General features: G+C 39.4%; 3 protein-coding genes across 3 annotated transcripts; 2 read left to right on the top strand and 1 right to left on the bottom strand.

The window, feature by feature from the left end:
- The first annotated feature begins 5,965 nt into the window (after positions 1 to 5,965).
- LOC123796235 (olfactory receptor-like protein OLF4) lies at positions 5,966 to 6,898 on the top strand. The gene has a single exon (XM_045803646.2). It carries the CDS (start codon positions 5,966 to 5,968, stop codon positions 6,896 to 6,898), a length of 933 nt encoding a protein of 310 aa, XP_045659602.2.
- Positions 6,899 to 18,205: 11,307 nt separating this feature from the next.
- LOC123796217 (olfactory receptor-like protein OLF4) lies at positions 18,206 to 19,159 on the top strand. The gene has a single exon (XM_045803635.2). The coding sequence runs from the start codon at positions 18,206 to 18,208 to the stop codon at positions 19,157 to 19,159; it is 954 nt and encodes a 317-aa protein (XP_045659591.2).
- Positions 19,160 to 30,997: 11,838 nt separating this feature from the next.
- Positions 30,998 to 31,972, bottom strand: LOC123796218 (olfactory receptor-like protein OLF4). The gene has a single exon (XM_045803636.2). The coding sequence runs from the start codon at positions 31,949 to 31,951 to the stop codon at positions 30,998 to 31,000; it is 954 nt and encodes a 317-aa protein (XP_045659592.1). The 5' UTR covers positions 31,952 to 31,972.
- Positions 31,973 to 72,089: the final 40,117 nt, after the last annotated feature.

Raw genomic sequence — 72,089 nt, 5'->3', positions numbered from 1 at the left:
TCAAGATTTGACTCCCTCTCTGGTTTCTTCCCATTCAGTTTTCCCTCCCTTCCCCTATGATCCTCTGCACTATTCCTTATACTCCACATGTGAGTGAAACCATATTATAATTGTCTTTCTCTGCTTGACTTATTTCACTTAGCATAATCCCCTCAGTTTCACCCATGTTGATGTAAATGGTAGGTGTTCATCCTTCCTGATGGCTGAGGAATATTCTATTGTATATACGAAACACAGCTTTTTTTTTGTGAGAGCCATTAACATTATTTTATTTATGAAATTTCAATAATAGATACACTGAATACACTATTGTTAGAATAAGTTTAGATGTCTCAGTAATTATCACCTTTGATTGCACTTAGAATACGCATTGGAAAGATGAATGACAGAGTTGACATATTGGCAAAATCTTTGCAATTTGTTTCAGTAATGGTTGGTAAACAGGGGTAATGTTAAGTAAAACAGATTTACAGTAATCATACAAAGGGTGATTTTTCACAGTTGTTGTCAATCAAAATAATAATTTCCAAAATCCCATAGCTGCTTCTTATGAAGTGCTGTGTATTTAGTTTCACACACAGTAGTCAACATATCAGCATGCTTTATTATTTTATATAGGTAGTAAAAATGCTTGCTGGTTATCTGAAGTGACTTTAGCTGAATTCAGCTTTAACTGAATCCTCCTCCAGCTCCTCCTCTTTCTCCTCCTCTTCCTCCTTCTCCTCCTCCTCCTCTCTTCCTCTTCCTCTTAATGGAGGAGAAGTAGAAGGGGGAAGAATTGGTAAACTAAGAGCAGTTCTAATAACTAACTTCTGTCTTATGAGTTTTCCAAATGGGCTGTCAGACTCTTAATATAAATCCATTCCTGAGGCCTTTCTTCCTAAAAAAAAAAAAAAAAAATTAGAACACACAAATGATTTAGAAAAATCATACCTCCCCCACAGACCCTGAGGTATATACACTCTGTAGATCCTACATAGAATATTGTCTTGCTATGGAGTCTTAAAAGGAATTAAGAGGGTTAAACAATGATTGATCCGACAGTAATAATTTTTTGGTAATGTTATCTGGTGTTTTATTATATTCACTGCTGTTAGGGTTCAGGGAATCAATAAGTAATACCCTGTTATTCCCCTCCTGAGTTTAAAATCAATACAGAATTAAGGCCCAGGAGACAGACAAATGGAGGTCAAGTAGCCAGTTTTCTTATAAACATAAACATCTTATAAAAAGTGTGGTTTTAAATGTGTAGGCAAATTGGCTCAATACTCCAGCACTGAGTTAAGCAGACTTTCCAATGTAGTCATTGGCAGGTCTGAACAACCAGATGCCTCCCCAACAGGGCCAGATTGGCCCCTTTAAGTTTATTGCATGACATCAGAGAAATTGCCTGAGATACGATGACCAAGAAGCACTGAAAGAGGCAAGAGGCTGGAGGGTGCTGAGCTAGATGTGGTCAGTGCCTTCTGCCAAACTTGGGGAACAGTGGAGCTGGGAGAAGACCAGGCGGGTTGCTCTAATGGAGCCCTTCATGAAAGCAAGAGGCTAAGGGGAGGGGGAAGAGTCTACTCATCATCCTCTATCTAGTGGTTCTATTAACCTATTGGACTTTCCCACACTACTCATTTCTTCCATCACCAATTATTATTGTTCATGTTGTCAATTACAGATTAAAATACTACGTGAAAAATGAATATCAGTATACAGACAATAATGGAATGTCTCTGATATAAGAGCATCAAATATGGAGAGCATAATTTTTCCATTATTGAATTCCTAGATACTGATTAAAATTCCCATAATTAATCAACCTGCTATGTGAAAATCCAAATAAAAAGCCAAAGTTGCTTCGTTAAGTCCAGAGAATTAAAGTCCAAAATCAAAATTTTTGCTTTGCCAGCCAGTGGTAACTGTTGTGATACCTGAGTAGTGAGTGACTTCAGGGGCTGTCATTCAGTAAAATTAGGCATAGTTCCTTCATCATTTCAGATGCACTCTTTTCTTTTTTTATGTTATGTTAGTCACCATACAGTACATCACTAGTTTTTGATGTAGTGTTCCATGATTCATTATTTGCATATAAAACCCAGTGCACCATGCAACACATGCCCTCCTTAATAGCCATCACTGCGCTAACCCATGCCACCACGTCCCTCCCCTCTGAAACCCTCAGTTTGTTTCCCAGAGTCCATAGTCTCTCATGGTTTGTCTCTCCCTCTGATTTCCCTTCCTTCAGTTTTCCCTTCCTTCTCCTAATGTCCTCCATGTTACTCCTTATGTTCCACGTGTAAGTAAAACCATATGATAATTGTCTTTCTCTGCTTGACTTATTTCACTTAGCATAATCTCCTCCAGTTCCATCCATGTCAATGCAAATGGTGGGTATTCATCCTTTCTGATGGCTGAGTAATATTCCATTGTATATATGGACCACATCTTCTTTATCCATTCATCTGCCGAAGGGCATCTCAGCTCCTTCCACAGTTTGGCTATTGTGGACATTGCTGCTATGAACATTGGGGTGCAGTTCCCCCAGTGGTTCTAAACTTTGAAGCAGTGACCCCTTTGAAAATTTGCTGCAAACTGTGGACTCTTGTGCCTGAAAAGTGCATTTATACACATGCATATATTTAAGTTCAGAAACCTCCTGTTCCCTCAGTATCTTGTGTATGCTAGTTAAGGATTCTTGCTCAAAAGTACAGTTAAATTTTCAGATCAAGTCTGCATCCAGAGGACTATGTACTCAGACCACACTGTTTTGCTTCACCTGATTACATTGCTTTTATTGAATTGAGCATTGTTACACTTCACCTGGTATTGAGGAACATTTTGAGAAACAGCTCCGTGAAATTCACTCATGTTTTCATCGTAGTACTAATGGAGACTTTGTCCCTATCTCAGTGTTTTACACAGCATGAGATTACAGTCCATTAGTGGGATGTGAAATCAATTTCACGGTCTCAAACACCAAATATTTCTTGGTTTTGTACTCTTTATCTCACTCTTGTGTGTGTGATATTTAATTTTAATGTTACCCTTTCCTTTATAATAAGTTTAAGTAAGTATTTTTTCATGAAACTTTTAGTTTTTTATATGTGTGTACTGGATTGCTGTACAAAATGTGTTTCTTAAATAACTATATTTGGGGTCAAAAATGCTTGAAACTACTGTACTCTATCATACTTCTCTTAACATGGACTCAGAGGAGAAAAGTCTTCTCTTTATTTTCCTCAGTAAAATGGGAATAATAGTTGCTACTTCACAGGGTTATCATGAAGAGGAAATGCATATAAAGTGCTTAGAACAGGGGCGCCTGGGTGGCACAGCAGTTAAGCGTCTGCCTTCGGCTCAGGGCGTGATCCCGGCGTTATGGGATCAAGCCCCACATCAAGCTCCCCCACTATGAGCCTGCTTCTTCCTCTCCCACTCCCCCTGCTGTGTTCCCTCTCTCACTGGCTGTCTCTCCCTCTGTTAAATAAATAAATAAAATCTTAAAAAAAGTGCTTAGAACAGTGCTATCCTAGCACATAGCAGGTGCTCAATAAACACTAACTGTTAGTGCCAGGAAATGGCATCTTCAGAGCTAATGCTTTGATTTTATCTTACACACATCAAAAAGCAAATGATGTCCTTTATTTTGGCTGTTAAAAAATGAGAAACTCAGAGATATATTTGTGACAAAAGTACTCTGGAAAACAATATGGAGATTTCTCAAGAAGTTTTAAATAGAGCTACCCTACGACCAGCAATTGCACTACTAGGTATTTACCTCAAAGATACAGATCTACCAGGTCTTCATATTTCTACAGTAGGGTCAGGGGGTTGGGGGTTTTTCCCGTTTTTTATTGCATTCTTTCAAACAAGGAATTGGAGGGGGGTTTGTTTCTTTTTACCAACTTGGCTGCATGCATTGAGTTCTATTCATGTATGTATAGACATGTATGTGGGGAATTGTGTTTATTAGTAGTATGGGCTCAAGTCTGTACTCAGTTGTATGGTGTTCTCTACATTGCTTTTTTGATTTTATTTTCCTTGCTGAAAAAATTGAACTGTCACTGATCTTCTTCACTTGCCAATCCTTGCAACACATGAAGTAGAAAATAAATGGCATTTTAGACATTAAGTGCTAATAAATCACCTCTAGATACATTCCCCACCTGTTTCCACATCTCTGTCATTCCCCAGGGTCCTTCTGGCTGTGTGTGATGAGATCCATTTCTAACAGTTGCATCGTCTTTGACCATCATCTCTTCTTTACATGTGACTGAAGATATCACCTTTAGCTTCCAAAAGCTTATTTGATTCCATATATCTTTATGTAAGAAAAACGTTTTCAGTTACATGCTGCTTCCTCCCCAGTTGTAAAGTTCATTCTATCATGTCCTGTTATTCCAAGTCCTTGAACATTTAATCTGGAATGAGTGTCCCATCTTGATAGCACAAAATTACTGTTTTATTTTTTTAATAATATTTTTAATTTTATTATGTTAGTCACCATACAGTACATCCCTGGTTTCTGATGTAAAGTTCCATGATTCATTACTTGCGTATAACACCCAGTGCACCATGCTATACGTGCCCTCCTTACTACCCATCACCAGCCTATCCCAGTACCCCAACCCCCTCCCCTCTGAAGCCCTCAGTTTGTTTCTCATAGTCCATAGTCTCTCACAGTTCCTTCCCTCTTCTGATTACCCCCCCTTTCTTTATCCCTTTCTTCTCCTACCGATCTTCCTTCTTCTTATGTTCCATAAATGAGTGAAACCATATGATAATTGTCTTTATATACGATAGTTTTAGATTCTCATAGAATTTTGTTTCACACAGTTGTTTTGAAAACACTACACTTGACCTAATTTCATTCCTCCTGACAATCTTTCTTCCTTAAGTACTTAGTGTCTAAAACTTCTGTTCCTAGACGATGCACACATACCCATTCATCCACTGTACAAATGATGAGTGGTATCCTGTGCTCATCATAAATGCTCTTAGTTTCAGGGCAGTCTTTTTTCTACTTGTGTCCATTCTTCCTTCTTTCTCAATAATACCTCATGGACTTGCCTCCAGTCTACTAGAGAAGTGCTGATTCTTTATTTCGGGGTCTGCATCATATTTCACAATGTGGCCATGCTGCTCACACTGTGAAAGCTTTTTCTCTCTTCCTCAAAACATTGCTATTAAAACAATTCTACAAAAATATTTGGTGATTGTTATGTTAAAAATCTGGTTCTCCTCTAGAGGAAATACTGTTACCTAGGGGGACACTGAGCAATTTGGAGTCAGAAAATAGGTGTCAGGAGAGGCCAGGGACTTCTAAACATCCTACAAAGCCCAGGACACAGGCCACCACAGAGAATAGTCTGGACCACAATGTCAATATGCTGAGATTAAGAACCCCTGAGCTAAAGAATATCTGTATTTTCATATTTATAGCTGTCCTCAGGTTGTTTTCCTAACATTGTGACAGTTCACATTTCTGCCAGCAAAATTAGAGAAACTTCTTTTTCTACCTGGTTAAAAATTCCAACCCAATCAGCATGAAAGATCTTTACACTGTCTTAGAGGCTGATGGGTGTGAAGAGATCTCTTGTTGTTTTCTTAAACTATTACTAAATTTGACAAATATTTATATACTGGAGCACCAGGTCCATTGTTAGATGCCTATTATTACGATATGTCCATAAACTCCATGCCTATTCTGCAGTTAGCAGCATTATTCCAAGGTGACTCTTAAAATAGAGAGGTCAGAACTCAATCACCAGATTGTACCTCAGGCTGGACTGTATTGCAATTTACAGGACACAATTGCAAGTAGATTATAAACCAACTGAGACACACACATGCTCCCCAAAAATAATTTCATGACTGCAGAATACAAATTGTCCCAGGTCAACCATGTGAGCAATGCCCTTCGTGTGAAAATTAATGATCTTTCTTCCTCTTTCCTGGTAGTTAATACAAGCACATGCAACCAGGCAATGATACAAGCATATCAGAATTCCTTCTTCTGGGACTGTCAGAGGAACCAGAGCTGCAGCCCCTCCTATTCGGGCTTTTCCTCTCCATGTACCTGATCACTGTGTGTGGAAACCTGCTCCTCATCCTGGCCGTCAGCTCTGACTTCCGCCTCCACACCCCCATGTACTTCTTCCTGGCCAACCTGTCCTTTGTAGACATATGTGTCACGTCCACCACCATCCCCAAGATGCTGTGGAACATCCAGACTCAGAGCAAAGTCATAACCTACACAGGCTGCATCACCCAAATGTACTTCTTCATAATCTTTTCAGGGTTGGACATTTATCTCCTGAGTGTGATGGCTTACGACAGGTTTGCGGCTATCTGTCACCCCCTGCACTACACAGTCATCATGACCCCCCGGCTCTGTGGACTGTTGGTTCTGGTGTCTTGGATCACAAATGTCTTGCATTCCTTGTTACAGACCTCAACTGTGTTGCAGCTGTCCTTCCGAAGAGAGGTAGAGATCACCCACTTTTTCTGTGAACTCAATCAGATCATCCAACTTGCATGTTCTGACACCTTTCTTAATAACGTGGTGATGTATTTTGCAGCTGTCCTGCTGGGTGGTGGTCCTTTTGCTGGGATCCTTTACTCTTACTCTAAGATAGTTTCCTCCATCCTTGGGATCTCATCAGCTCAGGGCAAGTATAAAGCATTTTCCACCTGTGCATCTCACCTCTCAGTTGTCTCCTTATTTTTTTGTACATGCCTAGGAGTGTACCTTAGCTCTGCTGCTCCCCAGAGCTCCCACACAAGTGCAGTGGCCTCGGTGATGTACACGGTGGTCACCCCCATGCTGAACCCCTTCTTCTACAGCCTGAGGAATGGAGATGTAAAGAGGGCTCTGAAAATAATCATTGGGCTTCCAGTGATGTAAGGGACAATGGTCCTGGGGCTGAAGAAGTGCCCATGATCGCAGGGCTCACAGCCTCAGAGCCAGGAACTGCTTTTCTTTGATCAGGCTGTGGAAGTAGAATCTGCCCCTTCTATTTATTTCCTGGAAATTCCATTTGTTTGAATTCAACTTATCCATACCTTTAAGTATTTACTTTATTAAACTTCTGCTCTGTCTGATACACAGTTTTCTCCTTTGTCCATTTTCATATGTCCCCAGTGTTTTCCCCAAGCTTGGATCTCAAATGCCTGGAAATTTCTGTATCTTACATGAGGCAAGTTGGATTTCTTAAAAATAGTTTCATTCCACATGACTTATATCATACCAGGTAAATTTTCCCTCGATTTTCCAAAGGTATAATCATGGGTTGTATTCTTCATATGGAAGAAACTACATTGGCCACTAAGCCCTTCAGGTAACTTTATTGTAGAGGAGAATACAAACCCCACCTTTTCTCCTGAGTCTGTCAGTCTTTTTACATCACTACCTTCACCCTTCTTCCTGAAAATGGACTCCAACACTGTTCTCTTTATGTCTCAGGCTCCTGACAGGGATGCTCAGGCTAGGAAAGCCCAGGTACCCCCTGCGTCCTATGCTTGTGGACATTCCCACAGATGCTTCCCTGACCAGAGCCTCTGCTGTGGCTGCACCAGCCCTTGGGTTCTTACTGTGATTACAAGACAGGCCTCAGCAGCACCCATCAGAGAACTCTAACAAAACCAGGTCTATTCCTCACAGGTCCTGGAGGTCACATGGAATGCCCAAAGGCTATTCTATGAGGTCTCAGAGTGGGGGAGAGGCATTGAGAAGGAGAGAGAGAGAGACAGTGCCTCTGAGGGATCTAACTTTATTAGGGTTCATGGCCAGAGTGCTTAGGGGTTTGCGTTTTAACACTTTATTGGAGAATTTTATATGAGTAGAATTCAGCTGCTCGAGGGGAAAAAGCAGTCACTCATGTGTCAGTATGGAGGCTACCCAGGGCTTTCTGAAGAGGTACTTCATGGCTGGGGCAACCTGAGTACTTATCTGATAATTATGTCCCACACCTGACAATGTATGATTCAACGTGGCTGTCTTTGAAATGGATGCTTCAGCAATCCAAAGCTTCATGTCAGGCACCTACTCTACAAACAGCCTGCTGTGTTTCCTTTTTTTTTTTTTTGAGTTTACAAGAGCCTTTAATACACTTTAAATACAGACACAGTAGGTTGAAATCAAAAGGGTGGAGAAGTTATATGTAAAAACCAATCAAAAAAAGTTGAAGTGGCAGTATTAATATCAGATAAAATAGACTTTAAGACAAAGAACATTACCAGAAATAAAGAAGTAGATTTCATAATGATATAAAGTAAATATACCAGGAAGACATAACAAATATCAATGTACATGTGTCTAATAACAGGTTAAAAAATACTTTTAAAGAGTATATTGCACTGGGTGTTATACGCAACTAATGAACCATGGAACTTTACATTAAAAAACCAGGGATTGGGGCGCCTGGGTGGCGCAGTCGTTAAGCGTCTGCCTTCGGCTTAGGACGTGATTCCTGAGTCCTGGGATCAAGCCCCACAACAGGCTTCTCTGCTGGGAGCCTGCTTCTTCCTCTCCCACTCCCCCTGCTTGTGTTTCCTCTCTCACTGGCTGTCTCTGTCAAATAAATAAATAAAATCTTTAAAAAATAAGGATGTACTGTATAATAAAATATTAGTAATCAATAATTATTGATTAATAATTAATCGATAATTAATTAATTAATAATTAATAATAAAATATTATTATAATAAAAATAAAAAGTTTATTTTGAGGTATAGTTGACGTACAATGTTGTATCAGCTTCAGGTGTACAACATACGGATTCGACACTTCTCTACATTACACAGTGCTCACCACAGTAAGCGTCGTCACCCTCTGTCACCAGACAATGTTATTATAATATTATTGACTATATTCCCTATGCTGTATTTGATCCTGTGTTACTTAACCGGTCTCCTGATTTTACTCTGTGATTCAACTGAGTGTCCAGAAAGCCCACTGTAGCCACAGCAAACACTGATTAGCAAGTATCTCTCTCCCAGTGGAGTCATGGAAAGACACTTTTGAATAAACAGATCAACCTGATATGTTCTTCATGTCAGGATGACCATGAATATGCAAAATTTCAAAACATTCATTTTCTTACCACACAAAAGATTTCTTTTTCTTCTTCCCTTTTTTTTATATCACGTTTCATGTTGTGCATCTCTTAGCTGAAGCATGGAACACTGGTGTCCACAACTGAGGGGGATATTCACTGAGGTGAAGGTTTGCTTAGTGTCGTGTATGTTTTATCACTGAATTATCTTCCTGTTCTCAGTTCTGGTTTCGTTTATAATTGTATCTGATCGCTGGGACTGCACACAAGCCATTCTGAAAACACGTATCTTCATATAACACCTTTATTGTCAAAAGAGATTGTCTGGTGGGGAGTCTTTCTCATTTGTTCTGCACTACTTATCAGTCTGTACACTGTATTTCTAAAGGTCATGCACGGTGTTGTGCGGAGCTGTAGTTCACTGCTTTCTTCGACTAATACATTTGACTCCATTTATATATGTAGGTTAATCTTACAGTTTATGAAAAAAAATAATTTACCAAATGTAAATTGCCTTAATTGAATTTCACTATTTCTATACCCATATGTGACACTTCACCTTCTTCCCAGTTATGAGACGTTTCTCTGACCCTTGTCAGATGGGACTCAGCTACATGTGCTTTTGGTCTGACATGAGTCATACACCATCAGAATTTAAATTCTCACTAATTTTTAAAGTATACTTACATACAATAAATGGCACATATATTAAATGTACATTTTGCTGAATTAAAGGCATCATACTTGAATTCAGCATACATACTGTACAGGTCTGTTTGAAAGAACATGAGAAGAGGCACAGGAAGTTTTAGTACATTTTTATGTTATTGTTAAAAATGTGATTCACCTGGACATCCATTTCATTATTTCTGAAGAAAATCTGCAACTTGAAATGAATGCTGTGAGGAATAAATAAAGTGATGAATACACTTTGTGGAGTCCACAGAAAATACTTGAGAGTGAGGAGTGTGTGTGTGTACATGAGTGTGTGCACTTGTGCACATCCTTCTTTCAAATAAACACGCTCATAAAACATGTGTGCACACATACACTCATTTATAATCCCAACAATGTCATTGAAAGAAAACTTGAGAGAAAGTTGGAAAATATTGAAATGAAAAGGAATGTTTGCACGTAAGTGACATAGAAAGAATGCAGAGGGGCGCCTGGGTAGCGCAGTCGTTAAAGCGTCTGCCTTCGGCTCAGGGCGTGATCCCGGCATTCTGGGATCGAGTCCCACATCGGGCTCCTCCGCTGGGAGCCTGCTTCTTCCTCTCTCACTCCCCCTGCTGTGTTCCCTCTCTCACTGGCTGTCTCTCTGTCACATAAATAAATAAAATCTTAAAAAAAAAAAAAAAAGAAAGAATGCAGAAATTTTGACAGAAAGATTTGAAGTAGAATGAGTGGCTTTAATTTATAAAATTTTTATGGTGGGGCACCCAGGTGACACCGTCGGTGAGTGTCTGACTCTTGATTTCAGCTCAGGTCGAGATCTCAGCATCCTGGGATTGACCCCGAGTCAGGCTCCACACTCACCACAGAGTCTGCTTCAGTTTCTATCTCCCTCTCCCTGCCCCTCCCCCCCAACTGTCTCTCAAGCAGATAAATAAATCTTTGAGAAACACTTTAGGGTGACTTAATTTTAATAATGAATTACTGTTCCTATCTTAATGCCTCAAAGGCCTCAAAATCAGAGCCATATTTACATTTATGCACTGGGAAATTGTCTGTACCATCTGATGAGGTGGTTATCTCAAAATTAACTCCAATTTCTCTATTTAACGTGGGATTTCAACACAAAATGCCTTGACCTAGGGGATGCTAACTGAATGATTTGAGATGCTCAAACTCAGTTCTTACAAACAATATCTTATTGGATAAATATCTGTATTAGTTTCCTTTCACTATTGCCTCAAATTACCTCATTAATGTCTAAAAAAAAATAATTCTCTGAAAGTTCTAGAGATCAGAAGCATGAACGGGGTCTCCTGGGCTAAAATAATGATGTCTGTGGGCCATGACCATCTGGATGCTCTGGAGGAGAACATCCCCATTCCCGCTCCAGTGTCCAGTGGCCCCCACATTGCTTGACGCATGGTCTTTCCTCCATCTGCAAAACCAACACAACAGTAGTTTCAAGTGTCTGTCTCACTCCATTCTTCTTCCTCACTCTTCCACATTTAGAGAACCATTGTGATTACACTAGTTCAATGTGGATAATCCAGGCCTAACTTCTTATCATAGGGTAATGACTAGTAGCTTTAGTCCATCTGCTACCTTAATTATACTGCTAAGTAACATTTTTAAATGTCCTTTGGGATACCATCATTTGGAGGTCCTTCTGGTGCCTAATACAAAATCATTTTGTATATATGATTTGATTTCCTCAAGAACCCTTCTATTTTTCATCACCCAAAGAGTGAGTGAAAAACTATTCTTTTCAAAAATATGTGCAAGGAAGATTCCTGGTGGAGAAGACCTAAAACTACGTACATGTGACACTAACACAGGACCACAGCCTTGCTCTCAAACTATGTTCCACAGACCAGGACCTGCTGCATCAGCACCACCTGGGAGCTTATTAGAAATCCAGAGTCACAGGGGCACCTGTGGGACTCAGTCCGTTAAGTGTCTACTCTAGGTTTTGGCTCAGGTCATGATCTCAGGGTCAGGAGATGAAGCCCCACATTGGGTTCTGCACTCAGTGCAGAGTCAGCTTGATATTGTCCTCTCCCTCTGCCCCCACTTATGCTCTCTTGAAACAAATGAAATATAAAAACATTTTAGAAAGTGCAGAATCTCTGGGCCCACTGGAGACCTGATGAGTCAGAATTTGCATTTTAACTACAAACGTTGGTGATCTGTATGCACAGTGAAGGTAGAGAAGAGCTGGTCTAGAATCCTATCTCTCACCTTCTCACTGTGGACACTGGGGCTGGATAATTCCTTTTGCTGGGTGCTGGCCTGTGGGTTACAGGTGTTTGGGAGCAGCCCTCAGACATGGCCAAATATCCCCAGTTGAGAACCACCATGCCAGGATTTCAGAACTAAAAACATTCTGACATAATTCTAATCGAAACTCCATCCATTCCTTGCTTTATACATTAGAGCAGAATGTAAATCCCTTTGAGCCCCATTTCTACAATAGAGAATGGAGTTCATAAAAGTACTACCGCAGAGAATGAACATTTGTCAAAAATAAATGTGACACGCCCTATGATGTACTAAGCTAGGTTGTGGTACATGATGTGTAAATGTATCTCTTACAATTAGTAAACATTTCACAATGAGGGACTGAAGGCCAGTTCTTAATGTGTGATCTAACTGTGACATTCTTCATTGTTTTGGCTAAACTATCATGTAACCAAAGAGTTCAGTACCCAAGATTTTATAGTAAAGGAACAAATGTCTCCCCTTTCTCAAAGAAGGAAATGGTAATTTTCTAGAGATATCAGGGGGTGTGTCTTCACCATAAGTCAATGCTTTGAAGACCTAAGGGAACGAGTCAAACGAATTCCTCAGTATCTGACCTTTGAGAAAACTTTAAGTCAGAGTTGTAATCAAGCTGGGAAGATTAGACCTGTGGAAACAAGAAAATTAATGGAGAAAAAGTAATAAAAACTGAATTCACCTGGCATACAATGTGGTCTCCTAGGAACAGAGACTCATCCAGAAATATCTCCATTCTGTCCAGACCAGTTTCCCTGGGAGAAATCATGCACTTAATGGTGGGAGCACCAAGAGAAATGTGCCTAATGAGCAGAGGTGGAGAGCTGTAAATATCTCTTCAGCTACAGAACCCCAGGGTGGGCATTTTGGTTGGACAGAACATTGTTGTTGCTTTTGGAGTCCTACATCTGGCTGGGAGACCAATGTTTGACACCTTCCTGCTGTCCTGTCTGCAAACAGAGTTTGATCTCCCTCAACAACTATCCAAGGAGGAATTGTGACTTGCAAAGGGAAAGCTTCTCTCGGAGTGCTCATGCAGGTGAGTTCAAGAGCCCAGCAGGCACTGCAGGAGAGGGTCAGAGGGAACAGAAGCCAAGACTTCTGCCTAAGGTCACTGAGAATGCATCCAGCACAGCCAGGATTCCACAGATCACAGCATTACCAATAAATGGATGTATTTATTTAGGAAGCTGAAAAGAAAAGTGAACCTTGCAATCAGAAGTACAAGTAGTAATGTTGGTAATTAACTGGTACAAATGGAAGCCAGTTAGAAGGAATGGGGAGGCATAAAATGCTTCCAGTAAAAGTAGAACAGAAGTGGAAGTTTCCATGAATAGCGTATTAGCTGTGGATGTATATACAGTGAAGTGAGGGTATGTCCTCTTATTTTAAGATGGGGCATCCTAGACTATGTTTCCACGTGGATGAGAAATATCCAGACCAAGGGATGATTGTAAATACATCCTTGCAATAGTGGTGCATGAAACATACACACATTGTCTTCTCTTATCTTGGGAATTCACATGAAACAAACATATGTGATAGATGAAAATGGGTTTGCTAATGAGCTTTACTTTGCATTATTTTAGAACCTGTAGACTGACTGTATTTGTGGATTTGTAGGTCATTTGGTAGCTTCTCTGTTAAAAATTGTCTATGCAAGTCTTTTGCTTTTGCATAGTGTTTTAAGAGTTTGTTTTTCTTCTTTTTTAAAAACGTGATCCTTGGGGTGCCTGGCTGGCTCATCAGGTGGAGCATGCGATGCTTGATCAAAGGGTTGTGAGTTTGAGTGCCATGCTGGATGTAGAGATTGCTTGAAAATAAAATCTTTTAAAAATATAAATAAAATAAAAATTGGATCATTTCTAACAAAGAATTGGAGTTTTTGTACAAACTGAATGTTGGCCACTTAGTTCTTTTATGTCTATATAAATGTATTCATGGGGAATGTATGAAAGTTTATGAATTTTGTGTGGTCAAATCCATCAGTCCGTCGTATTGTGCTCTCTCATTTGCTTAAAAATTTTTCTATTGAGGTATAATTGACATATACCTTCCTATTAGTTTGGGTGTAAAACATAAGGATCCCATATTTCTATATATTGCAAAATGATCACCACACCTGTCACCGTGCATCATCACAAAGTTTTTTTCTTGTGCTGAGGGCTTTTAAGCTATACTCTCTTGGTGACTCTCTGATCTGTGACACGATGTTATTAACTGTAATCACCACTCTGTACATTCCTTCTCATACACTGGTTTTCGTTTTTCTTCTTCTTACTAAAAGCGTCCAGCATGCTCTTCAATATCCTTCATGTGTTGGTCCGTACTATACATGACGTAGAAGTGCTTCATCCTTAGCGGTGGTAAATTACCCTTTGAACATGTTGTCTGACTTGTTTTCCCATCTCCGTTATTCCTTAGTATTCTTTTTGGGCTTCTGTGATTAGGTCTGTTTCTAAAGGTTGCATCCTCTTTGGCCATCATCTGGAAGACATTTTTCTTTACCATTTGACTAAAGATCACCTTTCTGTTGTATAAGCCTACTTGAATCCCTAGATATTTACATAAGATGAAATTACACCTTAGTCACTGCTTCCTCCCCACGTGTAAATGCACTTTAGACATATCCTTTTATTTCCAGGTCTTTGGCAATTTAATCTAAAATCAGAATTAGTGACTCATGTTGGTGTCATTAAGCTATTGCTCTTGTAGGTCTTTATATAAGTCAGTAGCAGATTTTTCATTCCATTTTCCTGTTTTCATTGAATTCAGTTGTTTAGAAAGAACAGACTTAACCTAATGTCATTCTCACTGACATTCTTTGTTCCATAAGTTGTTAGTTGCTTTTACAACTTCTCTTTCATTTTCTGCATGTATACATATTCATACAGTTTCATACAAATGCTTCAATAGGACCCTATGCACATCATAAATTCTCTTTATGTTTTAGTACAGTCTTTCTTTTCCCTTGTGTCCACTTTTCCTTCATTCTCAACAATTTCTCATGAAGTTGCCTCCAATCAATGGATATAACCGTAGTTCCTTAGTTCAATGTCTGTACAACTTTTCATGGTGTGGCCATGCTAGTCACACATCAGTGGTTGTTCATTTTTTTTTCTTTTTTGAAAGAAGTACTATTGTGTCACTACTACAAAAATATTTGGGGATTATTAAGTTAAAATGGTCTTCTCAACCAGGGGCCGTCTTGTCACCCAGGGAACATTGAATAATATCCAGCAGTTTTCACCATCACACTGGGGAGGGACAGGTGGTGGTCAGGGTGCTAAACACGTTACCATGCACAGGGAGACCCACCACAGACACGGATCTGGTCCAGAACATCAGTCAGTGCAGAGACTGAGAAACCCTATGTTAAAGAGTATCTGTATTTTTAATATTTATAGTTGCCTTTAGGTTGTTTCCCCATTATTCCACACTTCCCATTTCTACCCCCAAATTAGAAAGTGCCCCTTTCACTGCCAGTTACGAAGTTCCAGCCCAATCAACAAGGCAGCTCTTCGTGGGCTTTCCCAGCTGATGGGTGTGAGAGAGAAGTCTTTCTTGTTGTTTTCTCAAACTATCACTCACCTTGAGCAAGGATTCATATATTGGATCCTCATTCTTGTCCATTATTATTATTATTTGTCCATACATTCCATACCTATTTCCCACATTTAATTGCATTTCAAATTATTTTTACAAAGTGTTATTATTCAACTAAGTTTTGGTTGGGTATTTTTGACCATAAAAAATAAATTTTATGGAGTTAAATATGTTTTCCTTTTTTGCTTCTGATTTTCCTACCTTAATCGTGATGGTTTTTCCCACCTGTAGATTTTATATGCACTTTTTCCTATGTTCATCTACAAAGGATTATTTACTTTTATGCCGGTCTTTAATCACCTGATTTGTTTTCAGGCAGGTAAAATAAGGAACCACTTCTTCCCTTCCAGACAGACAGCTATTTGTGCCAGGTTTTATTCAACAATCCAGGCTATTCCAATCGAAGTATAACGTCCCCATCCATTAAATGTCCATATTTACTGTGACCTATGTTCTAACTAATTCAGCAAATAATTACATCACAATCACTATGCCAGAAAGGTCTCGATACATTTTATGTTATATTCTCTTTGCTAAATTAACTACTAATTGATGTCGATACAATTTAATGAGTGTGTGGTCTATCATGTTCATTTTCAATGTTCTTTTCAGTTTTGTTTAATACAGTTGTGTGAAATTACCCTAGTTAATGGGTTTCGTCTCCTTTGCCATTTTTCTTATTCTATAACTTCTCATTTTCTTCAATGTGTGCTTACATAAAGGCACATATACTCCCATAGTTTGGGGGGGAAAGGGAACAATGCACATGAGGTGACTGCTCACTTGGTCCTGCACATACTGGCAAAGGCAGAAAGCAGTAAAATTAATGTTTGTGTGACATAATGTCCTCATGGAAAAATCATGTGGAGAGCTATCTTGAGTAAAGATGAATTATTATGGCAGGTGCAGGACATAAGGTGCAGGATCTGGGCAAAGACCAGAAACAGGACTAGAGAGTATCCATTGGATTTATCAAAAATATCAAAACCCAAAGAATAGGAATAACAAAGAAAAGATGTCACATAAGACAAGTGAAGAAGGGACTTGCTTCAATCCCCAACAAGCCAAATAAACAGTGATTGGTCAAATAAATGTGGACTGGCCACCAGGAAAGTAAGCCTTCTGCTCCTTGATATTAAAACAGCCCACCTGCTGTTCTACTTTGTATATTTCCTGTTGTGAAGTGTTGGTTTGTACCTTTGCTCATTTTTCTCTCAGAGCATCCCATCTATAACATGTTTCACACCATGAAAATATCACTACTTTTGTCTTTTTGATCCTTTGTGTTTCTTTGCCGGGCATCAAGGGATCTAAGGAGAGCAGGAATGCCACCAGAACCAAAGTCACTTTTTCTTCCCCTTCGTTGGTTTCTTGAGGGCCACCTGTACTATTAGATCTGTGTTCCCTCTCATGTCCATGTCCCTCCACTCTTTCCTCTCTGTCTCTACCGAACAGATTGCCCGTGTTTCTTTAAAATGATATTAGTCATAAAATGAACACACCAATAGGTACCCCAAGTTTATTTGTCCATAGGAATTTCTGGGTACCATTTCTGCATTATTTAGGGGAAAGATAATGAGATCTGGTGAGCTTGATGTGTATCCACTGCTGGCCTAACTAGTGTGGTTGGGGGTGAAAAGGCGAGTAGCACAGGAGACCATAGCAGGACATGGTGTGTGTGTGTGTCTGTGTGTGTTGTTAAGTGAGGGCAGTTCTTAGAGCAGGGGTACCAGGGCTCACATATTCCAAGGGGATGCTTATTGAGAGATGTCAGAACTCAATCAACAGAAGTTACTAATGGGGGTGTCCATTTCAACTCACAAGACATATTTACAACAAAATTTAAAAAGCCCTGCAAAATTAACAAAATGAAGAGTTCCCTGTGTCTTGAAGTTTCAGCTGATATGGGGTGACCACTTTATTTATTAATACACCTGCCACCATCTCATCACTCTCCTTCTTGCTCCTTTCCCTCATCACCCTGGCTTTCCTTTGAGCTTTGGTTTTCTGAATCAAGCAGCTTCCTCAGGGCATTGGCACTGGCTGTTGCCCCTCAGATAACCTCAGTCTCCCTTCCTATCTCCCTCAAGGTCTTATTCACATGTCACCTTCTTTGAAGGTCTCGTGTGGACATCCAGTATAAAAAATAACACCCCACCCGCTCTGTCCTTTATACCTGCTTCCCTTGTCTTCACAGCTCCTGTCACCATCTGGCATGTTATTAGACTATTTGTATTTGCTTATATTTTCTCTCCATCATAGGATTATAAGGACATTTTTTTTATCAGCACCCTATATTCATTGCCTAAGCAGTGCCTGGAACATTCTTAATACTCAGTATGTATTCCTTAAAGGAAGGAAAAACATTCTCGATAAAATGACAGTCTACATTATATTTGAGGAACAGACTGAGGAGGAAACGCAAATCCTGATGTGAATTGGTGCTAATGATGCCTTAATTGGGGATGAGACCTCACACATACAATGAAATTAATTTCCTGAAACTAAAATATATCTGGCAGCAGTTATGCTAGATTATTAATGCTTGCTTGTGTGAAAATTAGTCGTTTAATTTTCTATATCCTGGTAGTTACCTCTAACCCATGGAGCCAGGGAACCTTACAGGAGTATCAGAATTTCTTCTTCTGGGATTTTCAGAGGGACCAGAACTGCAGCCCCTCATATTTGGGCTTTTCCTCTCCATGTATGTGATCACTGTGTTTGGAAAACTGCTCCTCATCCTGGCTGTCAGCTCTGACTCCCACCTCCACACCCCCATGTACTTCTTCCTCACCAACCTGTCCTTTGTAGACATCTGTTCCAGCTCTACCATCATCCCCAAGATGCTGATGAACACCCAGACTCAAAGCAAACTGATCACTTATGAAGGCTGCCTCTGCCAGATATATTTTTTTATGCTCTTTGCGGGATTAGACATCTATCTCCTGACTGTAATGGCTTATGACCGCTTTGTGGCCATCTGTCACCCCCTGCACTACACGGTCATCATGAACCCCCAGCTCTGCAGACTGTTGGTTCTTATATCCTGGATCATGAGCATCCTGCATGCCTTGTTACAAACCTTAATGATATTGTGGCTGTCCTTCTGTACAAAGGTGGAAATTCCCCACTTTTTCTGTGAACTCAATCAGATGATCCAACTGGCCTGTTCTTACACCTTTCTTAATAACATGGTGATGTATTTTGCAGTTGTGTTGATGGCTGGTGGTCCCTTCATTGGGATCCTATACTCTTACTCTAAGATAGTTTCTTCCATCCTAAGGATCTCATCAGTTCAGGGGAAGTATAAAACATTTTCCACCTGTGCATCTCACCTCTCCGTTGTCTCCTTATTTTATTGTATGGGCCTAGGAGTGTACCTTAGCTCTGCTGCTACCCAGAGCTCCCATGCAAGTGCAGTGGCCTTGGTAATGTATGCTGTGGTCACCCCCATGCTGAACCCCTTCATCTACAGCCTGAGGAACAAAGACATTAAGGAGGCTCTGATGAGATTCTCTGGGATGGCAGCTCTGAAAGGGTCAACTGTCCAGGGTTAAAGAAGTGCCCATGATTGCAGGGCCCAAAGCCTGATCCAAATGTTGATATTCTTTGATCTAATTGTGGAAGTGGATAATGCCTCTTCTAATGTTTTTCCTGAAATTTCTAATTTTTTAAATTTTGATCTCTCTGTAAAATGTACATAACTCACTTTATTAAAGCTTTATGATATCTCTGATATACAGATTATTCTTTTGTCAATTTCCTACTCTCTCAAAGTCATTCCTACACTAGGATGTGAAATATTTGGATGTTCTCACTTATTCAATAAAGATGATGTGGATCTGCTAACAATAATTTCTTCAAATAAAATATATCATAGTGAGTATTTTATCGTTTGTTTGACTGAACACTACTCCTATGGAAAATCTACTCTTGGCCACCAAAGCTATTTGTGTAACTTTATAACAGAGAAAAATCTGAGACCATGTGCTTCACTTTTGTGAATATCATTTTGTTGTACATCACTACCTTCCCTGCTCTTCCTGAGAATGCGGACTTTGACGTACTGGTGGTTTTAGCTAATTGTGGGGATTTTTCTACACATTAGGATCCTTTTGTTACACAGCTAGTGTCTATCATGACTACCATGGTCACTGGCAAAAAAGAATTATATAAAATACACATCTCCAGGTGGAATCTACACAGAAAGACATATATAGAAAAAATAGATTGACATAATATGGCCTTAGAGTCAAACTTGATCTTAAGGATGATGAAGCAAAATATTAAATCATACATTTATTGCGATGCAAAATATTTCTTTCTCAGGCACTTCATCTACTCATTGAATTATGGAATATCAGGGTTGATTTGTAAGGTGTATTCATTAGTATGAGAGACTGGTAGTATGTTTGGGGTTTTATTAAATTATTTTCTGGATTCTGGTTGAAGTTTTCCAGTGCTACCAACAAATATGATTCCTTCCATTTCTTTAAATGAACTGTCTCCCACTATTTGAAATTTTGCCATAACCTCAATAGGGGCAGTGAATGAACAACATCAGTACCATCCATTACATTTCATCCTTATAATCACAGGATGACTCACCAGCAGGCTTGGATTCCTGTCCAGGTGTATGATTTGGAGTCACAAGTTGTGGGCACACATGCACATCCTTCCAACCTTTCCATGTGACCTGAAAGGGGCCTCAATAGAGTCCTCTTTAAACATGATTATGTTAGATAAACTTGAAGAACAGAGTAATCATGAAACTTTACCTTCAATTATCAGGAAAAAAAGCCTAGAATAAAAAGAATCAGATTATTACAAATGCTGTCTAATCTATCTGATTTGATTATTACATTTTTAGCCATTGCTGCATACAAAGCATCCTAAAATAAAATGGCTTAATATAATGTCTTTATTGTGGAAGGGGAACCTAAGGTAGGGAGTTGTTCTGATCCCTGCAGGGCTCCTCATGAGTCCTTAGATAAGTGTGAATCTATATATTGTGTTTCTAAGACTCATCCATGAGGTGTGTGGCTGTAATGCTCTTCTGTCTTGAACCAAATTATGTCATTTTATTCCTTTTATATGTGTAGGCTAGTCTTCTAGTTTAAGAGAAAAATGATTTTATAAAATGTGAATTGTCTTAATATAATTCCACTATTTTAATATCCGCATTTGAACCTTTGCTTTTTCATAGTTGGAAGAGAGCACTCCCACCCTGATAGGTGTGACCCAGCTACCTGTGCTCCAGATCTGATCCTGAGTCATGCACCACTAGAATTTTTAAATTCTAATTAACTTATTGGAGCATTAATACATGTGATAAACTGTACATATTTAAAGTGTGCAACTTCAGGAATTGAAGGAGTCATTGAAAAATCGTGGGTACATACTGCATGATTCCATTTCTATAGAACTCCAGAAGGTGCACAGTAAACTCTAACTGCTTTGTTAGGCAATGGTTAAGGTGTAATTCCTCCTGCTTTCATTTCCTTCTGAAGGCATTGTGGAATCATAAACATAACTTCAAGGGATGAAAGATGAAATGTATGGAAATACTTTGTTGGGTCTAAATAATGTTCAAGACTAGGGGTTGTTTATCTGTAGTGTCATTTGCAAATATCTTCTCCCATTCCGTGGGCTGCCTCTTAGTTTTTCTGACTGTTTCCTTGGCTGTGCAGAAACTTTTAATCTTGATGAAGTCCCATAAATTCATTTTATCTTTTGTTTCTCTTGCCTTTGGGGATGTATCATGAAAAAGGTTGCTTTGGCCAATGTCGTAGAGGTTGCTGCCTATGTTCTCCTCTAGAATTTTGATGGATTCCTGTCTCACATCGAGGTCTTTCATCCATTTGGAGTTTATTTTTGTGTATGGTGTGAGAGAGTGGTCAAGTTTCATTCTTTTGCATGTAGCTGTCCAATTTTCCCAGCACCATTTATTGAAGAGACTGTCTTTTTCCCACCGGATGTTTTTTCCTGCTTTATCAAATATTAGTTGCCCAAAGAGCTGAGGGTCCATTTCTGGGCTCTCTATTCTGTTCCATTGGTCTATGTGTCTGTTTTTGTGCCAGTACCATGCTGTCTTTGTGATCACAGCTTTGTAGTACAGCTCGAAATCCGGCATTGTGATGCCCCCAGCTTTGTTTTTCCTTTTCAACAGTTCCTTGGAGATTCGGGGTCTTTTCTGGTTCCATACAAATTTAAGGACTATTTGTTCCAGTTCTTTGAAAAACGTTCTCGGTATTTTGATCGGGATAGCATTGAAAGTGTAGATTGCTCTGGGTAGCATGGACATTTTAACTATGTTAAGGACTGGTATCCAAGATCTACAAAGAACTTCTCAAACTCAATACACGAGAAACAAATAAACAAATCAAAAAATGGGCAGAAGATATGAACAGACACTTTTCCAATGAAGACATACAAATGGCTAACAGACACATGAAAAAATGTTCAAAATCATTAGCCATCAAGGAAATTCAAATCAAAACCACACTGAGATACCACCTTACGCCAGTTAGAATGGCAAAAATAGACAAGGCAAGAAACAACAATTGCTGGAGAGGATGTGGAGAAAGGGGATCCCTCCTACATTGTTGGTGGGAATGCAAGTTGGTACAGCCACTCTGGAAAATAGTGTGGAGGTCCCTTAAAAAGTTAAAAATTGAGCTACCCTATGATCCAGCCATTGCACTACTGGGTGTTTACCCCAAAGATACAGACGTAGTGAAGAGAAGGGCCATATGCACCCCAATGTTCATAGCAGCAATGTCCACAATAGCTAAATCGTAGAAGGAGCCGAGATGCCCTTCAACAGATGACTGGATTAAGAAGTTGTGGTCCATATATACAATGGAATATTACTCAGCAATCAGAAAGAATGAGTTCTCAACATTTGCTACAACATGGACGGCACTGGAGGAGATAATGGTAAGTGAAATAAGTCAAGCAGAGAAAGACAACTATCATATGATTTCTCTCATCTATGGAACATAAGAACTAGAATGATCAGTAGGGGAAGAAAGGGATAAAGAAAGGGGGGGTAATCAGAAGGGGGAATGAAACATGAAAGACTATGGACTATGAGAAACAAACTGAGGGCCTCAGAGGGGAGGGGGGTGGGGGAATGGGATAGACCGGTGATGGGTAGTAAGGAGGGCACATATTGCATGGTGCACCGGGTGTTATACACAACTAATGAATCATCGAGCCTTACATCGAAAACCGGGGATGTACTGTATGGTGACTAACATAATATAATAAAAAATCATTATTAAAAAAAAAAAGAAAATGGCTAGTGAAAATAAATTACTACAGAAAAGCATAAAAAAAAGACTAGGGGTTGTGTGTATGTCAATTTATGTATATTCATGTACACTTTTATTTCAAGAAAACACACACTCACATGCATGGAGATACATGTACAAGGGCCATAATGCTCATTATAACCCATTATAACCATATCTATTGTGTTGAAAAATCTTGAGAGAAACTTCTAGGGTAAAGAAATGAAAAGAATGAAAGCTTGCATTCACATTATATTGTAGTAATGTAGTAATGTAGAAATTTAGATTAAAAAATTAGAGTAGCTGGCCTTAATTTTAACAGCGAATCCTTTTTCCTATCTTAATGCCCAGAACCTCATATACAGACCAAATGCAAGGAGAACTCATCTATGCCAGCTAATAGGGCTGAATATCCCCAAAATAACTTCAGATTTTTCTTCCACTTATGGTAGAGGTTCAACACAAAATGCCCTCACCCAAGGAAACTAAGTTAATGAACTGAGAGGCTTAAATTCAGTTTCTTCAAAGAAAATTTTGTTGGACAAATGTCATTGTTTCTTTCCTATTGCTGCTGTCAACAATTACCACACTGAAGGTTTAAAAGAAACAAATTTACACTCTTTCATTACTGGAGGTCAACTGAAAATGAATGTCATTGGGCTAGCATTAAGAGGTCTCTGCTGGACACAGAGACCTTAAATTCCTCCTACCTTGTTATGTGATTCTGGGTCACCTTTTTTTTATCTACAAAAGTGCATGTCTTTCCAAACTCTTCTTGGTACCTGAACAAGATCCTCATTAAAGTCAATTTTTTAAAAGAAATTGAAGAAGACACAAAAAGATGGAAAAAGTATTCCATGCTCATGGATCATGAGAATAAACATTATTAAAATGTCTATACTGCCCAGAACAATCTATACTTTCAAAGTCATCCTGATCAAAATACCAATGCCATTTTTCAAAGTGTTGTAACAAATAATCCTCAAATTTTTACGGAACCAGAAAAGACCCTGAATCACAAAGGAAATATTGAAAAACAAAACAAAACAAAAAGCTGGAGGAATCACATTACCTGATTTCAAGCTATATTCAAAGCTGTGATCACCAAGACAGCATGGTTTTGGCACAAAAACAGACATGTAGATCAATGGAACAGAATAGAGAGCCCAGATATGGACCCTCAAACCTTTTGTCAACTAATCTTCAACAAAGCAGGAAAAAAATCCAATGGAAAAAAGACAGTCTCTTCAATAAATTGTCCTAAGAAAATTGGACAGCTATATACAGAAGAATGAAACATGACCATTCTCTCACACCATACACAAAGATAAACTCTAAATGGACGAAGACCTCAATGTGAGGCAGGAATCCATCAAAATCATAGAGGAGATCATAGGCAGTAACCTCTTCAATATCAGCCACAACAACTTCTTTCATGATATGTCTCCAAAGAAAAAGGGGAAAAAAGTGAAAACCTTTGGGACTTCATCAGGATAAAAGGCTTCTGCACAGTAAAGGAAGCAGTCAACAAAACTAAGAGGCAACCCACGGAATGGGAGAAGATATTTGCAAATGCACTACAGATAATAGACTGGTATCCAAGAGCTAAAAAGAACTTCTCAAACTCAATACACGAGAAACAAATAATCAAATAAAAAATGGGCAGAAGATATGAAGAGACACTTTGCAATGAAGACATACAAATGGCTAACAGACACATGAAAAAATGTTCAAAATCATTAGCCATCAGGGAAATTCAAATCAAAACCACACTGAAATACCACCTTACGCCAGTTAGGATGGCAAAAATTGACAAGGCAAGAGACAACAATTGTTGGAGAGGATGTGGAGAAAGGGGATCCCTCCTACACTGTTGGTGGGAATGCAAGTTGGTACAGCCACTCTGGAAAACAGTGTGAAGGTCCCTTAAAAAGTTAAAAATATAGCTACCCTATGATCCAGCAATTGCACTACTGGGTATTTACCCCAAAGATACAGATGTACTGAAGAGAAGGGCCATATGCATCCCAATGTTCATAGCAGCATTGTCCACAATAGCTAAATTGTGCAAGGAGCTGAGATGCCCTGCAACAGATGACTGGATTAAGAAGATGTGGTCCATATATATTACTCAGCCATCAGAAAGAATGATTACCCAACATTTGCAGCAACATGGATGGGACTGGAGGAGATTATGCTAAGTGAAATAAGTCAAGCAGAGAAAGACAATTACCATATGTTTTCACTCATTTATGGAACACAAGAAATAGCAGGGAGATCTGTAGGAGAAAGAAGGGAAGAATGAATCGGGGGTAAACAGAAGGGGGAATGAACCACAAGAGACTATGGGCTCCGGGAAATAAACTGAGGGCTTCAGAGTGGAGGGGTTGGGGGATTGGGATAGGCCGGTGATGGGTATTAAGGAGGGCACATATTGCATGGTGCACTGGGTGTTATATGCAAGCATTGAATCATGGAACGCTACATCAAAAACTAAGGATGTACTGTATGGTGACTAACATAACATTAAAAAATGGCAAAAAATGACAAGACAGGAAACAACAAATGTTGGAGAGAATTTGGAGAAAGGGGATCCCTCCTACATTATTGGTGGGAATGCAAGTTGGTACAGCCACTTTGGAAAACTGTATGGAGGTTCCTCAAAAAGTTAAAAATAGTGCTACCCTAAGACCCAGCAATTGCACTACTTGGTATTTACCCCAAAGATACAGATGTAGTGAATAGAAGGTCCATATGCACCCCAATGTTCATAGCAGCAATGTCCACAAAAACCAAACTGGGGAAGGAGCTGAGATGCCCTTCAGCAGACAAATGGAGAAAGAATATGTGGTCCATATGTACAATGGAATATTACTCAGGCATCAGAAAGGATGATTACCCAACATTTGCATCAACATGGATGGAACTGGAGGAGCTTATGGTAAGTGAAATAAGTCAAGCAGAGAAAGACAATTATCACGTGGTTTCACTTATTTGTGGAACATTAGGAATAGCAGGGAGGACATTAGGAGAAGGAAGGGAAAAATGAAGGGGGGGAATCAGAGGTAGAGACAAACCATGAGAGACTATGGACTCCAGGAAACAAACTGAGGGTTTAAAAGGGAGGGTGTTGGGGGGATTGGTTATCTCAATGATGGGTATTAAGGAGGGCACGTATTGCATGGAGCACTGGGTGTTATACACAAAGAACGAATCATAGAATGCTACATCAAAAAGGAATGATGCACTGCATGGTGACTAACATAACATAATAACAAAAAAATTTTAAAGAACTTCTCAATCTTAACACCCAAATGACAAATAATCATGTCATTAATTTGTTTAACTTTTTCATGCTCTAAACTCTCTTTAAACACAATCAAACAGCAACTCAGACATGAGCCGGAATTCCTGTCCAGTAGTGCTCTGGGAAAGGAAACTTGTGACTGAGGGTCCCACAAGTTATTCCTGCAAAAATATATAAGTCTTTCCAACCTCTACCAGTTACCTGGAAGGGAACCTCAATGGTAGTCACTTTTAATACAGTCCAGGCCATTATGACTACTCCTTTCAAAGATCAGAACAAATGTCAAAAATAAGAAGCAGGAATCCAGTAATCTGTTGAAGGGCATCTCAGCTCCTTCCACAATTTGGCTATTGTGGACAATGCTGGGTTAAGAAGATGCGGTCCATATATACAATGGAATATTACTCAGCCATCAAAAAGAACAATTTCACAACATTTGCAGCAACATGGATGGGACTGGAGGAGATACTGCTCAGCGAAATAAGTAAGCAGAGAAAGACAATTATCATATGGTTTCACTCATTTATGGAACATAAGAAGTAGGAAGATCAGTAGGAGAAGAAAGGGAAGAAGGACGGGGGGTAAAAAGAAGGGGGAATGAACCATGAGAGACTATGGACTCTGGAAAAAAAAAAGAGGGCTTTAGAGGGGAGGGGGTTGGGGGATTGGGATAGGCCATTGATGGGTATTAAGGAGGGCACATATTGCATGGAGCACTGGGTGTTATACACAAGTAATGAATCATGGAACTTTACATCAAAAACTTGGGATGTACTGTATGGTGAATAACATAACATAATAAAATTATTATTAAAAAAATAAAATGTAAATACCACTAGTCAAGCCCTCTGGTGCCTGGCTTTGATCCTGATTTGAACAAAACAAATGTAAGAAGACACTTTGGGGTTCTTTCTAAACTTTTTTGAAAAACGTAATACATTCTTCTTAGACTTCTCTCTTAATAAACTATTTTATGTCAAAAAAAATAAGAAGCAGTAGATTATTCTTAATATTCTCAGTTCTGTTTACACTGATTATTGTATCTGTCAGCTATTGCTGCATAACAATCCATGCCAAAACAAATGATATAAGATAATATTTGTTTGTTTGTTTGTTTGTTTGTTTGTTTTTTCAACTACGTGGGAGTCTATGTTGGGGAATTCTTCTGGTTTCTTTTGGTCTCCTCATGAGGCTGGGGTGTGCTGCGGGTCAGCTGGAAGTGCTCCGCTAACCTTGCTGTGTTCTCATATTTGCAGGCTTAGTAATGGTAGGCTGGTCTAGGTTGGCCATCATTAGTGCAACTTGGCTCTGCTCCACGTGTTTTCTCCTCCTACAGCAGGCTAGCCTGGATTTGTATACATGGGTACAAGGTAGGATTACAAGAGAAAAGCAGAAACACAGCATAGCCCTGTGAGGCACACTGTCATTTTCAGCATACACTATTAGCCAAGGCAAATGAAACACGAATTTCAGCCCAGATTCAAAGGGGGATAAATAGACTCCACCTCTCAATGGGAGGAGCTTCGCAGTCATATTGTGAAGTCCAAGGATCCAGAGATAAGTGGTGAATGGGGGCCAACTCCGTAAAAGGTCTACCACAAGTGTAATTTTCAATTCAATTAAATTTTATTGGTGCAGATCATAAAATCAACATAACAACAATATAGTAGAGTACAATATAGTGATTCAACAATTCTACACATGACTCAGTGCTCATCACAGTGAGTGTGCTCTTAAGGGTTGAGTCTGCAGGATTTTCTATATTTAGTTATATCATCTGTAAATAAAGTCAATTGTACTTCTTTCTTTCTGAGAAGGATGCCTTTTATTTCTTTATCTTGCCTGATTGCTCTACCTAGGTCCTGCAGTATTCTGTTGAATGGGAGTGGTGAGAGTGGGCACTCTTATCTTGTTCTTGATCTGAGAGGAAAAGTCTTCTAACCTTTCACCATTGAGTATGATGTCATTGTGGATTTGTCATATATGGTCTTTCATGCTGAGGTATGTTCCTCCTTTACCAACTTTGTTTCAGGTTTTTTTTTTCTTTTTAATCATGAAAGGATGTATTTTGTCAAAACCCTTTCTGCATGTGTTGAGATGATCATATATTTGTTACATTTTAGTCTATTGACGTGGTGTATCACATATGTTGATTTGCATGTGCTGAAATATCCTTGTATCCCAGGGATAAATCTCACTTGATCATGGCATATAATCCCTCCAATGTGATGTTTAATTCAATTTGGTACTATTTTTTGAAAAAATTGTGTGTCTCTGTTCATCAGGCATATTGGTCTATGATTTTCTTTCTTTCTTTTTTTCTTTCTTTCTTCTTTTTTTTTTTTTTTGGTACTGACATTTTCTGGTTTTGGTATCAGGGTAATGCTGGTCTTGTAAAATGAGGTTGAGAATGTCCCTTCCTTTGTAAGTTTCTGGGAGGGTTTGAGTAGGATTGTCATTAATTCTTCATTAAACGAGTAGTAGAATTCATCTGTGAAGCTCTCTGGTCCTGGGCTTTTCTTTGTTGGGAGATTTTTGATAACTGATTTAGTAGCCTTACTCATTATTGGTTTGTTAATATCCCCTATTTGTTCCTAATTTAGTCATGGTAGTTTGTACATTTCTAGGGATTCATACATTTCTTCTAGGTTTTGCAGTTTGCTGGAGTAAAATTTTTCATAGTGTTCTCCTATGATTCTTTGCATTTCTGTGGTATTGGTTGCCAGGTATCATCTTTTGCTGCTGATTTTATTTATTTGCACCTTCTCCCCCACTCTTTTTCTTTGATCTAACTAAAGATTTGTCAATTTTGCTTAAGTTGTTTGCATATTTATTTCAGGTCATAATGCTCCAATATATTAATTAGAATTTAAAAATTCTAGTGGTGGGGCGCCTGGGTAGCACAGTCGTTAAAGCGTCTGCCTTCGGCTCAGGGCGTGATCCTGGCATACCGGGATCAAGTCCCACATCAGGCTCCTCTGCTATGAGCCTGCTTCTTCCTCTCCCACTCCCCCTGCTGTGTTCCCTCTCTCTCTGGCTGTCTCTCTGTCACATAAATAAATAAAATCTTAAAAAAAATTCTAGTGGTGCATGACTCAGGGTCAGATCTGGAGCACAGGTAGCTGATTACACCTATCAAGGTGGGAGAGATCTCTTCCAACCGTGAATACATGCAGGTATTAAAATAGTGGAATTAAATTAAGACAATTCATATTCGATAAAATCATTTTTCCCTCTTAAACTAGAAGGTTAACCTACATATATAAAAGGAATAAAATGACATAAATTGGCTCAAGACAGAAAAGCACTACAGCCACACACCTCAGAGATGAGCCTTAGAAACAGGATGTAGAGATTCGCACCTGACCATGGATTCCTGAGGAGCCCTGCAGAGATCAGAACTCCCTACCCTACAACTTCTTAAATAATAAAGATGTTACATTAGACCATTTTATTGTAGGATGGCTTGTATGCAGCAATAGCTAACTAATGTAATAAATCAGGCAGAAATGACAGCATTTGTAATAACCTGATTTTTTTTATTCTAGACCATTTTTCAGGTAATTGATTGCAGCCTTCATTGATTACTCTGTTCTTCAACATTATCTCATGCAACTGTACTAAAAAAATGACTCCATTGAGGTCCCTTTGAGGTAACATGGAGAGGCTGGAAGAACATGCATGTGTGCCCACAACCTGTGACTCTGAATCACACACCTGGACAGGAATCCAAGCCTCCTGGTGAGTCATCCTGTGGTTATGAGGATGATACATAATTGATGATACTGATGTTCATTTGCTGCCACGTTAGAGGTTACGGCAGCATTTTGAAACTGGGAGACATTTCATGTAGAGAAATGGAAGGAATCATATTTGTTTGTAGCACTGGAAAATTACAACCAGAATCCAGAAAATAATTTAATAAAACCTCAAACATACAATAGTCTTTCATTCTAATGAATACTCCTTACAAACGTACCCTGATATGCCATAATTCAATAAGTAGATGCAGTGCCTGAGAAAGAAATATTTTGAATAGAAATAAATGTATTATTTAATTTTTCACTTCATCATCCTTAAAGTCAATGTGATTCTAAGGCCATATTATGTCAATCAATTTTTTCTACATTTGTCTTGTGTAGATTCCACTTGCAGACCTGTCTTTCAATATCACTTTTTTTGTGCGTGTGTGAGTGACTATGGTAGTCATGATAGACACAAGCTGTGTAATGACAGGATCCTCATGTGTAGAAAAATCCTCATGAGCAGCTAGAACCACCAGTACGTCAAAGTCTGCATTCTCAGGAAGAGCAGTGAAGGTAGTGAGATACAAAGGAATCATGTTCACAGAAGTGAAGCACATGGTCTCAGGTTTTTATTATAAATTATAAATTTATATAAATAGTTGTTGTGGCCAAAGGTAGATTTTCCATAAAAGTAGTATTCACTCAAACAAAAGAAAAAATACTCAGTATGATATATTTTATTTGAGAAGAAACTATTCTTAGCAGATCCATGTAGTCCTTTGAAATAAGCAAAAAGTCCAAATGTTTCACATCCAAGGTTAGGAATAACATTGAGAGAGTAGGCAAATTACAAAAGGAAAATCTCTTGGGTATCAAAGGTATCATAAAGCTTACTAAATTGGGTTACATATATTGTACGAGAGGTAAAAAAAAAAAAAAAGAAATGTCAGGGAAAAAATTAGAAGAGGCATACAACACTTCCACAATTCAATCAAAGAATCTCAGTATTTGGATCAGGCTTTGGGTCCTGCAATCATGGGCACTTCTTTAACCCTGGACAATTGACCCTTTCACAGCTGCCATCCCAGAGAATCTCATCAGAGCCCCCTTTATGTCTTTGTTCCTCAGGCTGTAGATGAAGGGGTTCAGCATGGGCGTGACCACCGTGTACATCACCGAGGCCACTGCACTTGCGTGGGAGCTCTGGGTAGCAGCAAAGCTAAGGTACACCCCTAGGCTTGTACAATAAAATAAAGAGACAACCGAGAGGTGAGAGGCACAGGTGGAAAATGCTTTATACTTGCTCTGAGCTGATGAGATTCCACATATGGAGGAAACTATCTTAGAGTAAGAGTAAAGGATCCCAGCCAGGGGAGCACCACCCAGCAGCAAAGTTGCTAAATACATCACCATGTTATTAAGAAATGTGTCAGAACATGCAAGTTGGGTCATCTGATTGAGTTCACAGAAAAAGTGGGGGATCTCCACCTCTGTACAGAAGGACAGCCGCAGCACCATTAAACTTTCTAACAAGGAATGCAGGATGCTTATGATCCAGGACACCAGAACCAGCAGTCCACAGAGCTGGGGGTTCATGATGACCATGTAGTGCAGGGGGTGACAGATGGCCACAAAGCGGTCATAAGCCATCACAGTCAGGAGATAGACATCTAATCCTGCAAAAAGTATAAAAAAGTATATCTGGCTGAGGCAGCCTTCGTAAGTGATCACTGTGCTCTGAGTCTGGATGTTCGTCAGCATCTTGGGGATAATGGTAGAGGTGGAACAGATGTCTACAAAGGACAGGTTGGCCAGGAAGAAGTACATGGGGGTGTGGAGGTGGGAGTCAGAGCTGACGGCCAGGATGATGATTAGGTTTCCAAGCACAGTGATCAGGTACATGGAGAGGAAAAGCCCAAATATGAGGGGCTGCAGTTCTGGTCCCTCTGAAAATCCCAGAAGAAGAAACTCTGAAACTCCTGTAAGGTTCCCTGGCTCCATGGGTTGGAAGTAACTACCAGGATATAGAAAAACAAATGACTAATTTCACATGAGCAAGTGTTTTTGTAACCTAGCATAAGTTCTACTGCTTATATTTTAGAGGCAGGAAATTAGTTTCAATATTTGTGTGTAGTCTTGTCCCCATTAGGGCACCCTTAGCACCATTTCTCATCAGAAATTCCATTTCAAACTTACACTGTTCCCCAAGCACAATGTAGACTCTCTTTTTACTGAGAATATTTTTCATTCCTTTGAGGAATACATACTGAGTCTCGAACATGTTCTAGGCACTGTTTGGGCGATGAATATAGGGTGCTGATAAACAATGTCCTTACAATCCTATGATGGAGAGAAAATATAAGCAAATACTAATAATCAAATAACATGTCAGATGGTGACAGGAGCTGTGAAGACAAGAAAAGCACACATAAAGGAGTTGATGGGGTATTATTTTTTTTAAGTTCATTCTGACATTATTTATTGCACTAAATATCCAGTAACGCAGCATAATTTTTAATATACATGTATTTTTAAAATACATATGCAGGGCAAATAAAGGAAGAATATATATCCTATCTTTGACATTTTCTCTGGATGTAAAGTAATAGTTTTTGTTTGTAATTTGTACTTTTTTGTTTCTCACACTTAGAGAATTTCCTCTATTACTTTTATTTTTAAAGAAAGGGGGGTAATCAGAAGGGGGGATGAAGCATGAGAGACTATGGACTCTGAGAAACAAACTCAGGGCTTCAGAGGGGAGGGGGGTGGGGGAATGGGATAGACTGGTGATGGGTAGTAAAGAGGGCAGGTATTGCATGGTGCACTGGGTGTTATACGCAACTAATGAATCATCGAACTTTATATCGGAAACTGGGGTGTACTGTATGGTGACTAACATAATATAATAAAAAAAGATTAAAAAATAATAAAAATAGAATGTCAGCATTATGATCAACATAATAAATAAATAAATAAATAAATAAATAAATAAATAAATAAAAGTTGATGGGATATTATTTTTTATACTGTATGTCCATACAAGACCTGCAAAGAAGGTGACATGTGACCAAGACCTCAAGGGAGATAGGAAGAGAGATTGAGGTTATCTCAGGTAGTGTGTGCCCAACAGGGGCAATGGTCAGTGCCAAGTCCCTGACGAAGCTGCTTGATTCAGAAAACCAAGGCTCAAAAGAAAGCCAGGGTGGTGAGGGGATGGAACAAGAAGGAGAATGATGAGAGGTGGTGGCAGTGTGTTGAGGAATGAAGCAGTCACCCAGCACCAGCTGAAACTTCAAGATATAGGGATTCCTTAATTTTATTAATTTTGGAGAACTTTATTTTGTTATAAAGATGTCCCATGAGTTGAACTAGACACCTCCATTAGTAACTTCTGTTGATTGAGTTCTGGCCTCTCTCAATAAGGGTCACCTTAGAATATGTGAGCCCTGGTACCCCTGCTCAGAGGACCACCCTCAGTTCACAATACACACCCAGATACACACACACACACACACACACACACACACACACACACACACACACATACACACACACACACCACGACTGCCTGGGCTACTGACTGCCATGCCTTTTTCACCCCCAGCCATACTAGTTAGGCCAGCAGTGGATACACATCAAGCTCGCCAGATCTCATTATCTTTCTCCTAAAGAATGGAGAAGTGGAGAGCACCTAAGTGGCTCAGTTGGTTAAGTGTTTGCCTTTGGCTCAGGTCATGATCCCAGGGTCCTGGGGTCAAACCCCACCTTGGGCTCCCTGCTCAGCCAGGAGCCTGCCTCTGCTGCTCCCCCTGCTTGTTCTCTCTGTCTCTCTGTGTCAAATAAACTAATAAAATCTTTTTAAAAGAGAATTCAGAAGTGGTACCCAGAAATTCCTATGGATAATATAAACTTGGGGATAACTACCGATATGTACATTTTCTGCCTAATATCAATCTAAAGAAACATGGGTAATCAGATCAGTAAAAACAGAGAGAAAAGAGAGGAAGGACATGGACATGAGAAGGAAAACAGATCTAATAGTGCAGGAGGCCCTTGAGAGACCAACCAGGAGGAAGAAAGAGTCTCTTTGGTTCTGGTGACATTTCCTGCTCTCCTTAGATCCCCTTGATGGCAGCTAAACCAATAAAGGAGGAAAAAGACAGAGGTAGTGATATTTTCATGGTGTGAAACACATCATAGATGGAGTGTTCTGAAAGAAAAAAAGAGCAAAAGGTGTAAACCAACACTTCACAACAGGAAATATACAAAGTAGAACAGCAGGTGGGCTGTTTTAATATCAAGGAGCAGAAGGCTTACTTTCCTGGTGGCCAGTCCACATTTATTTGACCAATCACTGTTTATTTGCCTTGTTGGGGGGTGAGGCAAGGAAGCAAGTCCCTTCTTCACTTGTCTTATGTGACATCTTTTCTTTGTTATTCCTGTTCTTTGGGTTTTGATGTTTTTGACAAGTTCAATGGACACTCTCTGGTCTTGGTTTTGGTCTTTGCCCAGATCCTGCACCTTATGTCCTGCGCCTGCCATAATAATTCATCCTTACTCAAGAGAGCTCTCCAAGTGATTTTCCCATGAGGACATTATGTCACACACACATCGATTTTACTGCTTTCTGCCTTTGCTAGTATGGGCAGGACCAAGTGAGCAGACACCTCATGCACATTGTCCCCCTTCCCCCCCAAACTATGGGAGTATATGTGCCTTTATGTAAATACACATTGGTGAAACTGAGGACCTATAGAATAAGAAGGATGACAAAGGAGATGAAACCCATTAACTAGGGTGATTTTACACAACTGTATTAAACAAAACTAAAAGGAACGTCAAAAACGAACCGAACAAGACATACCACACACTCATCAACATCAATTAGTAGTTAATTTAGCAAAGAGAATATAACATAAAATGTATCTAGAACTTTCTGGCACATAGTGGTTGTTCTGTAAGTATTTGCTGAATGAGTTAGAAATTAGGTCCCAGCAGAGATAGACATTTAACAGGTGGGAAGATTGTATTTCAATTGGAACAGACTGGATTGTTGAATAATGAAGCATGGGAGACTATGGACTCTGAGAAACAAACTGAGGGCTTCAGAGGGGAGGGGGTGGGGGAATGGGATAGACTGGTGATGGGTAGTAAGGAGGACACATATTGCATGGTGCACTGGGTGTTATACGCAACTAATGAATCATCGAACCTTGCATCAGAAACCAGGGATGTACTGTATGGTGACTAACATAATGTAATAAAAAACATTAAAAAAAAAGCTGGCACAAATGTCTATCTGTCTGGAAGGAAATGAAGTGGTTCCTTATTTTACGCACCTTTAAAATATCAGAGAGATTGAAGACACAACCGTAAAGGTAAATAATTATTTGTAGATGAACATAGAAAAAGTGCACGTGAAATCTACAGGTGGGCAAAACCATCATGATTAAGGTGTGATAATCAGAAGCAAAAAGAAAGGCATATTTAACTCCATAAAATTTAAACTTTTTTTATGGTCAAAAATACCTACCCATAAATCAGTTGAATAATAACAGCTTTGTAAAAATAACTTGAAATGCAATTAAGTATAGCAAATAGGCATGAAATGTATGAACACATAATAATAATAAAGGTCAAAGGAATGGGGATCCAATATACAAATATTTGCTCAAGGTGAGTGATAGTTTGAGAAAACAACAAGACAGATTTCTCTCTCTTACCCATCAGCTAGGAAAGTCCGCAAAGAGCTGCCTTGTTGATTGGGCTGGAACTTCCTAACTGGCAGTGAAAGGGACACTTTCTAATTTTGGGGGTAGAAGTGGGAAGTGTGATGATGGGGAAACAAGCTGAAGACAGCTATAAATATTAAAAATAAAGATATTCTTTAACTTAGGGTTTCTCAGTCTCTGCACTGACTGACACTCTGGGCCAGATCCGTGTCTGCGGTGGGTCTCCCGATGCACGGTAACATGTTTAGCACCCCTGACCACCACCTGCCCCTCCCCAGTGTGATGGTGAAAAATGTCTGGATATTGCTTCAATGTTCCCTGGGCAACAAGATGGCCCCTGGTTGAGAAGACTGTTTTAAATTAACAATCCCCAAATATTTTTGTAGCAGTGACACAATAGTATTTCCTTCAGGAAAAAATATGAAGGACCACTGATTGTGTGAATAGCATGGACACACCATGAAATGTTACAAAGACATTGAGATAAGGACCTAGGATTATACCAGTTGATTGGAGAAAAGTTCAAGAGAAATTGTTGAAAATGAAGGAAAAGTGGACACAAGGAGAAAAAAAAAGACTGTACTAAAACATAAAGAGCATTGATGATGTGCATAGGGTCCTATTGAAACATCTGTATGAAACTCTATGAATATGTATACATGCGGAAAATTAAAGAGAAGTTGTAAAAGCAAATAACAACTTATGGAACAAAGAATGTCAGTGAGAATGACATAGGTTAAATCTATTGTTTCTAAACAACCATACTGAATGAAAACAACAAAATGAAATGAAAAATCTTCTACCGACTTATATATATATATATATATATATATATATATATATATTGTAAGAGCAATAACTTAACAACACCAATGTGAGTCACTAATTCTGATTCAAGATTAAATTGCCAAAGACCCAGAAATAAAAGGATATATCAGAATGGCATTTATGATGTGGAGAGGAAGTAACTAATTTGTAATTTCATCTTATGTAAATATCTATCGATTCAAACAGGCTTATAGAATGGAAAGGTGATCTTTAATCAAATGGTAAAGAAAAATGTCTTCCAGATGATGGCCAAAGAGGATGCAACCTTCAGAAACAGACCTAATCACAAAAGGCAAAAAAAAAAAAATGCTAAAGAATAACGGAGATGGGAAAACAAGTCAGAAACATGTATAAAGGGTAATTTATCACTACTAAGGGTGAAGCACTTTCTTTTTCATATGTAGCAAAGACCAACACGTGAAGAATATTGAAGGGCCTGCTCAACTGTTTCAGTAAGAAAAAGAAAAAGGAAAAAGCAATGCATGAAAAGGAATGTACAAAATGGTGATTACAGTTAATAACACAGTGTCTCAGATGGGACAGGCACCAAGAGGGTAAAGTTTAAAAGTCATCATCACAACAAAAAAACCTAGTGACAATTCATAGTGACAAGTGTGGTGATCATTTTGCAGTATATACAAGTATGGAATGATTATGTTTTACACCCAGAACTAATAGGATGGTATATGTCAATTATAAGTCATAACAAATTTTTTTTACACAAGTGAGAGAGCACAATAAGACTGACTGATAGATTTGGCCACACAAAATTCATAAACTTCCATCCGTTCCCCACAAATACATTTAAGTGGCATAAAAGAACTAAATGGCCAACAGTCAGTTTATATAAAACTCCAATTTTTGTTAGAAATGATCCAATTTTTATTTTATTTATTTCTCTTAAAGATTTTATTTCAAGCAATTCCTGTACCCAACACAGGGCTCAAACTCACAACCCTGAGATCAAGAGTCACATGCTCCATCTGCTGAGCCCAAGGATCACATAAAAATAAATAAATAAATAAAAAATAAAAAACTCGTATAACACTATCCAAAAGCAAAAGACTTGCATAGACAATTTTTAACCGAGAAGCTACCAAATGACCTACAAACCCACAAATACAGTCAGCCTCACAGGTTCTAAAATAGTGTAAAGTAAAGATCACTAGCAAACTCATTTTCATCTACCACATATTTTTTTTTCATGTGAATTCCCAAGATGAGAGAAGACAATGTGTGTATGTTTCATGCACCACTATTGCAAGGATATATTTGCAATCATCCCTTGGTCTGGATCTTTCTCATCCATGTGGAAGCACAGTCCAAGATGCCCCATCTTAAAATAAGAGGACATACCCTCAATTCACTGTATATCTCTCCACAGCTAATACCCTATTCGTGGATCCTTCCACTTCTGTTATACTTTTACTGGAAGCACTTTATGCCTCCCCATTCCTTCTAACCGGCTTCCATTTATACCAGTTAATTATCAACATCACTACTTGCACTCCTGATTGCAAGGTTCACTTTTCTTTTCAGCATCCTAAATAAACACATTCATTTATTGGTAAAGCCAGCAAACAACTGCTGTGACCTGTGGCATCCTGGCTATGCTGGATGGATTCTCAGTGACCGTCGGTAGAAGTCTTGGCTTCTGTTCCCTCTGACCCTCTCCTGCAGTGCCTGCTGGGCTCTTGAACTCACCTGCATGAGAACTCCAAGAGAAGCTTTCCCTTTGAAAGTCACAATTCCTCCCTGGATAGTTGATGGTGGAGATCAAACTGTGTTTGCCAGCAGGACAGCAGGAAGGCGTCAAGCATCAGTCTCCCAGCCAGCTGTAAGACTCCAAAGCAGCAACAATGTTCTGTCAAACCAAAATGCACATCCTGGAGTTCTGTTGCAGAAGAGATATTTACAGCTCCCCACCTCTGCTCATTAGGCACATTTCTCTCTTGGTGCTCCCACCATTTAGTGTATGATTTCTCCTGGGGATCCTGGTCTGGACAGAATATAGATATTTCTGGATGAGTCTCTGTTCCTAGGAGAGCAATTTGTATGCCAGGTGAATTCAGTTTTTACTACTTTTTCTCCATTAATTTTCCTGTTTCCAGAGGTCTAATCTTCACAGCACTTGATCACACTTCTGACTTAAAATTTTCTCAAAAGTGTAATACGGAGGAATTCATCTGACTAGTTCCCTTGGGTCGTCAAAGCATTGACTTATGGTGGGGACACAACCCCTGATATCTCTAGGAAATTATTATGTCCTTCTTCAAGAAAGAGGAGATATTTTTTCCTTTAGTATAAAATCTTGGTTACTGCACTCCTTGGCTTCATGAGAGTTTAGCCAAAATTAGGAATGTCACAGTTAGATCACACGTTAAAAACTGGCATCCAGTCCCTCACGGTGAAGTGTTTACTAATTGTGCAAGATACATTTACACATCATGTACCACAACCTAGCTTAGCACATCATAGGGCGTGTCACATTTATTTTTGACAAATGTTCATTCTCTGCGGTAGTACTTTTATGAACTCCATTCTCTGTTGTAGAAACGGGGCTCAGAGGGATTTACGTTCCACTCTAATGTACAAAGCAAGGAAGGGATGGAGTTTCGATTAGAATTATGTCAGAATGTTTTTAGTTCTGAAATCCTGGCATGGTGGTTCTCAACTGGGGATATTTGGCCATGTCTGGGGGCTGCTCCCAAACACCTGTAACCCACAGGCCAGCACCCAGCAAAAGGAATTATCCAGCCCCAGTGTCCACAGTGCGAAGGTGAGAGATAGGATTCTAGACCAGCTCTTCTCTACATTCATTGTGCGTACAGATCACCAAGATTGTAGTTAAAATGCAAATTCTGACTCATCAGGTCTCCAGTGGGTCCAGAGATTCTGCACTTTCTAAAAAGTTTGTATGTATGTATGTATTTATTTATTTATTTTGAGAGAGCATGAGTGGGGGCAGAGGGAGAGGGATAAAATGAATGCCAAGCTGACTCTGTGCTGAGCGCAGAGCCCAATATGGGGCTTCATCTCCTGACCCTGAGATCATGACCTGAGTCAAAAGCAAGAGTAGACACTTAACGGACTGAGCCCCACAGGTGCCCCTGTGACTCTGGATTTCTAATAAGCTCCCAGGTGGTGCTGATGCTCAGGTCCTGGTCTGTGGAGCACAGCTTGAGAGCAAGGCTGTGGTCCTGTGTTAGTGTCACATGTAGGTATTTTTGGGTCTTCTTCCACAGGAATCTTCCTTGGACATATTTTTGAAAGGAATAGTTTTTCACTCACTCTTTAGGTGATGAAAAATTCTGTGCTCAATTTTTTAAATAGAAGGGCTCTTGAGGGATATCAAATAATATGTACATAAAAGATTTTGTAGTCACCAGACGGACCTCCAAAAGATGTCATTCTGAAGAACGTGTGAAAATGTAGCTTATTTAGCAGAGTAACTAAGACAGGAGATGGAATAAAGCTACTAGTCCTTATCCTACAATAAGAAGATAAGCCTGGATTTTCCACATTGGACTAGTACAATTACAATGGCCCTCTATTTGTGGAAGAGTGAGGAAGAAGAATGGAGTCAGACAGACACTGGAAACTTCTGTTGTGCTGGTTTCACAGATGGAGGAGAGGCCCTGAGCCAAGGAATGTAGGGGCCACGAGACACTGGAGCAGGAAAGGTGATGTTCTCCCCAGAGCATCCAAAAGGGTTATGGCCCAAAGACATCAATAATTTAGCCCATGAGACCCCTTCCATGTTTCTGATATCTAAAACTTTCAGGAAATTATTTGTTTTGAGAAACTAGTGTGGGTATTTGTGACATCAGAGAAAGGAATCTAATGCAGATATTTATCCAATATGATATTGTTTGCAGGAACTGAATTTGAACTACTCAAATCATAGTTAGCTTCCCTTGGGCAAAGGCATTTAAAAAATTTTTTATTATGTTATGTTAATCACCATACACAACATAATTAGTTTCTGATGTAGTGGCCAAGGTATTTTGTGTTGAAATCCCTCATTAAATAGAGAAATTGGACCTAACTTGGAGATATTTGGCCTCATCAGATGGTACAGAGAATTTTCCAGTGCATAAATGTCAGTATGGTTCTAATTTTGAGGCCTTTGAGGCATTAAGATAGGAACAGTAATTCATTATTAAAATTAAGTCATGCTAAAGTTTTTCTCAAAAGATTTATTTATTTGCTTGAGAGACATTTGGGGGGCGGGAGGGGCAGGGAGAGGGAGATAGAAACTGAAGCAGACTCTGCGGTGAGTGTGGAGCCTGACTCGGGGTCAATCCCAGGATGCTGAGATCTCGACCTGAGCTGAAATCAAGAGTCTGACACTCACTGACTGTGCCATCCAGGTGCCCCACCATAAAAAATTTGTAAATTAAGTCACTCAATATCCTTTAAATCTGTCAAAATTTCTACGTTTTTTTTTTCTATTTCATGTTCACACAAACACTCCTTTTCATTTAAATATCCTGCAACTTTCTCTCAAGTTTTCTTTCAACAACATTGTTGGGATTGTAAACCAGTGTGTGAATGTGTGCACACATGTGTGAGCCTGATTATTTGAAAGAAAGATGTGCACGAGTGCACACACTCACATACACACACACACTCCTCACTCCCAAGTGTTGTTTGTTGTTTTTTTTTTTTTTTTGACTTGACAAAGTGTATCCAACACTTTATTTATTCCTCACAGCATTCATTTCAAGTTCCACATTATCTTCAGAAATAATGAAATGGATGTCCAGGTGAATCACATTTTTAATGATAACATAAAAATGCAGATAAGACTTTCTGTGACTCTTCTCAAGTTCTTACAAATGGGCCTATACAGTATGTATGCTGAATTCAAGTATGATGCCTTTAATTCAGCAAAATGTATGCTTAATATGTGTGCAGCTTATTGTATGTAATTATACTCTAAAAATTAGTGAGAATTTAAATTCTGATGGTGTATGACTCATGTTGGATCAAAAACACATGTAGCTGAGTCCCACCTGACAGGGGTGAGAGAAGTGTCTCGTAACTGGGAAGAAGGCGAAGTGTCACATATGGACATAGAAATAACAAAATTCATTTAAGGCAATTTACATTTGGTAAATTATTTTTTTCATAAACTGTAAGATTAACCTACATATATAAATGGAGTCAAATGTATTAGTTGAAGAAAGCAGTGAACTACAGCTCCGCACAACACCGTGCATGACCTTTAGAAATACAGTGTAGACACTGATAATTAGTGCAGAACAAATGAGAAAGACTCCCCACCAGACAATCTCTTTTGACAATAAAGGCGTTATATGAAGACACGTGTTTTCTGAATGGTTTGTGTGCAGTCCCAGCGAACAGATACAATTATAAAAGAAACCAGAACCAAGAACCGGAAGATAATTCAGTGATAAAACATACACGACACTAAGCAAACCTTCACCTCAGTGAATATCCCCCTCAGTTGTGGACACCGTGTTCCATGCTTCAGCTAAGAGATGCACAGCATGAACTGTGATATAAAAAAAAAGGGGGGGGGAAGAAGAAAAATAAATACTTTGTGTGATAAGAAAATGAGGGTTTTGTAATTTTGTGTCATATTTATGGTCATCCTGACACTAAGAATATATAAATGGTGCTGGGAAAATTGGACAGCTACATGCAAAAGAATGAAACTTGACCACTCTCTCACACCATACACAAAGATAAACTCCAAATGGATGAAAGACCTCAACTGGGACAGGAATCCATCAAAATCCTACAGGAGAACATAGGCAGCAACCTCTATGACATCGGCCAAAGCAACCTTTCTCATGACACATCTCCAAAGGCAAGAGAAACAAAAGATAAAATGAACTTGTGGGACTTCATCAAGATAAAAAGCTTCTGCACAGCCAAGGAAACAGTCAAAAAACTAAGAGGCAGCCCATGGAATGGGAGAATATATTTGCAAATGATGCTACAGATAAAAGACTGGTATCCAAGATCTACAAAGAACATCTCAAACTCAATATGTGAGAAACAAATAAACAAATCATAAAATGGGCAGAAGATATGAACAGACACTTTTCCAATGATGACATACAAATGGCTAACAGACACATGAAAAAATGTTCAACATCATTAGCCATCAGGGATATTCAAATCAAAACCACACTAAGATACCGCCTTATGCCAGTTAGAATGGCAAAAATAGACAAGACAATTTTTGGAGAACAACAATTTTGGAGAAACAACAATTGCTGGAGAGGATGTGGAGAAAGGGGATCCCTCCTACATTATTGGTGAGAATGCAAGTTGGTACAGCCACTCTGGAAAACAGTGTGGAGGTCCCTTAAAAAGTTAAAAATTGAGCTACCCTATGACCCAGCCATTGCACTACTGGGTATTTACCCCAAAGATACAGATGTAGTGAAGAGAAGGGCCATATGCACCCCAATGTTCATAGCAGCATTGTCCACAATAGCTAAATCGTGGAAGGAACCGAGATGCCCTTCAACAGACGACTGGATTAAGAAGATGTGGTCCATATATACAATGGAATATTACTCAGCTATCAGAAAGAACGAGTTCTCAACATTTGCTGCAACATGGACGGCACTGGAGGAGATAATGCTAAGTGAAATAAGTCAAGCAGAGAAAGACAATTTTCATATGATTTCTCTCATCTATGGAACATAAGAACTAGGATGATCAGTAGGGGAAGAAAGGGATAAAGAAAGGGGGGTGTAATCAGAAGGGGGAATGAAGCATGAGAGACTATGGACTATGAGAAACAAACTGAGGGCTTCAGAGGGGAGGTAGGTGGGGGAATGGGATAGACTGGTGATGGGTAGTAAGGAGGGCACGTATTGCATGGTGCCCTGGGTGTTATATGCAACTAATGAATCATCGAACTTTACATCAGAAACCAGGGATGTACTGTATGGTGACTAACAGAATATAATAAAAAAAATTAAAAAAAGAATATATCAGGTGGATCTATTTATTCAAATTTGTCTTTCCATGGAGACTCCACTGGGAGAGAGATACTTGCAAATTAGCATTTGCAGTGTCTACGGTGGGCTTTCTGGACACTCAGTTGAATCACAGAGTAAAAGCAGGAGACCGGTTTGGAAATACAGAAGCATGTTTGTAGAATGAGTACCTGACGTTAAGCTTTTGATTTCTGAGGCATCCATTTCAAGGACAACCATGTTGAATAAACACATTGTCAGGTGTGGGACACAATTACCAGGGAAGCACTCAGGCTGCCCCAGCCATGAAATTTCTCTTCAGAAAGCCCTGGATAAACTGGGTATGACAAGTGAGTGATCCTACTTTTCCCCTTGAGCAGCTGAATTCTAATATATAAAATTCACCAATAAAGTGTTAAACTGCAAACCCCTAATCATTCTGGCCATGGACCCTAATAAAGGCAGATCCCTCAGAGGTACTCTCTCCTGTCAATGCCTCTCTCCCCCCTGAGACCTCCCCCAATGGCCTTCGGGATCCCCTGTGCTCTCCAGGCCCTGTGAGGAATAAACCTGGTTTTGTTAGAGTTCTCTGATGTGTGTGCTGAGGCCTGTCTTGCAGTCACAGTAAGAACCCAAGGGCTGGTGCAGCCACAGCAGAAGCTCTGGTCAGGGAAGCTTCTGTCGGAATGTCCAAAAGCACAGGGTGCAAGGGGTGCCCGGGCTTTCCTAGTCTGAGCATCCCTGTCAGGAGCTCAGGAGATGTAAACAGAACAAGGTTAGAGTCGATATTATCAGGAAGAAGAGTGAAGGTAGTGACGTAAAAAGATGAACAGACTCTAGGTGAAAACTGGGGTTTTGTAGTTCCATACAATAAAGTTATGTGAAGGGCTTAGTAGCTAAGTGTAGTTTCTTCCATAAGAAGACTACAACTCATGAAAATTACTTTGGGAAATTTAGGGAGAATTTATGTGGCATGACATAAGTCATTTGAAATGAAAGTATTTTTAAGACTTCCAATTTGCCCCATTAAGATATGAAATTTTCAGGCATTTGTGACCAAGGGTGGTGGAAATATTGGGATTTTATTAAAATGGATAAGGGGAAACTGTCTATATATCAGAGAGAGGAGAAGCTGAATAACATGAGTGACTTAAATGTATGGAGAAGTGGAATTCAAACACATAGAAATTCCAGAATATATATAGAAGCTGCTGAGTCTACTCCCCAATCCTGATTGAAGAATAGCAGTTCCAGCTCCGAGGCTCTGAGCCCTGCAATCACGGGCACTTGTTCAGCCCTAGAACATATGGCCCTTTCATCACTGGAACCCCAATGATTCCTTTCAGAGTCCTCTTTATGTCTCTGTTCCTCAGGCTGTAGATGAAGGGGTTCAGCATGGGCATGACCACCGTGTACATCACCGAGGCCACTGCACTTGCGTGGGAGCTCCGGGGAGCAGCAGAGCTAAGGTACACACCTAGGCTCATATAAAAAATAAGGAGACAATGGAGAGGTGAGATGCACAGGTGGAAAATGCTTTGTACTTGCCCTGAGCTGATGAGATCCCAAGTATGGAGGAAACGATCTTAGAGTAAGAGTAAATGATCCCAGCCAGGGGAACACCAGCCAGTAGCAGTGCTGCAAAATACATCACCATGTCATTAAGAAAGGTGTCAGAACAGGCAAGTTGGATCATCTGATCAGGTTCACAGAAAAAATGGGGTATTTCCACCTCTCTACAGAAGGACAGCTGCAACAGCATTAAGCTCTGTAATGAGGAATTGAAATCACTGATGATCCAGGACACCAGAACCAGCAGTCCACAGAGCTGGGGGTTCATGATGACCGTGTAGTGCAGCGGGTGAAAGATGGCCACAAACCAGTCATAGGCCATCATGCTCAGCATAAAGAAGTCTGAGACACCAAAGACTATAAGGAAATGAATCTGTGTGACACAGCCTGCATAGGTTATGACTTTGCTCTGAGTCTGGATGTTCAGCAGCATCTTGGGGACGGTGGTGGAGGTGAAACAGATGTCTACAGAGGACAGGTTGGCCAGGAAGAAATACATGGTGTGTGGGGGTTGGGGTCCACGCTGATGGCCAGGATGAGGAGCAGGTTTCCAAACACAGTGATCAGGTACATGGAGAGGAAAAGCCCAAATAGGAGGGGCTGCAGTTCTGGGTCCTCTGAAAATCCCAGAAGAAGAAACTCTGAAATTTGTGTATCATTGCCTGGTTCCATGTGGTGGTGGAGACTACAAAGAAAGAAAAAAAAACATAATAATTTTTCAGTTTTTAATTTTTTAAAAAAATTCCAGTTAGTTATCCTACAGTGTCATATTTGTTTCAGGTGGAAAATATAGTGAATCAACATCCATACAACACCTGGTGCTCATCACATGTGCCCTCCTTCATCCCCAGCATTGATTCACCCATGCCCCTCACCACCTCTCCTCTGGTAACTGGTGGTGTGTTTTCTGTAGTTAATCATCTGTTTCTTGATTTGTCTCTCTTTCTTTTTTCCCCTTTGCTTATTTGTTTTGTTTCTTAAATTCCACGTATGATGGAAACCATGGTATTTGTCTTTCTTCGACTAACTTCATTTGCTTAGCATAACACACTCTAGCTCCATCCATGTCGTTGCAAATGCCATGATTTCATTTTGTTTAATTAATGAGTAATATTCCACAGTATGTATGTATGTATGTATGTATGTATATATAGATATACACACCCATATATTCACACACACATATATATCATAGCTTGTTTATCCATTCATCTACTGATGGCCACTTGGGCTGTTTCCAGATTTTGGCTATTGTGGGTAAAGCTGCTGAAAATAATTGGCTGCATGCATCCCTTTGAATTAGAATTTTTGTATTCTTTGGGTGATTACGTAGCAGTGCAATTGCTGGATCATGGGGCAGTTCTATTTTTAACCTTTTGAGGAACCTCCACACTGTTTTCCAGAGTGCCTGCACCAGCTCACTTTCCCACCAACAGGGCAAGACTGTTCCCCTTCTCCACACCCTCACCAAAAAATGTTGTTTCCTGTGTTGTTGATTTTAGCCATTCTGACAGGTGTGAGAAGACAGCACATTGTAGTTTTGATTTGTAGCAATTGGGCATTATTAACGGAGGAACACGCCTCAATTTCTATTTTCCTATCAAGAAAGAAAATATATGTTTTTAGTATAGATCTGATCTGATTTAAGGGAAGTGACCTGACATCTCTGATTAGGAATTCCTGCCCATACAGCCCTTTCCCTAAGAGGGCATGTATTACAGTTTTAATGAGAAATGCTTTCCTGCATTTGAGGAATATATGTTGAGTACTGACATCTTCTAGGGAGAGAATATAGGATTCTGAGTTAGAAAAGTCCATACATCCTTTGGGTAAATACCTAGGTGTTCAATAGCTGGATCACAGGTAGCTCTAGTTTTAACTTTTTGAGGAAACTCCATAAGGTTTTCCAAGGGGCTGCACCAGTTTGCATTCCCACAACGTTGCAAGAGGGTTCCCTGTTCTCCTCATCTTCACTAACACCTGGTTCCTGTGTTGTTAATTTTAGCCATTCTGACTGGTGTGAGGTGGTATCTCATTGTAGTTTTGGTGTGTATTTCCCTGATGATGAGTGATGTTGAGCAGCTTTTCATGTGTCTGTTGGCCATCTGTATATCCTTGGAAAATTGTCTATTCATGTCTCCTGCCCATTGCTAACTGGATTATTTAGTTTTTTGGGGTGTTGAGTTTGGTAAGTTCTTTATAGATTTCCGATGCTAATCCTTTATCAGATATGTCACTTGCAAATATCTTCTCTCATTCTGAAGGTTGTACTACTAGGTATTTACCCAGGGGACACAAAAATACTAATTTGAAGGGTTACATGCACCCTGATATTTATAGCAGCAATGTCAACAACAGCCAACCTCTGGAAAGAGCCCAAATGTCCATGACTGATGAATGGATAAAGAAGATGTGGCATACACAATGCAATATTACTCAGCCATCAAAAGGAATGAAATCTTGCCATTTGCAATGATGTGGACAGAGTGTGTTATGCTAACTGAAATAAGTCATTCAGAGAAAGGCTAATACCATATGATTTCACGCATGTGTGGAACTTAAGAAACAGAACAAATAAAAACAGTTGAGGGATAAAAGAGAGGCAAACCAGGAAACAGACTCTTAACTATGAACAAACTGAGGGTTGCTGGAGGAAGGTGGTCGGGGCCTGGTAGAAATAGGTGATGGGGTGAAGGAGAGCACTTGTGGTGATGAGTACCAGGTGTTGTACACAGGTGTTGAATCACTAAATTCTATATCTGAAACTAATATTGCTCTGTATCTTAGGTAACAGAAATTTAAATAAAAACATGGAGAAAAAAAAGAAAACCCAGCAATCTAATTATGAAGGATGTATATATTAAAAATTTTAAAAATCATATACCATGTTAGATGGTGACAGCTGTTGGGAAGGAAAACGGAAAGTCATTATAAAGAAGAGTGGTTGGTGAGGGTGCTAAGTTTTAATAGGAGTTCAGGAAGTCCTGCAAAGAAGGTGACATTTTAACAGGGGTTCCATAAGGACTGAGCAGGAGGCAGGAGGATATCTGGGGGAGGTGTGTGCCCTGCAGGGAAAGCAGAGCAAAGGCCCTGCAGAAGGCACTTACTGCAGATCTGCAGATCTCAACATGCAGTCAGTGTGGTGAGGGAATGAGTAAGAGGGAGAGAGGAGAGGTGGTGGCAGAGAATGTTGAGGACCGAGGGGGCTTTCCTGCCACTGATGGGACTTCAAGACACAGGGAGTCCTTCCTTTCCAGAGTATTCTTTGCATTTTATTAATTTTGTTCCAAGGAGTTCTGGGAATGGGGATAGATCCCTTCTTTATTTCCATTTGTTGGTTAACAGTCTGCATTTAAGGGTCCCATATTGGAGTATATGAACTTGGGTACCATTGCCCTGAGGACTGCTCATGCCCCACAACACACACACACACACACACACACACACACACACACACACACACACACACACTGAGTGAACTCTGGCTTCCTGGCATTGCGTTACTACCATGCTTTTCTCACCTGCAGCAACATTATTTTGAAGGAAATGATAGAAGGCAAGCACTCAACATGAGATTAACTTTACCCAGAAGGCTATGTAAATAGTACTTAAATTCTACTTAGTAAGCCTCCCAAAGATATGGAAACACAATACTGCATTTTAATATGATCATCTTGTGTCCTGTATTTAAAGAAACATAAGAAAGCAGTTCCAGAAACACAAAGAGCAGGAAAATGGACACAAGGGGTAAAGGAGATCTAATAAGCTCAGGGGGTCCCTGAGAGACTGATGAGCAGAGAGCTTCCCTGGTTCTGGCAGCATTCCAGCCTCAGTCCACATCCCCTTGCTGTGAAGAATAATTAACAAAGCAAGAAACAGTGAATCCAAACAAGGAAGGAGTGGTATTGTTATGATGTCAAGACATTTTATTGATTGAATATCCCTCTAGAAAAATGTGTGAAGGGAATAAACCTGCAATCTACAACGGAAAATATACAGTGTATAACAATAGAAGGAGATTTTTAAAGATAAAATAATGAAACACCTTCCAAATGATTTTAAATGCAAACTTTTTGTAATCAGAAAACCAGGTTTTGAATGTCAGATCTACCACATATAAGCTGCTTGAATTTAGGAGAGACAACCAATCTGTTCCAAATATGAATATCCTCACTCAAATACTGGGGAGAGTAGCACCCATCCTCCTTGGGTGGCAGACAGCATTAGTATAAATAAACGCTTACAATATAGTTCCTTCCTGTGAGTAAATGTGATTTTCACTGTTGAAGGGATTTGGCTGAGGTTTTTTTTCTACCTCACAAATGTCTTCATCATTTCCATGTGTATTGGTAATGAATTATTACAAAGTAAATTTAGTGTAACCCATTTTTCATATTAAAACAATTTTGTATGTGAATACCCAGTGTGAGAGAAGATGCTGAGAAACGTATGTCTCAAGAACTGTTGTTGCAAGGGAATAGTTACCTGCATGGTTCTGGGTCTTTCTGTAAATACAGAACATGCTGAAAAATACCACATCTTCAAAAGTTCACCGCACACATCTGTAAGTCCAATACTCTTGTTTTCCTGCTCCCCTTAGCTGCAAACTCCTTGGATATGTTTTAATTTCACTGGAACCACTTTATGTCCCCCATTCCTTCCTCTGTCACATCCAAATGGACTTCCATTCCCACCACGTATTGTCAACAATGATGCCTGTATTGCTGAGTCTGAGGGACACTTTTCTTTTGAACACATTACATAAATTACTTATAAATGAGTCTATCTAGTCTCAGGTGACCTCAGGTAAAAGTTCTCAGGTTCCATTCTATCTGACCCTTTTCCAAAATATCTGCTGAGCTCTGAGACTCACCTGGGTGGAGTCTATAAGATGAAGGTCTCCATGTGGATGTCTGGATTCCCCCCCTGGATGGTTGATGATGGAGACTGAAGCTCTGTTCCCAGACAGGACAGCAGGAAACAGTGAAGCATGACTTAGGAAGAGAAAAATAACCATGTCCTGGCCAGTCCAAGGTTTCATATGCTGACGTTCTGAAGCAGAGGAGATATTTAAAGGTCTTTATGTCTGCTCACTAGGCACTGTTTGTGTTGTTACTCCCACCTCAGAGAACTTCATTCCCCATGGGCCACTGATGTGGACACAAAGGAAACTTTTCCTGCTGAGACTGTGTTCCTGGGAGACCAGAGTAGAAGTCAGGTGAATCCAGCTTTGTATTCCTCATTCTCATGAACTTGCCTGCCTTCCAGAGGTCTAACCACCTAGCACTTTCCCTCAACCTTGAGATGATATTCAATTTATTTAGTTGATGGTTTACTTTACCATTTGTAGCTTTGGGGTGATGTTAATAAATAAGTCATGTGATCCTCTTCGTGTGTGGTTTGAGAGAAACGTCTAAGTATTTAACGTATAGCCTGAAATAACTTCTGTGTTTGATTCTTCAAAGCGAGGTCCCCTGAGTAGTCATGAAATATACCTCTGAAAAAGACTTTTAGTAGGCAGAATAACGTGCCCCTGATATTTCCACATCTTAATCTACAGAATCTGTGGATGTATCTCGTGACATGGCAAGGGTGAATGAAGATTGCCAATGGTATTAACATTGCTTGCCAGCTGACACTAGGATAAAGTTATTCTAATTATCCAGATGGCTCAAAAATGAATCACAAGCATCCTCCAAATGTGGAAGAGGGAGGCAGAAGACTTGGAGTCAGAGAGAGACCTCGAGATGTTATGTTGCTGGTCTTGACGGTGAACGGAGGGCACAAGAGCCAGAGAGTACAGGTGGCTCTAAAGCTGGAATAGGCAAGAAAACCAATTCTCCCCAGACCTCAAGAATGAACTCTTCTCTGCAGACAGTGATTTCAGCCAAGGGAGACCTATTTGAGACTTCTGACTTCCAGAACTATCAGAAAATAAATTGAATTGTTTTAAGGCAGCAGCATGGCCATTTGTTACAACCACAATAAAAATCTAATCCAGACATTTATCCAACAATACTTTGTTCAAGGGAAATGAATTCAGCCTTGGATCTTATTCATTTTTGTTCTTTTGAATAAGGATATTCATTATTGAAATCCTACCTTAAGTGGAAAAAGAAATCTGAATTCACTTTGGAGTTGTTCAGCCCCAACAGTTGGCACAGAAAATCTCCCATGCCATGAGCAGTACTGAGTTAAAGGCACTAAGTTAGAAACATTGACTCATTAAGGCAACTAGTTCTATCTTAAATTTTAGGTCCAAATTTTTACATACTTTTACTTTCACATTAATCCAAATGTTCATTCTTTTCTTTTTTTTCTTTTTTTAATTTTTTAATAATATTTTTTATTATATTATGTTAGTCACCATACAGTACATCCCTGGTTTCTGATGTAATGTTTGATGATTCATTAGTTGCGTATAACACCCAGTGCACCATGCAATACATGCCCTCCTTAATACCCATCGTTGGCCTATCCCATTCACCCACCCCCCCTCCCCTCTGAAGCCCTCAGTTTGTTTCCCAGAGTCCATAGTCTCTCATGGTTCATTCCACCTTCTGTTTACATCCTTATCCTCTCCCACTTTCTCTCCGGTTTACATGTGACATGAAAGATCACCTCAAAATAAGTCTGTGTGTGTGTGTGTGTATGAGCGCCCATGTTTACTTCAGAGAAAAATGTGTATAAACACACACACACACACACACACACACACATCATACCCCTTATCATTGAACATTTTCTTAAGGATCTATAAAATATGACCACACATTTGTTTAGTCCCACAATATTCCTCTGAAATTAGTTTTATTATCCCATGTTATCTTCAGAAATAAGAAACTGAAACTCAAGGGAAACAAATTTTAATAAGTTACAAAACAAAGAAGTTAAAGATTATTGTGCACTTCCTGGAATTACATACAAAAGGAATCATTCAGAATGTGCTCCTAAATTTTGTACAACTCCTTTAATGCAGCAAACTGTGTACTTTATTTATGTTTTTTATTGAAGTATAGTTGACACAAATACTACCTTAATGCCAGGTGTACATAATAATTATTCAATGCACAACTCTTTATGTTATGCTGTGCTCACAAGTGTCAAACTATATACTTTAAATAGGTGCAGTTTATTATATGTAATTATACCTCAACGATATATTTGAAAGGAAAAACTCTGGTGGAGCATGGCTGAGGGTAAGAGCTAGAGCACTGGTATAGCTGATTCACACCAAACAGGGATGGAAGATAATTCTTCTAACTAGAAAGAAACAAAGTGTCTATATGGATATAGGACCAATGAAATTAAATTAAGCCAATTCACATTTGGTATTCCTGCTCTAAATCACTATCAGGTACTGATTTTATACTCAAAGTACTGTTTCTCATAGAACAAACAAAGCCCAATGTGAGTAAAAGAAAGGAAATAATAAAGATCAGAACAGAAATACATGACACAGAGACTAAAAGAAGCAACAGAAAAAAAAATCAATGAAACCAAGAGCTGTTTCTTTGAAAAGTTAAAATTGACAAACCCTTAGGCACCCCCATGCAGAAAAAAAGAGAAATGACACAAATAAATAAAATCAAAACTGAGAAAGCAGAAGTAACAACTGATGCCACAGATATACAAAGAAGTATAAGAGGTTACTATGAAAACTTATATGCCAATAATGTGGACAACTGACAAGAAATGGATAAAGTCCTCACAACATGCAATCTTCCAAAACAGAACAAGAAGGAATATCTGAACAGACCGATTATAAGTGAGAAAATTGAAAGTAATAAAAAAAACCACCCCAAAGTACAAGTTCAGGACCACACGGGTTCACAGGTGAAGTTTACCAGACATTTAAAGAAGAGCTAATACCTATTCTCCTCAAACTATTCCAAAAAAACAGAAAAGGAAGGCAAGTTTTCAAATACATTGTATGAAGCCAGCCTTACCTTGATACCAGAACTAGCCTATGACACCACAAAACATAACATAAAAATAAATAAATTAATTAATTAATAAGAAAGACACCACAAAAAAAGAAAACCACAAGCCAATATCCTTGATGAAGATAGATGCAAAACCCTCAACAAAATATTAGCAAACCACATAAAACAATATATTAAAAAAGATCGTTCACCAATATCAGGTGGGATTTTTTTCAGGGATGCAAGGATGTTTCAATATTTGCAAACCAATCAATATCATATACCACATCAACAAAATGAAGACTAAAGAGCTTATGATCTTCTCAATAGATGCAGGAAAAGCATTTGAGAAGATTTAATATTCATTCATGATAAAAGAAAAAAAAACACAAAACCTTTCAACGAAGTAGAGAGAGATGGAATATACCACAACATAATAAAGGCCATATATGAAAATCCAACAGCTAACTTCATACTCAATAGTGAAAGACTGAGAGCTTTTCCCCTAATGTCAGGAAAAAGACACATATGCCCACTCTCAGCGCTTTTATTCAACATAGTACTGGAAGTCCTAGCCACAGCAATCAGACAAGGGAAAGGAATAAGGGACATCCATTTTGGGAAAGAAGAAGTTAAACTGTCATTATTTGAAGATGACATGATATGCATAGAAAATCCTAAAGAGTCTACCAAAGAACCACTAGAAGTAATAAACAAATTCACTAAAGTGCAAGTTACAAAATCAATACCCAGAAATCAGTAGCATTTCTATACAGTAACAATGAAGTAGCAGAAAGACAAATTTAAAAACACCATTTACAATCGCACCAGATAGAATAAAATACTTAGGACAAATTTAAACAAAGAGGTTAAAGACCTGAATTCCAAAAATTATAAGACATTGATGAAAGAAATTGAGCATGACATAAACAAATGGAAACATATACCATGCTCATGGATTGGAGGAATTAATATTGTGAAAATGTCTATATTACCCAAAACAATCTACAGATTTAATGCAATCTCTATCAAAATACAAATAGTAGTTTTCACAAAACTAGAACAAAGAATGCTAAAATTTGTATGGAACCACAGAAGACCCCGAATAGCCAAAACAATCCTGAGAAAGAAGAATGGAGTTGGAGTTTTCAATACCAGATTTCAAGATATACTACAAAGTTTAGTAATCAGAACAATATGGTACTGGCACAAAAATAGACATATAGGGGCACCTGAGTGGCTCAGTCAGTTAAGCATCTGCCTTTGGCTCAGGTCATGATCCCAGAGTCCTGGGATTGAGCCCTACATAGGGCTCCCTGGTCAGCAGGGAGTCTGCATCTCCTTCTCCCTCTGCCTCCCACTCGTGCTTGCTCTTTCTCTCTAGTGCTCTTTCTCAAATAAATGCATAAAATCTTAAAAAAAATAGACACACATCAGTGGAAGAGGCTAGAGACCCTAGAAATAAACCCATGATTATGATCAACTAATCTATGATGACAGAGGCAAAAATATGGGGGAAAGACAATCTTTTCAATAACAGGTGCTGGGAAAACTGGACAGCAACATGTGAAAGAATGAAACTGAACCACTCTCTCATCACATACACAGAAATAAACTCAAAATGAATTAAAGACCTAAATGTGATACCTGAAACCATAAAAATCCTAGAAGAGAGCACAGGCAGTAACTTCTTTGACATCAGCCATAACAACATTTTTCTAGATAAGTCTCCTAAGCTTAGGGAAACAAAAGTAAAAATAAACTACTTGGACAACATCAAAATTGGTAATTTTACACAGCAAAGGAAACAGTCAATAAAAGAAAAACACGACCTATTGAATGGGAGAAGATATTTGCAAATGATATCTGGTAAAGGTTAATGACTAAAATACATAAAGAACTCCTACAACCTAACACCCCAAAAACCCCAATCAATCGAATTTAAAAAATGGGCAGAGGATCTGAATAGATATTTCTCTAAAGACCTACAAATGGCCATCAGGCACATGAAAAACTGCTCAACATCACTCATCATCAGGAAATGCAAATCAACACCACAATGAGATATCACCTCACATCTGTCAGAATGGCTAAAATACAAAATACAAGAAACAACAAGTGTTGGTGAGGACATGGAGAAAAAGGGCATTTTTTTCTTGGGTGCTGTTGGTGAGAATGCGAGCTGCTACAGCCACTGTGGAAACCATTATGCAGGTTCTTCAACAACTTAAAAATAGAACCACCATATGATCCAATAATCCCACTACTGTTTCCAAAGAAAACAAAAACAATAATTTGAAAAGATAAACACACCCTTATGTTCATTGCAGCATCATTTACAATAGCCAAGACATGGAAGTAACCTAAGTGTCTATATCAACAGATGAATGAATAAGGAAAATGTGGTACACACACACACACACACACACACAGAAACACACACACACAGAGAAACACACACGGGGGGGGAGAGAGAGAGAGAGAGAGAGAAGGATACTGCAATATTTCTCAGGCATCAAAAACAATCAGATCATGCCATTTGAGGCAACATGAATGGACCTAGAGGATATTAAGCAAAGCAAAATAAGTTACACTGAGAAAGACAAATACCATATGATTCCACTCCGAGTGGAATCTAAAGTAATGAATGAACAAAAAGCAGAATCAGACCCATAAATACAAAGAACATAATGATGGTTTCTAGAGAGGAGGAGTGTGCGGGGTTGGGCTGAGTGAGTGAAGGGTAGAGGGTATAGGCTTCCAGTTAAGGAATGAATAAGTCATGAGAATAAAAGGCACAGCATAAGGAATACAGGCAATGATATTGTTAATAGTGATGTATCAGGACACATTTTAAAGCAGTAGTCTCCTTGGGTCTTCCTTCCCTTCTCTATTTTTCTTCAGGTTATATCTTGGGTTCCCCTTTTCACTTAATAAACAGTCATTTTCACTTGGTGTGATACAAGCTGGTATTTTCTCAGTAATCTTCGGTAATGGTTTTGATTTCTTAAAAAAAAAAAAATGTCCAACCTCATGTAGTTAACATGTATCCTCAGAGGGATGGATGTGCGTCTATTTTGGAAATGTCCAGAAAACTCACTTACAGAGATGTTTTCTTAGGTCATGTGAATAAAATCAACTCAAAGATTCGATCCCCCTTCTTTTTCCTGATCTGTTTCACTTTCTCTTATTCACATCAACTTTACTAAATTTCTCCACTAGTCCACAATATAGATTCCCTGAATTTCAGAGCAGTCTCTTTTCTATCTTTGAATCTACAGGCCTAATACAGTTCTCAGGATGGAGTTTATGCTCAGCAAATATTTGCTGAGATTCAAATTTGCATTCAAATTGTGAATGGAATTGATTCCCTAATTTCTCTTTCTACAGTTACATGGTTAGTGTACAGAAAAGCAACCAATTTCTGTGCACTGATATTGTATCCTGCCATATTGCTGAATTGCTGTATGAGTTCTAGTAATTTGGGGGTAGAGTCTTTTGAGTTTTCCACATAAAGTATCATGTCATCTGCAAAGAGGGAGAGTTAACTTCTTCTTTGCCAAATAGGATGCCTTTTATTTCTTTTTATTGTCTGATTGCTGAGGCTAGGACTTCTAGTACTATGTTGAACAATAGTGGTGATGGTGGGCATCCCTGTTGTGTACCCGATTGTAAGGGAAAGGTTCTCAGCTTTTCCCCATTGAGAATGATATTCACTGTAGGCTTTTCATAGATGGTTTTTATGATATTGAGGAATGTTCCCTTTGTCCCTGTACTCTGAAGAGTTTTGATCAGGAAAAGATGCTGTATTTTGTCAAATGATTTTTCTTCATCAATTGAGAGGATCATATGGTTCTTGTCTTTTCTTTTATTGATGTGCTCTACCACATTGATTAATTTGCTAATGTTGAACCACCCTTGCATCACATGCATAAACCCACTTGATCGTGGTGAATAATCTTTTAATGTACTGTTGGATCCTATTAGCTAGGATCTCGTTGCGTATTTTAACATCCGTATTCATCAGGAGTATTGGTCTGTAATTCTCTTTTTTGATGGGGTCTTTGCCTGGTTTTGGGATCAGAGTAATGCTGGCCTCATAGAACAAGTTTGGAGATTTTCCTTCTGTTTCTATTTTTTGGAACAGCTTCAGTAGAATAGGTATTATTTCTTCTTTAAATGTTTGGTAAAATTCCCTTGGGAAGCCATCTAGCCATGGGCTTTTTTTGGGGGGGGAGGTTTTTGATCACTGCTTCAATTTCATTACTGGTTATTGGTCTATTCAGATTGTCTATTTCTTCCTGTTTCAGTCTTGGTAGTTTCCAAGTTTCCAGGAAGGCATCCATTTCTTCCAGGTTGCTTAATTTGTTGGCATGTATTTGCTGGTAATAATTTCTTTCTTTTTTTTTTTTTTCGGGTGACATCACTACTTTACTTTTTTATAATAATATTTTTTATTATATTATGTTAGTCACCATACAGTACATCCCTAGTTTTTGATGTAAAGTTCGATGATTCATTAGTTGCTTATAACACCCAGTGCACCATGCAATACATGCCCTCCTTATTACCCATCACCAACCTATCCCATTCCCCCACCCCTTCCCTCTGAAGCCCTTAGTTTGTTTAATTTCTAATAATTGTTTCTATTTCCTTGGCGTTAGTTGTGATCTTTCCCCTTTCATTCATGATTTTATTAATTTGGGTCTTTTCTGTTTTCTTTTGGGTAACTTTGGCCAGTGATTTATCGATCTTATTAATTCTTTCAGAGACCCAGCCTCTAGTTTTGTTGATCTGTTCTACTGCTTTTCTGGTTTCTACTTCATTAATCTCTACTCTAAACTTTATTATTTGTGTTCTCCTGCTTGGTTTAGGCTTCTTCCTGTTCCTTCCTTTCTATTAATTTATCTTCTAGATCACTAATTCATTCTTCTGCCTCATTCACCCCAGCTGTTAGAGTATCTAGTTATGATTGCATCTCATTCATAGCATTTTTTTAAGTTTGGTCTGATTAGCTCTCATTTCTGCCCTTAGAGATTCTATGTTGCCATTAATGGTTTTCTCAAGTCTAGCTATTGTCTTCATAATTTTTACCCTGATGTCTATTTCTGACATCTTGCTTATGTCCATATCCATTAGGTCTGCGGGAGAGGCCATTGTCTCTGGTTATTTTTTGTTGTTGTTGGGAGCTCCTCCTCCTTGTCATTCTGTTGAGGGGTGTTTGAGAGAATGTAGAGAGTTGAAAATATCAACCACAATCCAGGCAAGGAGCATCTGGGAAAGTTCAGAGCCATTAGAAGCCACCACCAAAAAAAACAAAACAAAACAAAACAAACAAACAAACAAACAAAACAAAACAAAACAAAACAAAAAAACAGCCAGAATGAACCTCAAGAATAAGATTTATAAAGTTAAATAAAGGGGGAGTGAAAGGAGGGGGGTTATAATCTCTCAATGTGGACAAGGTAGGGTGTTTCAGTTCTTCCTGGGTGTATTTTGTTCTCTTTGTTAGATAACACTACTTCCCAGAGTTACAGGGAATTAAAACTGGTATAAATGTATAAAGGTAGTATTGAATAGGGAAAAAAGAACTACATTGAGGCTTGTATCTATCTATCTATCTATCTTCTATCTATCTATCTATCTATCATCTATCTATCTATCTATCTATATCTATCTATAAAGGAAAAAAAGTATAGATGTGAAAACGTACAAGTTAAAAAGTTACTACGGAATATGTTGTATTAAACATCTAGTTGAAATGATAAGTAGGTAAAAAGAAAAAACAGAAAAGAAACATGAAATATAATTTAAAAAAAAGAGAAAGGAAGAAAAAAAAAGTTTTATCCAAGAAGTACACAGACCGTGAGGGAACACCAGCAGCTCAATATACTAGTTTCCCCTGGTTTTAGGGCTTTACAGATTTATGGGGACTCTCGGTTATCTTCCTCTTGTTCTTCCTGCTTGTCTTCTGGGGGAGGTGCCTACTGGGTTGTTTCTCAGGGAACCCTACTTGGGCGGAGTTGCCCTGCCCCCTATCAAGGGGCTGGGCTCCGGGGAAACCAGTTTTTTAGGCTTCTGTTCTCTAGCGGCTTTTTGCACCTTTTCAAGGGGGGGTCAGAGAGAAGGAAAATGTGCACTCTCAGACCTCCCCCCAAGGAGAGAAGCCACAGTCTGCCCTTCTCTGAACCCTCCAGAACACGCAGTCTCCCCCTCTGTAAGTGTCCCTGAAAAGTGCAGCCTCCCACAGGGGGTGCACACGCCCAGCGATCCTTTCAGAGCTTGACTCAGGCACCGCCTTGTCTCTGCCCCCCTGTGCCTCCAAAACCACAAGTGATCCCAGTGGGCGTGGGCCACAGTGGCTGTGGCAGCAGTGCCTGGCCCCAGGGGTCCTTGGGCAGAGGGCCAAGCAAGCGGCTGCCCAGTCTGGGGTTTGCCCCTTAAGCTCCTGGATTCTGTTTGAGCACTGTGATCTGGCACAACTCCATCCTTCGTACCTCTGGACTGATGATCCTTGGCCCCCATAGAGATCCAGACATATATCTTATATCTCAGGCTGATTGCATGGGTGTTCAGACTGGCCTGGTAGATATCCAGCTAAATTCAGGAGACTGGTTGAAGTGGAGTTCCCCACTCCTCCACCATCTTGCCCCTCCCTTCTAAATAAATAAATCTCAAAAAAAGGGGGGGGGGACTCTAATGAGGATCCTGTTCAGGTACCAAGAAAAGTTTGGAAGGACATGCATTTTTGTGGATAAAAAAAAAGGTGACCCAGAAACACATAACAAGACAGTAGGAATTCAAAGTCTCTGTGTCTGGCAGAAACCTCTTGATTCTAGCCCAATGACACTCGTTTTCAGCTTTGACCTCCAGGAATAGAAGAATGTAAAATTCTTTCTTTTAAAACATTCAGTGTGGTAACTGGTGATAGTAGCAATAGGAAAGAGAAAATGACATTTGTCCAATAAAATTTTCTTAGAGGAAACTAAATTTAAGCCTCTCAATTCATTCACTTAACTTCCTTGGGTAAGGGCATTTTGTGTTGAAACCCTACCATAAGTAGAAGAAAAATCTAAAGTTATTTTGGAGATATTCACCCTATTATCTGGTACAGAGAAGTGCACCTTGCATAAATGTCAATGTGGTTCTGTATATGAGGACTCTGGGTATTAAGGTAGGAAAAGTGATCCACTGTTAAAGTTAAGGCCAGCTGTTCTACTGTATTTTTTTCTAAATTTCTATATTCCTACACTTTCATGTGAATGCAAGCTTTCATTCTTTTCATTTCTTTACCCTGCAAGTTTCTCTTAAGCTTTCTTTCAACAGAATAGGTAGGTTATAATGGGTTATAATGAGGGTTATGAGCCTTCTGAATGTACAGCCATGCATGTGAGTGTGTTTTCTTGAAATTAAAATGTACAGAATATACTGACATTTACATACACACAACCCTTAGTCTTGAACTTGCTTTGGACCCAACAAAATATTCCCACACATTTCATCTTTCTTCACAACATCTCTTGAAGTTCTGTTTATGGTTCTACATTGCCTTCAGAGGGAAATGAAGCCTGGAGGGATTACACCCTAACAATTGCACAATGAAGTAGTGAGAGCTTACAGTGCACCTTCTTGAGTTCTATAGAAATGGAATCTTGCAATATGTACCCATGATTTTTCAATGACTCCTTCAATTCCTAAAACTGCACACTTTAAATATGTACGGTTTATCACAGGTAATAATGATCCAATAAGTTAAATAGAATTTAAAAATTCTAGTGGTGCATGACGCAGGGTCAGTCTGGAGCCCAGGTAGCTGACTCACACCTATTGGGGTGGGAGAGCTCTCGTCCAACTGTGAAGAAGCAAAGGTTCACATGAGGATGTTAAAATCGTGGAATTAAATTAAGACAATTCACATCTGATAAAATCATTTTTCTCTTAAACTAGATTAGCCTACTCATGTAAAAGGAGCAAAATGAAATAAATTGATTTAAGACAGAAGAACACTACAGCCACACACTCCATGGATGAGCCTTAGAAACCCAGTCTATACAATCACACCTGACTAAGGACTCATGGGGAGCCCTGCAGAGATCAGAACAACTCCCTACCTTAGGTTCCCCTTCCATAATAAAGACATATTACACCATTTTATTTTAGGATGTTCTGTATGCAACAATAGCTAACTGATAGAGTAACCAAATCAGACAAAAATGACAGTATTTGTAATAATCCGATTCTTTTTATTCTAGGCCTCTTAACTGATAATTGAAAGAAGCCTTCATGATTACTCTGTTTCTCATGTTTATCTCACTTGTTATAACTGTGTTAAAAAAATGACTCTATTGAGGCCCATTTCAGGTCACATGGAAAGGTTGGAAGGACATGCATGTGTGCCCACAACTTGTGACTCTGAATCACACACCTGGACAGGAATCCAAGCCTGCTCGTGAGTCATCCTGTGGTTATGAGGATGATACATAATTGATGATACTGATGTTCATTTGCTGCCCCGTTAGAGGTTAGGGCAGCATTTTGAATAGTAGGAGATGGTTCATTAAGAGAAATGGAAAGAATCATGCTTGTATGAAGCACATAAACTTTCAACCAGAATCCAGAAAATAATTTAATAAAACCCCAAACATACTACCAGTATCTCATACTAATGAATACGCCTTACAAATGGACCCTGATATTCCATAATTCAATGAGTAAATGAAGTGTCTAAGAAAGAAATATTTTGCATAGAATTAAATGTATTATTTAATATTTCACTTCATCATCCTTAAAGTCGACTTTGACTCTAAGCCCATATTCTGTCAATCTATTTTGTCCATATTTGTCTTTCCGGTAGATTTCCCTTGGAGACGTGTATTTTATTGTCACATTTTTTGCCAGTGACAATCGGAGGCATGGTGGACACAAGCTGTGTAACAAAAGGATCCTAATGTGTAGAAAAATCCCCATGATCAGCTAGAACCACCAGAAAATCAAAGTCCACATTCCCAGGAAGAGCAGGGAAGGTAGTGAGATACACAGGAATGATGTTCACAAGAGTGAAGCACAGCGGTCTCAGATTTTCTGTTATAAACTCACATAAACAGCTGTGGTGGCCACGAGTAGATTCTCATAGGAGTAGTATTCAGTCAAACTAAACATAAAATACTCACTATGATATATTTTATTTGAGAAGAAATTATTCTTAGTAGGTCCATGTAGTTCTTTGAAATAAGCAAGAATGTCAAAATATTTCACACCCAGGGTTAGGAATAACATTGAGAGAGTAGGGAAATGACAAAGGGAAAATCTCTTCAGTATCAGAAGTATCACAAAGCTTAATAAATTGAGTTACATACATTGTAGGAGAGGTCGAAATTAAAGAAAAAAATAGAAATTTCAGGAAAAACGTTAGAAGAGGCATACTCCAGCTCCACAATCTGATGAAGGAATCTCAACATTTGGCTCAGGTGGCTTTGGGCCCTGCAATCAGGCTCACTTCTTTAACCCTGGACAATTGACCCTTTCAGAGCTGCCATCCCAGAGAATCTCATCAGAGCCCCCTTTATGTCTCTGTTCCTCAAGCTGTAGATGAAGGGGTTCAGCATGGGGGTGACCACCATGTACATTCCCGAGGCCACTGCACTTGCGTGGGAGCTCTGGGTAGCAGCAGAGCTAAGGTACACTCCTAGGCTCGTACAATAAAATAAGGAGACAACCGAGAGGTGAGATGCACAGGTGGAAAATGCTTTATACTTGCCCTGAGCTGATGAGATCCTATATATGGAAGAAATAATCTTAGAGTATGAATAAAGGATCCCAGAGAGAGGACAGCAGGCCAGTAGCACAACCGAAACATACATCACTGTGTCATTAAGAAAGGTATCAGAATAGGCAAGTTGGATCATCTGATGGAGTTCACAGAAAAAGTGGGGGATGTGGAAGTGTGTACAAAAGGACAGCTGCAACACCAGTAAGCTTTCTAACAAGGAATTCAGGATGCTCGTGATCCAGGACACCAGAACCAGCAGTCCACAGAGCCGGGGGTTCATGATGACTGTGTAGTGCAGGGGGTGACAGATGGCCACAAAGCGGTCAAAAGACATCACAGTCAGGAGAAAGACATCTAATCCTTCAAAGAGTATGAAAAAAAACATCTGGCTTAGGCAGTCTTCATAAGTGATCAGTTTGCTCTGAACCTGGATGTTCCACAGCATCTTGGGGACGGTGGTGGTGGTGAAGCAGATGTCTGCAAAGGACAGGTTGGCCAGGAAGAAGTACATGGGGGTGTGGAGGTGGGAGTCAGAGCTGACGGCCAGGATGAGGAGCAGGTTTCCAAACACAGTGATCAGGTACATGGAGAGGAAAAGCCCAAATAGGAGGGGCTGCAGCTCTGGTTCCCCTGATAAGCCAAGAAGAAGAAATTTGGAAATCTGTGTATCATTTCCTGTTTCCATATGGTGGAGAAGACCACCAGGGAACAAAAGTAACATGACTAATTTTCTCAATAATGAACGTTACAAATATCTTTGAAATTCTACAATTTTTATTTTATGTTCAAAAAGTCAATATCCATTGTTTGTATATGGAATGTGTCCCTTCTCTGGACTCCCCATGCTTGCTCTGAATAGGAATACACATCCCACAGTTGGCCTTTTCCCAAAATACTCATATCTTTAAGTAGAAATCCTGTCACACCTTTGAGGAATAAACTTGAGTACTGACTAACCTCCAGGAGAAGAGTATAGGTGTCAGGAAACGAGTGTCTGCACATTCAGTTATGGAGAAGATAAGCACATAAAAGATCAGAGAATATCAGAAGGTGACAGGTGCTCTGAAGAAAAAGCTGGTAAAAGGGAAGAGTGCATGGAGGTTGTTTTTTACTGGGTTCCGGGGTAGGCTACACACATTTACACAAAGGCCTCAAGGAGGAGACAGCAGGAGACACAAGGTCATTTGGGGAAATGTGTGCCCATCAGAGGGGCACAACCAGTGCAAGGCTCTGAAAAAGACTTGAGAGTTTTTATTTTAATTTTTAATGTTTTTCTCCTTAACTCATTTGTGAATTACCATTTCTTTTTTTAAAATTTTTTCATTTAAATTCAGTTAGCCAAGGTATAGTACATCATTAGTTTTTTATTTAATATTCAATAATTCATTAGTTAATTTTTAAAACTCAAGTGTTGCTGATGCAGAATGTTATGTTAGTTTTGGGTGTACAACAGTTTAAACATAACGCCATGCTCACCACCTGTGGAGCTGCCATCTGTCACCACACAACGCTATGACAATATCACTGCTATTCCCCATGCTGTGCCTTTTATTCCCATGACTCATTCATTCCTTAACTGGAAGCCTGTATCTTCCACTCCCCTTTGCCATTCTGCTTTACATTTGTCTGTTTATTTTAAAAATCATTACCAGGCTATTCTCACCTCCACCACAATAATTAAGCAAACATAGGCACAAGGCAAACTGCAGATACCAGATTGTCTTTCCCCTCAAAATGTAAAACTGCATCCAAATTCCGGGAGAGATGTCTGTGAGCATGTGATCATGGGTCTCCATTTTGATAGGATCATTTTGTGTCCAGTATTCAAAGAAGCATAAAAAATCAGTTCCAACAACTTTGAGGAAGAAAAGTGGGGACAAAGATCTAATAAGCTCTGGGGGCCCCCAGAGATGGTGAGGAGGAGCAAATGTCATCGGTTCTGGCAACACTCCAACCCCAGTTACAGCACCTTGATGCCCAGAATAATAAAGCAGCAAAAGGCAATTTATCCAAAAGAAAAAGTATGAATGTCTTTATGTTATCAAGACATCTGACTGACTGAATATTCCTTCAGAAGAACAAGCAAAGGGATGATACCACAGTTTGCAAGACAAAATACACACGGTACAACAAAAGTGGGGGATGTTAAATGATGGTTTGCTAAAAGAACTTTTCTAAATGATATAAAATGTGAAACTTTCATAATAAAAAGTCAGGTTTTGAATTTTGGATCTGCACATATTTGCTATTTGAACTCAGAGTGCCAACTAAACTCTTCCAAATGTTACTATCATCCCCCAAATAGTAGGGCTAGACTTGTCCATCCCCCTAAGGTGGCTGATGGGTTTTGTGAATATATGGAAAAAGCTCAGCCTAGTTCCCTCCTATTAATGAGCGCTTATCACTGGTGATAAGATTTGGCTAAGTTTTCTCTTCTCTCCAATGCCCCCATCGCTTCCCAACCTCTGGGTCCCCAGTTCCACCCCCTTATTTCAATCCCTTGTCATCTCTACACCTACCACAGGATGGCGGGCGCCCTGTAGCCAATATTCACATTTACCCAGGGAGTTCTTTCTGTATTGCATTTAAGTTACTCTCCAACTCCCTACCTTCACTTCTGCCCTGGGACTCTTCACTGAAGACTGAACCCCAAATTCCATAGCTTCCAACATTGTCTTACCTCCCCTGACCAACCCACCAGCTTCACACTCACACCGCCTTGCCCACATCCATGTCACAAACACTGAACCTGAGTTGTAGTTTCACTCTTGAGACCCCAGTCTCCAGGCTTGGAGTCTCCATACACCTGCTGCTCTCTGCTCTCGCCCACTGGTCTATTAGGGATCATTCACTTCCTGTCTATCTCCCTGGATGGCTGATGGTGGAGACTGAAGCTCTGTTCCCAGACAGGACAGAAGGAAGGAGTGAAACATGGGTCATCCAGCCAGACTTAGGAATCCAAATGCAAAAACCACGTCTCCTCCAGATAAGGTTGAACATTCCCAGGGGCTGCAGCAGATGAGATATTTATAGCTCCTTATGTTTGCTGTATCTGTTCCCAATACCTGCTCATTAGACATGTTTCCCATTATTACTCCAGCCCCTGAGCACATCTCCCCAAGGGAACTTATCTGGACAGAACAGAATTTTTTCCTGTAGATTCTCTGTTCCCAGGAGACCAGGTTAGAATTCAGGCACATCCAATGTTTATTACTCCTCCCTGAACTTGCTGGGTTTCTAGAGCTCTAACATGGAAACGTTCCATAGGCCTGAGTGAAAGATTTTTTCCCAAAGACTGAGGAACCTCTTTTGACCATCCCCCTTGGTCTCCAAAACATTGACTTGTGGTGGGTGCACAACTCCTGACAGCTCTAGAAATTTGCTCTTTCTTCTTCAACAAGCAAGAGTGTGTTCCTTTGCTACAAAAGCATGGATATAACAATCCTTGAATTCATAATGTTTTGACAAATCAATTAGGAGTTTTGTGTTTTTAATACAGGTTAAAAGTTGACATTTAGTCCTTCATTTAGAAAACATTTGGTAAGTATAAGATATCTAGTTAGACCTTTTAAGGCACCATGGGCTGAACTTAAAATCTTATCTAGATTGCCTTATTTATTTTTTGCTAAAGACATTCTATGAGGACCACGACCTGCAGGATGGATGTCACTCAGGAGCTTATTAGAAACGCTGAACTCCTGGGCCCACCAGCACCTGATAAAGCAGAATCTGCATCGGAGCTAGAATCCTGAGTGATTCACATGCACTTTGAAGTTAGAGAAGTGCTGGTCTAGAGTACATTTTCTCACACTCTCAATATGACCTTTGAGGCAGGGTCATTATCTGTGTTGGGAGCTGTCCTGCTCAGTGGAGGTGTTTAGCAGCGTCCCTCAGACATTGCCAGTATGCCCAGGGGCAAAGAACCACCTCTGCTTGGGACCACTGGCACAGAGATTGAAACCTGGGAGCATTCGGAGAGACTACAATCAGCACTCATCTCTTTCTGCAATGATAATTTTGAGGATCTTATTAAATTCTTCAAGCCTCCTGTCTCCACAGGGAATGGAGTTCACACTAGTGCTTCCTCACAGAATGGACTTTCATAAAAATTTTAAAAAAGGCAACTCCTATAAGGTGCTAAACTCAGATTATAGTGCATAAAATATCTCAGTATATATCTTACAATTTCCAAAACTTTTATAATGACATTTTAAACCAAAGCTCTGAACTTGTGGTAGAAGTGTGAAATTCCACTTACTGCCATCTTATTGCATGTCTAATTGTTGTTATTTCTACAATTTTATATTCTGGAATTAGATAATTTTTTAAAAAATTAAAAAAAATAATAGCAAAAAAAGTGTGAAATTCCTAATAGTTTTGGCAAAATTGTCATGAAGCCAAGGAGTGTAGTGTGCAGGGTTTTATATTAAAGGAACAAACTTATCCTCTTTGTTGAAAAAGGGAAAAGTAAATTTCTAGACATATCAGGGGTATCATCCACAAGTCAATGCTTTGAAGGACCCAAGGGATCTAGTCAGGACCAATTCCTCAGTCTCAAACAGGAGAAAACGTTCATTCAGGAGTGAGATAAGGGGCTGGGAGTTTAGATCTCTGAAAGACAGAAGAAGTTATAGAAAAAGAGTAAGAAAAACTGACTTCACCTAGCTTATCACCCAGTCTCCTAGCAACAAAAATTCAACAGGAAAACTCCCCATTCTGTCCACACTAGTGTCCCGCAGGGAAATCATGTGCCTACAGGCGGGAGGAACAGAGGGAAATGATGCTAATGAGCAGACTGAACCAGCTGTAAATACTCCTCTGTTGCAGTCCCGCAGCACAGGCAACCTCAGGCTGGACAAGACCCCGTCGTCTCTTGTGCAGTCCTGAGTCTGGATGGGGCACTGGAGTCTGACTCATTCCTGCTCTTTTGTCTGGAGACGAGCTCCGTCCTCCATCATCAACCAACCAGACAGGTATTTTGATGTCCATGTCGAGACCTTCCTCTCTGAGACCCTATCTAGATGAGTTTTACTGCCCAGTAGGAACAGGGCAGGAGAAGGTCAAGAGAATGGAAGTCAAGAGCATTTAGCTGAGGTCACCTGAGGGCCAGTCCAGCCCAGCCCAGACCTGAGAGTTTGCTGTGGCTGTTTGCTGGCTTGATTTAGAAATGTATTGATGGATTCATTTACATATTTCTGATGCTGAAAATAGAAGTGTTTATTGAACTCAGAAATGCAAGGTCCAAACTTAACTACTAAATGATAATCGTAGAAACCCAATTAGACAGGGGATGGGAAGCATAGAAGTAAGACATGAGACCAGATCTTTGCAGTTAACCAGAATAGAAAAGTCAAGTATGAACTGTGGAGGGATATACAGTGAAGTGAGTGTATGTGTTTTGTCTTTTAAGATGGGACATATTAGACTACATTTCCATACTGAGGAGGAAACCCAGATGAAAGAATTCTCTGAGGTGCATCCTCGCAAGAGCAGTACACGAAACCTACATATCACAGTACCTCCTCTCTCTCGAGTATTCAAATGTAATGTTTTACATGGATTATGTGAAAAAGAGTATGCTAATGAGCTTCCTTTACAATTACCTCATTACCTGTGAGCCTGAACATGGTCTGGGTTAGCTAGCCACTCATTTTCTTTGTTGAAAATTATCTGTGGGAGTCCTTGGTATTTGCATAGTGGGGTCAGAGTAGTTTTATTCCTGTTTTTTGTTACATTATTTCGAGCAAAGAATTGTTGTTTATTTCACCAGTTTAGCTACTTGTCATTTGGCTTTTTTATGTATGTGTAGACATATTTGTGCAGAATGCGTGAGAGTGTATAAATTTTGTGTGGTAAAGTCTGTGATTTAATCATAATGTATTCACTCCACTGCTTTTTCTAGGTTTTTTTTTTCTGAAAAAATTCATCTGTCACCTTAATATTCTTCACTTGTGAATACCAGCTTTTCAAAACATGAACGTGAATGTCCTTCTGCATACTTACTGCTCACAAATCACCCATTTTACACATTTCCAACTAGTGTTCACATCTCTGTAGTCCTTATTGTTTCTTGTGGTCTTTTCTTTTCTTTTTTTTTAAATATTTTATTTATTTAACAGAGAGAGACAGCCAGCGAGAGAGGGAACACAAGCAGGGGGAGTGGGAGAGGAAGAAGCAGGCTCCTAGCAGAGGAGCCTGATGTGGGGCTCGATCCCAGAACGCCAGGATCATGCCCTGAGCCCAAGGCAGACGCTTAACAACTGCGCCACCGAGGTGCCCCTCTTGTGGCCTTTTCTAATCGGATCTATTTGTAAAATAAAATGCCATCACTTTGAAGGGATTCTTCTTTCGTTTGACCAAGGATCTCCTTTACCCTCCATACGCACACTTGTCCCACATCTCTTTATGTGAGATGAAACTAAAACTTTAGATATCGCTTTCTCTCCATATTAAAGGACTTTTTCATATTTTATTTCCAAGTCCTTGGCAATCTAATGTAGATTTGGGCCCATGTCGAGTTCACTAAATTATTACTCTTTTATTTTTATACTTATTTTATGTAAATTCAATTAGCTAACATATAGTGTATCGTTAGTTTCAGACGTAGAGTTCAGTGATTCATCAGCTGCGTACAACACCCAGTGCTCATCACATCACGTGTCCTCCTTAATGCCCATCACCCAGTTACCCCATATCCCCACCCACCTCTTTTAAATCTTTTCATTCAGAAGTTGGTTTTAGATCCTCCTTCAATTTCATTTCAGACAGTTGTTTTGAGCCACTCTGCTTCACCTAAGTGCATTTTCACCATTACCATTTCTTTCAAAAGTCTTCATTTCTTTTAAAACTATTCTGTGCTATACACACATACACATTCACACACTTTCAGTTCGAATGTATACAAAGACACCTACACATATTGCAAGTACTCTTTATTTTCTGGCACAATCTTTTTTTCTAGGTTCCCCCCCTCCCCACCCAGTCCTTTTGACTCAGGAGTACCTTATACAGGTCATATATAATATGTCCACATATTATATGTCTATTTATAATTATTAACATTTCAAAAAATTGTTGTAATCACAGTTTTATTGACTTTTAGATAGATATTTTTACCATAAAATAGTTTTAAATTTAATTTAGTTAAATATTTCTATCTTCTTACTTCTGAGTTTTTTGTCTTAATTATGATGGTTTTCTCATCTGTGGATTTTATATGTAGTTTTCTGGATGTGCATCTAAAGTGGAATGGTTACTCTTACACTGAGGGTTTACTCTTTCTGATTTTTGTGAGATGTGTGAGACCAGGAGCCACTGCACTTCCTTCCACGTAGAAAGCTGTTTGCGCCAACTTCCACCAACAATCCAGTCTTTCCCAACTAAATTGAAATGCAGCTTTGTCATGTATTAAGTGTCCATATATAATGAGACCTAATTCCTGATTCATTTGACAAATATAAAAAAGCATCTGCTAGTGCCAGAAATTTCTAAGAACTTTATATGTAATACTTTATTATCTCAAGGTCTTGGGGCATTTTATCATTTGTCCATATTGATTTTGTGGAATTCTTGCTCCTGTAGATCCTGTTTCCTATTTCGTTCTCTAAACTCCCTTCAAAGTTGTTGAATACGGTTGTACTGAAACTGCTCTCTTTAACCTGGTTTTATCTCCTTTGTCATTCTCTGTGTTTCATGATGTCTCATTTTCTTGTTTCCATATAAGTGCATATACATCCACACCCATAAAGAAAAAGATGAACAGCGCAGGTGAAGTCCTTGCTCCTTTGGTCCTTATGTCAGAGTGACAGACAAGAGAGCAGTGAGATAAATGTGAGTACAAGATAATGTCCTTGGATAAGTCACACGAAGAGTATTCAGAGTTAGAGGATAGGTTGCCATGGGGTGTGTAGGATTTTACAGAGTCCGGGGAGGTCTTTGTATGTTGGACAAGGAACAGAACCATGAGCAGTTGTGCTCATCGGGACTTGTGAAGAAAGTGACTAAAACCCAAAGCCTAAGAATAACAAACAAAAAAAGATGTCACATAAGAAAAGTGATAAAGGAACGCACCTCATTCTCTATCGCACCAAACAAAAACTAACTGGTCAAATAAATATGAAATAGGCACAGGAAAACAAGTCTTCAGTTGTCTGCTATCTGGTAATAAAAATGCCCAAATTTTGTGATGTGTTGATTTATTCTCTTTTCTCATTTTTCTCTTGTGATGTCCAATCTGTAAGGTATTCCACACCATAAAGACATCACTACTTTTGTCTTTTAGACAACTTCTTTTTTTTGCTCTTTATTATTTTTGATGGGTATAAATGGGATAAAACCAGGGTTGGATGCCACCAGCAGCATGGAGGCTTTCCTTCCTCACTGTCTCCAGGACAAGTGAGCTTATTAGACCATTTTACTCTTTCTTTCCATCTCATTTCTCCCTCCCTCCACCTACCACTCTCTCTCTTTCTCTCCCTCTGTTTATATTGAACACAATTATTTATGTTTCTTTACATATAGGTCAAAAAGTGACCATTCCAAAATGGAGCCCTAAGATAATGTGACCCAGGAGGCTATGAATAGGAATTTCTGGGTATATTTCTACATTCCTTATGGGAAAGATAATGTGATGTGTATGCATTCATGTCCTAAACAGTGCATGGGGGCAGGCATGGGGTGGAAGGTGAGAAGGACATAGAGTAACACACACCAGGAGGACATGGTGTGCTGTGTTCTGTGTATGTGACAGTGTGTGTGTGTGCACGCACATGTGTGAGGGGACCTTGATGAGTGAGAGCATTCCTCAGAGCAGGGATACATGTGCTCCTCTATTCCAAGGTGACCCTTATAATACACAGCCCAAACTCAATAAACAGGTAATACTAAGGATGGATGTACAATGGATGGGACGCTATTGCAACCAGATTCATAAAGTGCAAGAGTTACATAGTGTGGATGAGGAAGTTGCTGTGTCTTGAAATTTAAGCAGCTATGAGGCCACATGCTTCTACGAAATTCACTGCCACCATCTCTCCTCTCCCTCTTGTCCATTCCCCTCAACATACTGGCTTCCTTCTGAGCCTTGATTATCTGACAGAAGTGCTTCCTCTAGGCCTTTTCACCAGTTGTTCCCTCTGCCAGGAAGATCTCCTGTCTCCCACCATCTATTCCTTGAGGTCTCTGTTAAAATGTCACCTTCTTAACCAATCTGGACTGCACACCCAACATAACACCCCACCCAGTTTCTCCTTTAACATGTTTCTGTTTTTTCATAGCATCTGTCCATTATTTAATCTTTATATCTGTTTCTATCCTGTCACCATGAATCAATTATAGGGACTTTGGTTT

Source organism: Ursus americanus, chromosome 14 (genome assembly GCF_024610735.1).
Source record: "Ursus americanus isolate L20-20 chromosome 14, mUrsAme1.1.p, whole genome shotgun sequence".
In the NCBI taxonomy this organism is placed as follows: Eukaryota; Metazoa; Chordata; class Mammalia; order Carnivora; family Ursidae; genus Ursus; species Ursus americanus.
This window is presented reverse-complemented; position numbering and strand designations above follow the sequence as displayed.

Excerpts from the sequence above, each read along its gene's own strand:
- LOC123796235 (XM_045803646.2), top strand. The coding sequence starts at position 5,966 with ATGCAACCAGGCAATGATACAAGCATATCAGAATTCCTTCTTCTGGGA.
- LOC123796217 (XM_045803635.2), top strand. The coding sequence starts at position 18,206 with ATGGAGCCAGGGAACCTTACAGGAGTATCAGAATTTCTTCTTCTGGGA.
- LOC123796218 (XM_045803636.2), bottom strand. The coding sequence starts at position 31,951 with ATGGAGCCAGGGAACCTTACAGGAGTTTCAGAGTTTCTTCTTCTGGGA.